This window comes from Dama dama, chromosome 23 (assembly GCF_033118175.1).
Source record: "Dama dama isolate Ldn47 chromosome 23, ASM3311817v1, whole genome shotgun sequence".
Lineage (NCBI taxonomy): Eukaryota > Metazoa > Chordata > Mammalia > Artiodactyla > Cervidae > Dama > Dama dama.
This window is the reverse complement of record NC_083703.1, coordinates 57,268,117-57,339,455: the sequence shown is the minus strand read 5'-3', so window position 1 is coordinate 57,339,455 and position 71,339 is coordinate 57,268,117. Positions and strand designations below refer to the sequence as shown.

At 47.8% G+C, this 71,339-nt stretch overlaps 1 protein-coding gene across 1 annotated transcript; it reads left to right on the top strand.

Moving 5' to 3' along the window:
• The first annotated feature begins 24,041 nt into the window (after positions 1 to 24,041).
• Positions 24,042 to 47,841, top strand: EDN3 (endothelin 3). The gene is made up of 5 exons (XM_061126908.1): positions 24,042 to 24,434; positions 25,028 to 25,316; positions 43,223 to 43,399; positions 44,508 to 44,588; positions 47,331 to 47,841. Exons 1-5 carry the CDS (start codon positions 24,383 to 24,385, stop codon positions 47,368 to 47,370), a joined length of 639 nt encoding a protein of 212 aa, XP_060982891.1. The 5' UTR covers positions 24,042 to 24,382; the 3' UTR covers positions 47,371 to 47,841.
• The last annotated feature ends 23,498 nt before the right edge of the window (positions 47,842 to 71,339 follow it).

Sequence of the window (71,339 nt, the reverse complement as noted above, 5' to 3'; positions counted from 1 at the left end):
CCCTCTCCCCCGTCCCTGCCTCAACCACCTCATGGCAGCGGCTGTCTGCATCGGGTGCAGCCTACTGGCTCCCTCTTTACAGGCAGCCTGAGGAGCCTGAAGGCCAGTTGAGTCCCGGGTGCCTGGCTCCCTCAGCGATGGTAGCTGGACAGGATCTGGGGACCTGGACCTTCTTGTCAGAACAGAGAATAACATTCGTTTGGTAGAGATTTACCAGAACATCGTTACCTGACCATGACCTGACCTCAAGAACAAAGGCTCTGACGCCAAGATGTTTGCAACCTCATGCCTCCTTCACCTTTCCTAGAAAAGGGTTTTGCTGAGAGCCTTCCAGGACCAGAAGGCTGGTTATTTTTATTTAATAAATTAATTAAAAGGCTGGTAATTAATTAATCTAATTTAATTTATTTATTTATTTTGGCCCTGCTGGGTCTTCATTGCTGTGCAGGCTTTCTCTAGTTGTGGTGAGTGGGCTTCTCATTGTGGTGGCTTCTCTCATCCTGGAGCAAGGGCTCTAGGGCACAGGTTCAGTAGTTATGGGGCACAGTTGCCCCCATGCATGTGGGATCTTCCTGGACCAGGGATCAAACCCATGTCTCCTATATTGGCAAGCGAATTCTTTACCCCTGAGCCACCAGGGAAGTCCGAGTTTGGTGTTTGTAAGGAATGAGCTGCCGTCTCCTTTCGGGGCCCTGCAGTAAAGCTTTCTCTGTTCCAGTCTTGGATGTTTTGGTCTTGTCTGGCCTCACAGTGCGGTGGACACTGCTGCTGCCCTCAGTCGCAGGGGTGTGTCCAGCTCTTTGTGACCCCATGGACTGTGGCCTGCCAGGCTCCTCTGTCCTTGGGGCTTCTCCAGGCAAGAATACTGAGTGGGTTGCCATGCCCTCCTCCAGCGGATCGTCCCAAGGGATCAAACCCAAGTCTCCCGCATTGCAGGTGGAGTCTTTATCATCTGAGCCACTTTGTACTTCGGCAGTTTGCCATCTTCAGTTGCCAATGCAGAAGCTGATCCAAGCCATTTATACTCCAGAAGCTTTGGGAGAAAAAATTGGTTTCATTCAACGGAAGCTGCCAGTCACCCTCCATCCTCTGGTCTGTTTTGGAGTCATTTAATTTCTTACCAGAGTCTTCCTCTCCCACTCTGTATCCTTCTCTCTCTTAATAATGAAGGGGTTTCGAGGAGGGAGAAGTATGCTTATCATCCTAAATGTACTTATTTAGAAAGTCGAACTCCTCTCAAGATGACAGATTTGCTTTCTGCAAAAGTTCTGCAGCAGAAGGTTTATAACACATCCTGAAATTAACTGGGTCCTGTCACAGAATGCAGGCTTCCCTTTTCTCTAGTCTGCAGGTAGGAGAAGTCCCAGAACTGGCCTTGCCAGGTGAAGCTTCCATCAGCTTTAGCTCACAGGGATGCAACCTTGTAGGCTCTCCCTGAAGCACCTTAGTTTTCCACTTTTTTTTTTTTAAATTGGAGTATTATTTGCCTTACTATGTTGTGTTAGCGTCTACTGTACAGCAAAGTGAATCATCCATATGTATACATATATCCCCTCCCTCTTGAATCTCCTTCCCACCACCCCCACCCCACCCCTCTAGGTCACCGCAGTGGCTCTTGATGCTGGGCATATTTCCCTTTGCACACAGCCGTCGCCTTTGCTAAATCTGGACAGCTTTGAACTTTCATTACACCACAGAACTGGGCTCTGTTTTGTGCAGAATTGTTATTTCTCAAAGCTTGTTTAGACAACCTCTGGCCTCCCTTTTGGTTGATGTAAGGATGTTCTCCCAAGGCCCCTGCCTTTCTTCCCTCCTTGTCTGAGGCTACTTCTAACCATGAAATCTTCTTCGTAAGTCTATTGTGAGGCAGAACAAAGGCACCAGGGCTGCAGAACATCCTCATAAGCTAGAAGCATCACCACCCTTTGCCCGATCACTCCCCACAGTGCTTCTCTGTTTCCCAGAAGAAGTGTCAGCATCTCTGTGTTGTGGAAAAGCACCCGTGCTGAAAACCAAATCTGAAAATCTTAGAGCCAGCTGTGTACTTTGCATGTGAGCGTTTAATTTCATTACCCCTGCTTTGCCCAGTTTGTTTTTTTTTTTTATCTGCTGACACAACTTCCCAGGGACTTTTGCCACCCATCCTGAAAACACACACTTTACAGAAGCATGGGCAGGGCTGAGCTCCAGAGAACACATCGGGCAGTCAGCAGGAACGATCATGTGTTTCTCAATGACATATGAAAAGAACGAATTTAAATTAATTTAAGTAGCCAGGGCAGGAAAACAAAAACAAAAAGCCCCCAACAAGACCCGTGGACCAATATGCCAGATTTTTAAACAGATTTGATGAGATCGATGGATGACCCAGAGGTCTTGCCTGGAAGAACCCACATAGCATACATTTAAACACTGATTTTTCAAGAAACTCTAAGGGATGGGTACAAAGTAAGTCTTTAAGGCAAACAAAAAAGCCGTGCACACAGCGAATAATCTTGTTTCCTGTCCCTGACAACTCCATGGAGTGATTTAACCTTTAATTTGTCTGAATATCAAAGGAATCCATTCACTTGAAATATTTTCCAAAATGTCACGAAATAATGTTTCTCTTTCAAACAAAGCCCAAGCTAGCATGGAAGCCTTCATTTATATACCTATTGGTATTTAAAAGTAAAATTCCCCTCCAGAGAGAGAAAGTGCTCAAAGAGAGCTTGTTTGTGTCCAAAGGCCAGAGTAGTTCAAAAATTATAATTCAAGTGACCCCAAAACAAAGAAGGTGACACCTACCAGGGAAATCAGCCTCACACAGAGGCCAGGGGTCTTTTACTGTTTCTAAGGGCAGGGTATGCAAAAGAAGTATTTTCTTGCCTCGGGGAAAGAGACCATTCCACCTAGGAAATCAGCACCTGTTGAAACGTTCATCCAGAGTAATGTATTATTCTAAAGCAACACCACGTGGTTTGGTCGCCCCAGGCGGCAGCCACATCTGGACGGTCTCTGCTTATCATTCATGAGGAGCCACAGCTAGTGATGGGCCCTGGATTTAAATTAAAAAATCAAGGCCACCCTGGGACTTGCGCCCTCTGCCTTCATTACCATGTAACCTTTCTTCCCTGACCTTTCTCCTGACATTTTTTGTTTAAATAAGAGATTTGGAACATCTCTTTCATTTGAAACTTTTATTATCTTTCAAGTCCCCACCGCCACCCTGCCTTTATTTATTTATTTTAATTTATTATTATTATTTTTTATTTTAATTGGAGGCTACCCTGCCTTTATAGAAACTACAGAGAAGCCTGGAAGTCAGTTCAGCAATGCATCACATTCCGAGTGCCTCGCCAGGTGCGGGGCAGGGAGACACAGACCTAAAACAGCAGTAAGATGAGGATCGAATTTCAGGGGCCCCTTTCTGAGTCACAGGCTCTGCTTCATCTCCCCCTTCAAGAGATGGTGGGAGCAATACACTAAGCGGGTCACTGCAGACCAGCTATGCTTTGTAGAGGAGCTGGGAGGGGTTAGAAATGATTTGCCCCAATTGCTCTTTCAAAGACTAACAACCCTCTGTCCGTGGACTAAAGAGCTCTGAAAAAAATGAATATAACAACTTACTTGGCCACTACTGTCATCAGTAGGGCATCCCTGGTAGCTCAGCTATTAAGATTCCTCCTGCAATACAGGAGACCTGGGTTCGATCCCTGGGTTGGGAAGATCCCCTGGAGGAGGGCAAGGCAACCCACTCCAGTATCCTTGCCTGGAGAATCCCATGGACAGAGGAACCTGGCGGGCTACAGTCCATGGGGTTGCAAAGAGTCAGACACGACTGAATGTAACTAAGCTTGCACTTTGTCAGTAACTTTGGGGGTGTATGGGAGGATATCCACCCCCTTTTTATTTTATTTTTTTAGTTGTGGTTTTATATATATATACATATATATGTATATATATATGTGTGTGTATATATATACACACACACACACGATTTGCCATTTTACCATACATATCTGTATAACATTTATTGTTTTAATCCATTTTTAGTGTACAGTTTTCTGGCATTAGGTAAAATTCTTATCGTTGCTCACCCATCACCACCACCATTGGAATGTTTTTTGTTGTTTACCTGCTGATTGTTTCCGACTCTTTGCGACCCTGTGGATTGTAGCCCACCAGGTTTCTCTGTCCATGGGATTCTCCAGGCAAGAATACTGGAGTGGGTTACCATTTCCTACTTCAGGGGATCTTCCTGACCCAGGGCTCGAACCCGCCTCTCATTTGTCTCCTGCCTTGGCAGGCAGATGCTTTACCACTGAGCCCCCTGTGAAGCCTGGGAGTTGTTTTTTTTTTTTAATTGAAGGATAATTGGTCTACAATGTTGTGTTAGTTTCTAGTGTATAGCAAAGTGATTCTATTTTAGATTCTTTTCAGATTCTTTTCCATTACAATCATTACAAGATAGTGAATATAGTTCCTTGTGCTATACAGTAGGTCTTTGTTGTTTATTTTATATATAGTGATATGTATGTGTTAATCTCAAACTCTTAATTTATCCCTTCCCCTCCCCTTTCCATTTTGGTAACCATAAGTTTGTTTCTTATGTCTGTGAGTCTGTTTCTGTTTTGCAAATAAGTTCATTTGTATCATTTTATATATTTCACATGTAAATGATATTATATAATATTTGTCTTTGTCTGACTTACTTCACTTACATGATCATCTCCAGGTCTATCCATGTTGCTGCCACAGAATAATATTCCATTGTATGCAGTATGTACCATGTTTTATTTATCCGTGCTATCACCAATGGGCATTTGGGTTGCTTTAACTTTTTGGCTGTTGTGAATAATGCTGCTATAAACAGGGGTGTACAAATTGCTATCTCATGGTGGTTTTGATTTGCATTTCTCTAATAATTAGGGTGGAGAAGGAAATGGCAACCCACTCCAGGATGCTTGCCTGGGAAATCCCAAGGACAGAGGAGCCTGGCAGGCTACAGTCCATCGGGTCGCAAAAGAGTCAGACACGATGACTTAGCAACTAAACAACCAACAATGATGATTAGTGATTCTGCTCTTCTTTCATGTACTGATTGATCATTTGTACCTTTTCTTTGGAGAAATGTCTATTCAAGCCCTTTGCTACTTTTGAATCTGTTTCTTTGTTGAATTTTAGTATTCAATACATATTTTAGATGTTAATTCCTTATCAGATATGTGCTTTGCAAATAGTTTCTCCCATTCTGCATGTTGCCTTTTTGCTCTGTTGATAGTGTCTTTTGATGCACAGATGTTTTTGATTTTGATGAAATCCAAATTATTTGCCTTTTATTGACTTATAATTAATATACAATATCATATATATCAGTTTCAGGTAAATAACATAGTGATTTGATATTTTTATACATTATGAATACATTTTTACATATTATGAAATGATCACTGCAATAGACCATTCACCATCAATTACCATACAAAGCTGTTGCAATGTTATTGACTATATTTCCTATGTGTCCATTATATCCCCCATTATATCCTCATTTATTTTTTAGCTGGGAGTTTGTACCTCTTAATCAACTTCACCTATTTTGTCCATTCCCCCAGCCCCCTCCTCTCTGACAACCACCAGTTTGTTCTCTGTATTATGAGTCTGTTTCTGTTTTGTTTTTTAGATTTCACATGTAAGCGAGATCATACAGTATTTTTTTTTCCTCTGACTTATTCCACTTAGCATAATATTATCCAGACCCATCCATGTGTTCACTCAAGGCAAGATTTCATTTCTATGGCTGAGTAATATTCCACTGTATATATAGACCACATCTTTTTATTCATTCACCTATAGATGGACACTTAGGTTGCTTCTGTATCTTGGTGATTGTAAATAATGCTGTGATGAACACAGGGGTGCATATGTCTTTTTAAATTAGTGTTTTTTCTTTTCTTTGAAGAAAATACCCAGAAGTAGAATTGCTGGATCATACAGTATTTGTAACTTTTAGCTTTGAACCACAATGAGGTAGCACATCACACCTGTCAGAATGACAACTATCTAAAAAGACAAGAAACAACACATGTTGGCAAGGATGCAGAGAAAAGGGAATCCTCGTATACTACTGGTGGGAACGTAAACTGGTGCAGCTACTATGGAGAACAGTAGGCTTCTTCTTTCTGGTCTTCCTGTACTTTGGTGTCGTATCCAAGAAATCATTGCCAAATTCAATGTAATGAAGTTTTCCCCCTAGTTTTCTTCTAAAAGTTTTATAGTTTTAGTTCTTGGGTTTAGGTCTTTGAGCCATTTTGAGTGAATTTTTGTATATGGTGTTACATAACTATTCTTTTGTATGTGGATTTCCGGTTTTCCTGGTACCATTTGTTGAAAAGGCTGTCTCTTCCCCCATTGAATGGCCTTGGCACCCTTGTTGGAAATTACTTTGGGGAATTTCTCTGGTGGTCCAGAGGTTAGGATTCCATGCTTCCACTGCAGGGGACATGGGTTCAATCCCTGGAAGGGGAACTAAGATCCTGCAAGCGGCATGCCTTGTGGCATGGCCAAAAAGAAAAGAAAATCTTCCGCATGTGTGCGCTAGGGTTTTCTTCTGTTCTTTCACTGGTAACTTTTACTGTGCTTATGCATTATTTGAATCTGCCATGTTCTCACAGCAATTGCATGATCTTGGTTCCTATCTAGTTGTTCCACTGGATCTTATAAACTGCTTAACAGTGGCGCCTAGATTTCCTCATTATTTTGTTTCTTGGTGTTGCCTACTGCTCTCTTTTTCATTTAGAGAGATGGATTGGATCAATGTAGTCAGATGCACGTATTGACCTAAGTGAGCTGGTGGGTGGGTCCACATGGATCCCGACTCATCTCCACCCCGGGCATTTCATAGATAATTTATGCAGAATTCTAACGATTTTGTACTGTCTTCCAACCAGTGAGCATCTTGACAATATCCTCCCCATTGCTCATGTCTCAAGAAGTACTTTTGAGTAAGCAGATGAGCCAGTGCATAAATGGCGTTGGAAATACGGGGGAGACCACAGATGTGTGGATTGGTATCCTCTCCCCATTACCAGTGCAGGGCAGTGGGCTGGTTGGGTTGAATCACAGCTGGATTCAAATTTCTGTCCCCTTTCCAGGACCTTCCTGGCTCTAAACTTTGGATCTCCCCAGTTCTCAATCTCTAGATATCTTTTTAAAAAATGGATCACATTAAAAAATATTTTCTTTATTTTTATTTTTGGCTGTGCAGGGTCTTCATTGCTATTTGGGCTTTTCTCTAGTTGCAGCAAGTGGGGGTTACTCTAGTTGTGGTGCATGGTCTTCTCACTGTAGTGGCTTCTCTTGTTGCGGAGCACAGGCTCTAGGGTGCCTGGGCTTCAGTAGTTGCAGCATGAAGCTCTAGAGCATAAGCTCAACAGTAGTGGCACATGAGCTTAGTTGCCATGTGGCATGTGGGATCTTCCTGGATCAGGGATTGTCTCCTACACTGGCAGACAGATTCTTTGCCGCTGAGTCACCAGGGAAGCCCTCCAGAAGTCTTCTTGATCCACATTTATTTCCGCGGTGAGCTTATCCCAAAATCTTTGTGGGCAGTCCAGCTGGGGACAACTCCCAAATTCAACCTCCAGACTGTGGTTGAGTCTCTCAGCATTTCTGAGCCTCAGTTTCTTCACCTGTTAAACAGAAATAAAATGACCTTCCTTGCTGCTGTGTATTATACATATTGTAAGTCAATATGGGCACCCAGCAGGTAGTAAGCATTATTTTAAGCTTATCTTATTAAGGTTAGGGCTTCCCTGGTGGCTCAGATGGTAAAGAAACCGCCTGCAATGTGGGCGACCTGGGGTTGATCCCTGGATCAGGAAGATCCCCTGGAGAAGGGAACGGTTACCCACTCCATTAGTCTGGCCTAGAGAATTCCATGGACAGAGGACCCTGGCTGGCTACAGTCCATGGGGTGGCAAAGAGTTGGACACGACTGAGTGACTTTCACACTCTTCAAGTTTCAGCTGTAGGAAGGGCCCAAGATCACTTCTATGATCAGACATTCATTAATTAATAAATATTTGGGGAAAAAATTGAAAGCAATAATTAAAACACTGTAGATCCCAGCATCTCTTGGCTGTTCTTATAGTCTGCGTGCAGGGCAGACAGCTCAAAGCCAGCCTTGATGGCTTCAGTGTGTGCTGCTGCAAGCTGTTTGTTCTTTTCCTTGTCAATCTGTTTTCCCAAAGGGTTTTCATTTGTCACTTTCTTTGGTCTTCAAGCAGTTCAGAGCAGGGATGGTAAGATACCAAGATTATTATGAGATGCAAATGACTGTGGTGTTGAGAGGGGGCGTGGCTTGGTGAGAATGAGCCGGTCACAAGACCCTGCACTTAACCTGTTCCTGGGGTCTTTTTGCTGGGCTGACAGATGTGGGCTGGGGTGGTACAGCCAAGCACAGTGGCCCGAGCAGAGGGTGTGAGGGGGATGGGTAGGAGGCCCCAGAATTGGAGAGAGGTGTTCTGGCACTCTGGGTTGTGGGGCTGGCCTCCAAGATAACTCTTTTCTCTTTCTCACTCCCCAAAACTCTTCTGTGGGAAATGTGCTTTGAGTCTGAAGTGGAGGTGAGGGTTGGAATAAAAGAAATTAATTGAGCACTAGGGGAAAGGCCTTTGGGGGGCGACCTTCTAACCTTCGGGTGTGGGGGCTGGCCACCTCCTAGTTTCAGTTTCTGAAAGGGTGTGAAAAATCCTCTTCACTCAGACAGGATTCCACACATTCCAAAACACGCCTGCATCCGTCTGCCTTTCTAAGTTTCAGGCCAAAATCCTCGAGGGCGTTTTGAGTTCTTTCTATCACTCTTTTCTTGCTTCCCAAGTTCAATATCACAAAATCCAGTTGGCTCTGCACCCAGAATATTTTCTGAATCTGATCTGACCACGATTCCCTACTCCTACCACCATGATCCAAGATTAAAGCACCAGCATCTCCTGTTTGGTCTATACAAGCCTCCTGACTGGGTTTCATGCCTCTGTCCTTGAAATCAACAATGCAGTCTTTACTGGTTGTTAGAGGGCCTAGGGGCAGAGCTCACAGGTACAGTGGGTGGAGCCAAGAACCCCAGAGGATTATTCTCAGGCCTGGAATCCTTACCTGGAAGATTCCAAGGACAAAGGACCCTGTGGGCTATTGTCCATGCGGTCGAAAAGAATTGGACAGGACTGAGCGCTTGAGCACACACACTGGAAACCTAATGGAATGTGCCCGGCTGGATGTCTAACTCACTTGGAGCCAGTGATGCCTTTATTTCCCACTTGTTTCTCCCTTTCAGAATGGCAGTGACTATCACATATCTGTCCCACTATTGTATTCTGGACAGAGGAGGAAATGGCAACCCACTCCAGTATTCTTGCCTGGAGAATCCCTGGACAGAGGCACCTGGTGGGCTACAGTCCATGGGAATCACAAAGAGTTGGACACAACTGAAGTGGCTTAGCACAGCAAAGCACATACCTGTCCCACTATTGTATTCTGGGAGCAGATAACTTGTTTCCTAGTGCATAGATAAACAGGTGGAAAATAATTTTACCCTGGGATGGATCATAACTAATGTCTCATCTGTTGCTGATTTAGATGACAAGATTTGAGACTTTTGAGTTGATGATGTAATGAGTTGAATTTGGGGGAAACTGGGATTGTAGTGAATGCACTTTGCACATCGGATGGATGTGACTTCTGGGAGGCAGAGGCCAAAGTGTAGGGAGTTGAATGGTGACCCTCCACAAAAGACATGTCCTCATGGAACCTGTGAGAGTGACCTCCTTTGGAAAAAGAATCTTTACATTTATAATTAAGAGATGAGATCATTCTGGATTAGGGTGGCCCTAAGTCCAATGTCAGACTTCCCTGGTGGCTTAGAGGGTAAAGTGCCTGCCTGCAATGCAGGAGACCAGGGTTCGATTCCTGGGTTGGGAAGATCCCCTGGAGAAGGAAATGGCAACTCACTCCAGTACCCTTGCCTGGAAAATCCCATGAACGGAGGGGCCTGGTAGGCTACAGTCCATGGGGTCGCAAAGAGTCAGACATGACTGAGCGACTTCATTTTCACTTACGTCCAATGTCAAGTGTCCTTTGCAGAGGCTTGAGTCCACCCTTGTTGGTCTTTGCAGGTCTGTTTGCTTCTGAGCAACTGGACCTGGGAAACTGAGAAGTTGGTAGTGGCTGAAACAAACCTCTTAAGGTCTTCTGGCATTGTCATGGGGTCCTACTGATCCCATTTTGCATATTCCCAGCCTCTGCTCCCAAGACAGTATCCACTTGAGTCAGCTGTGGGTGGAAATAGGCACACAGGTGTCCAAGGCCAGGGAACTCCCGCCTTCTCCTCCAGAGAAGGGCTGGGTTGGCTTATCTCCAACATAAACCCCAAACATTAGAGCACCAACCACTTGGTTGACACCAACCACTCCTCATTTGCAAGTCTGCGATGTCAGCTCAGTTCTACAAACACACCTGATGAGCTTCAGTTGGATGCCAACACCTGTCAGGTATTGTGAGATGCTGAGACCATGAAGGTGATGATGACAAGGTCCTCATCCCAAAGAGCTCCCATTCCATCAGGGGTGACATGCTGGGCAAAAGCGATATTACAGAGAAAGGAGCATGAGGATGTCATGAAAAGTCTGGATTTGGTGTCAGATAGACTTGAACTCTGGCCCTGGTGCCTCTATTTTTTTTTTTTCTGTTTTAGCTTTCTGACCTAATGCCAGTTACTTGATCTTTCTGTATTCCAGTTTTCTGGATGGTGAGAAAAGCATCATAAGGATACCTATCCCATGACTGACATCAAGATTAAGTGAGATGAGATATGGGAAGAGCTTAGCATAATGACTGGCACATAGCAGAGACTCTAAATGATAGCTTTTCATCCTAATAATAAGTTATGGTTCATACTCAACTTCAGAGAAACCCACCTCCTGGGTTTTGTATCTGGCATGCAGAGGGTAAACTGTATCCCCTCTGCTGCTTGCATCAAACTTAGCATCACTGTGGTTGAAAGTTGCTCTGGAGTTGTATTTTGGGAGCAAAGTAGAATTCTTGGTTTTGAGATTGCCTTTCTTCTGGAATTGTCTCCAGACTGTCTTTGGAGGTGCCCCTATGCCTCTGGAGATGCCCCTATGTCTCTGGAGGTACCCGTAGGTCTCCTAGAGGTGCTCTAGGTCTCTGGAGGTACCCCTAAGTCTCCTAGAGGTGCCCCTAGGTCTCTTAGAGGTATCCTTAGGTCTCTTGGAGGTGCCCCTAGGTCTCTGGAGGTGTCCTTAGGTTTCTGGAGGTGCCTCTATGTCTCCGGAGGTGCCCTTAGGTCTCTGGAGGTACCTCTAGGTCTCTGGAGGTACCCTAGGTCTCCTTAAGGTGCCCCTAGGTCTCCTGGAGGTGTCCCTAGCTCTTATAGAGGTGCCGCTAGGTCTCTGAAAATGCCCCTATGTCTCTGGAGGTGCCCCTAGGTTTCTGGAGGTGCCTCTAGTTCTCTGGAGGTGCCGTTAGGTCTCTGGAGGTGCCCCTAGGTCTCTGGAAGTACCCTTAGATTTCCTGGGGATGTCCCTAGGTCTCCTGGAGGTGTTCCTAGGTCTCCTGGAAGCAGACATGATACATCAAAATTTCCAACTTTATGAATAATTCCTGTACTTCACAAAAGGAGTGATTCCTAGGTTATTTTGCATTGATATCTGGGTGTGCTTGGCTTGGGTCCCATTGCTAGGTGGTCGGTGAGGAGTTCTTGTGAGGAAGCGAGGTTCGCTGGGCGATGGGAACGGAGGGTGGTGGCAGTACTTCACCCTGGCAGCAGCTGGACAACACCCAGGCAGCCCTTTGGAATGGACACATTGCAGGCCTCCGGGCTACACCCTCATCCAGGATCAATCGGCTCCTGGTGCAGCCGGCCTGGCCTTTGCCCAGAGAGACTCTGGGTGGAAATTCCCAGGGCCATCTGTCTCGGCCAGGTGCTTGGAGCTGCTCTCCCATTGGCTGCCTGGACCTGCTCATTTGCATGGCAGGGGTGTTCCCACTCACCTGTTTCCCCCTCACCAGCACTGGTGCTTTACCAGGAGATCTTCTCTGACTCCCCAGAGCAGATGGGCTTACCCTGTTCCAGCACCTTGGGCTGCTGTCATCAAAGTTGTCATTTTGCTTTTGTTGGACTGGTTCTGCCTGCCCCACTGAAGTCTAAACTCTAGGGGGAAGGGGACAGTGTCTGCAGAGAGTGAGTGGTGGATAAATCAACTTTGAGCCGCTTGTCCTGGCAGGCAGGCTGTGGGTCTCAGTTTCACCACCACCATCATCATCTCAGCAAAAATAAAGCAGCTTAGAGTTGTCGAGTTGTGCTGTGTTGTCCTTGCACATAAGTCACCTCATGTAAAGTCCTCCTGGTCATGCTGTGAACCACTTAGGGGGTCACTCTTATCTCAGTTTTTTCACGGGTCAGGGGCTCAGAACCAACACTTGGAGTGGCATCTGTGCTAGAGCTGGGATGCTGACACCCTTGCCCTGCAGGTGTCCCCACGTGCAGTGCAGACGGTGCGAGGAACACAACACAGACACCGCTCACCTCACGATAAGGACACTCCTGAGTTTTATTTCAATCCTGATTGCCTCCAGGACAGTCAGTATCTCTCTACCAATAGCATAGTTTGAGCACCTCCCTAACACTCTCTCACTTCCTGTTTTTTTTTTTTTTTGTTTGTTTGTTTGTTTGTTTTTGCAGAAAGAGAGGGTCAGTCAAAGAGCTGAGGGTCTTTGGCACAAAACCAGGTCTGGTTAGATGTTGGATGATGCTGTTTTGTGCTTTCGTTGGGTTTAATTTTATAGTTCTTTTCTCTTGATGGCTCATGAGACTGGTGTCTGTGTAGCTGATGCCATCTCTTTCTAGAGTAAAAATTTTGAGGAAAACAAGTTACAGGGAAAAAGAAAGAGGGGAAGTGAATAACGGTAGGGTAATACCTACTGGTAGGGTAGGTGTGGTAGGGGAGAACCGTGGTGGAAGAGTGTGTGTGACAACCCTGAGAACTGGTCTTGCCTGCTCTGAATGCCCATCCCCCGTGCAGACCATAGGACACCACTCAGCCCTGATTGCATCTGTCTTGCATTGTGCTCGAACAATTCCCTCTCTTTTCCTTCATCTCCCTGGCAAATCACTGGCTTTTAAAGTGCAGAGACTGTGTCACACTCCTGCCTGCCCCTGGGCCCGAGCACAATGGTCCTGAGTTGCCAGGTGATTGATGGATTCATCTCTTGCGGGCTTAATGGCGATCACATGACTGTACCTGACTTCAGCATTTGACACAAATTAATCATTTATTCATGGTATTGAGGAAAAGGCAGACAGGGCTCAGGATTTTCTTACCACCAGACTCTCCAGAGATCTCATGCCTTCTAGGTCTGTAGTGGCCACAGCAGGGAGTGGGGACAGCTGGTCTGCCATGGGGAAATTTGAGCTGCTGAGGTTAGACTGCATGGGAGGGAAGCAGCTTTTCTAGAAAACTCGATATGTGACCAGCTCTGGTAAAATAAGGATGTATTTGTATCTTATTTCTTCTATAGAATAATAACTCCAGTAGGGATGGTTGCTGCAATGTTTCACCAATTAGTAAACATTGATATTGCGAGTGAAGACACAGACACACTGCCTCAGAACAGGAAGTCTCGGCCATCCAGGGTGCAGGTCTGATTCAGGTGAGGCTGACCCAGGGCCTCAGAAGTCACCGTGGACCTGCTTCTCCCCATGGCCCCATCCTGTCTTCCATGGAGGTGGCTTCTCTTCTCCAGAAGCCCCAGCAGTGTTGCCCAACTCATCACTGTCTCTGCTTGGGGTCACGTGCCCATCCCTGAGCTTATCACCCATCCAGAGGGTGGGAGTGAAATGTTTGGGTTTTAAAGTCAAACAGACCTGGATTACAATCCTGATGCCCCTCTCCCCTGCTACCATGAGAGCCTTGGCAAGTCACTTTCCCATTCTGTCTTCAGTTTCCTTATCTGTGAAATGGGGAACAGCAGTATCCACTTGGAAGGGTTGTTAGGATTAGAGGAGAGAATGCACAGAAGGAGCTGAATGCATTTGTGAAGATGCTACTAAATGTCAGCAGGCCCTGGAGTAGGCATTGAAGCCCCAGCAGCGAATGGGTTCATGTGGTTCATGTCTTCTAGTAATGTCGCGGGGGCAACAGATACTCACCAGATCGTCACAGAAACAGGCATGTGGTCACAGCTCTGAAAAACACTAAGAGGGACAAACCCAAAGTCTCCCCAGGAGCATCAGGAAAGGGAGACCCCCACCCAGCTTGAGAAGGCAGGGAGATTGATTGACCACCTTCAATCTGGGATCAGAAGGGTAGATCAGATGATGCTATGGGAAGTAACTAACAGACTAGTCTTGCTGCTTTTCCCAGAAAGAGCCATGTTCATTCCTGCCCTGCCGTTCTGTGTGTCTGTAATGTTCTCCCATGTCTCTGCATGGCCTGGCTTTCTCCTTTAGCTCTGGGTCTCCACTCAAAAGTCCCATCCTCAGAACAACCTCCCTTTTCACTCTGCTCGCAACAGGGGCCCCTCTGATAAACCATAATGGAAAAGAATATATGTATGTACCACTGAGTCACTTTGCTATACAGCAGAAATTAACACAATATTGTAAATCAGCTATACTTAAAAATATTTTTTTAATAAAAAAGAATAAAAGAAACAGGACCCCTCTCCCTATCCTCTTTGTCACTCCTACTCCTTCAGCTATGCATTTTCCTTCATGGCGCTTATCCCAACCCCAAATCACATGAATTAATTGTCTCATGTTTCTTGGTTATTGTCTTTTTCACCAATAGCCTGCAGACACCATGGAAGCATCCATCTCATTCAAGTCCTAATATTAGTACCTAATAGAATAGTGTCTGGCTCCTGACAGGTTCTTCATGCATGGTTGTTGAATGAATAAAGAAACACACTCAGGACCTTTTTATATGCAATTGCATTGTAGTGCCTATGGACATCTCTGGAAACTAAGAATTTAATCCTAAAGGTTTTTTTAAAAAGGCAAACTATTTCTTTTTCCTCCCCCCAATCCATCACCCCTTCCCTGTGGGATAGTTTGCTGCCACTCAGGGCTCCCTGGCTCTGAGGTGTCAGCTCAAATCCTGGCCTCTCTGGATTTCTGAACTTGACTTACGACTTCCAGACTCAGTTCTGACTCTGGTTTAATTGGTGTCCTACTGACGCGGCTTTCTCTAGTCTTTTAGAAGGAAATCATTTTTATAGGAGAAAATGTGGAGCTCATTAAAAACATGATTGTGAAATTTCTTTCAGAAGAAAATGCATCCATGCCATAACCTGAGGGGTTCTGTAGAGTCCTTCTTTATTCTAACTTTGGAAAGTTCCAGAATCAGGCGACCCCCTTTAGAATTCTGACCTGCCCCCCTCCCCCACCAAAATTTCTTCTTCCCCCCATTTGTTTTCACATCCCTCTCACCCTTGATCTCCTTATTTCTCTTGAGAGTCTAGACAACTCCCCAGGTGTGCGGGAGACCTAGATGAGAAGAAAAGTGTGTGACAAATCAGGGAATTTAGGCAACTGGAATGTGTCTTTTTTTCCCTCTGACCCTGTGAACAAAAGTTTAAAGATTTCCATGGAAGGAAATAAAGTCAGCTGTTTGTGGGAGGGAAAAAAACCCAAACCTCAATAACAGTGACTCACTTATACTCTATAAAGAAAAGAAAGTGAAGTTGCACAGTCGTGTCCGACTCTTGCGACCCCATGGACTGTAGCCTACCAGGCTTTTCCATCCATGGGATTCTTCAGGCAAGAGTACTGGAGTGGGTTGCCATTTCCTTCTCCAGGTGATCTTCCCAACCCAGGGATCAAGCCCAGGTCTCCTGCATTGCAGGCAGACGTTTACCCACTGAGCCACCAGGAAGACTGTACTCTATTAATTCCTGTATTTTTAATCGCCGATTCTGATGCTTGGCAATATTGGCAACTTGGGTTTGGAGCCCAAGTTTGTGATCAACTCAGCCAACATTTGCTGGTTTCTCAGGGTCAATTTTACCTACCATTTTAAGCATGTTAGAGGGTTTAAGTTCCTGCCAGCTCTTGGTTGCAGATGGGCCCAATTTCACACCCTTGACCCTGTGATCTTGCTGTGTCCTCCTCCCCAGTCCTGGGGTTTGGCCAAGGGGGTTGCTTTGGCCAATGAGATGCTCACAGACATGGCGTCAACAGAGGCTTGAGAAGGCTCAGTGTGTTGGGTTTTCTCTCTCTGGAATCCTGTCTGCTCCTGTGGGAAGGACCTGCTGGGGCTGATCTGCTGGCGTTAAGGATCAAGGGAGCAGAGCTGAGTCATTTTTGTTGTCTCAATTAAAGTCAAGCTGGCTCCCCAGCCATCAGATGACCCCCAGATAGATGAGTGAGCCCAATAAGATTGCAGAGCTGCTTGGCCAATGAGTGCTACAGTATGGGGGATGTTTGTTATGCATACTATTGTATCACTAGATAATGAAAAAAACACCCTCAAAGGACTTCCAGTGGCTCAGGAAAGAAAATTCTGCACACAACTGTAATCATTATAACTACTCCATGGCCGGATAGTATGTATTAAATGCTTATTTATTTTGCTCAAGCCCATTATTCAATACTTCACCTATAGTCTCACTGAATCCACTAGGTAGCTACTACTCTTATTCCCTTTTCAAAGATATAGAAGCTGAGACTCAGAGAGATGGAGTGAACTGGCCAAAGTCACACAGCTAGGCAAGGTTAGGAGGAATCAGGATTTCAATTCAGTTCCATTCAACCCCTTGCCCACAGTGCTGCAATTTTTCTTAATTGCAGGTCTAAGTATTTCAGCAGCTCTAAAAGAGTTGGAAGGTATTCCTTTTAAACAAGCAAATCAGAACTTTCTAGAAGTAGCAACATTTGGGCTTTGAAGTGGATTTGGGCAGGGTTTGTGAGTGTTTTGTGAATATTTTTATTCTACAAACAGACTGAGGCATTCTGACAGCTGCTGGAATCACGTTTCCCAAATGCAGTGATTGGTTGCCTTTGCTGGACACGGGAACTTGCCCCTATCTGGGCTTTAGAAGGATACAGTTTGTGAGAAATTCCTCTGATAAAAGTCAAGGCTACTTCAAGGTAGGTAAAAGGGGCAGGTGTGTTTGTGGCATGTTGACTTAACTTGCTCAAAAGTCTCTCTCCCATTAATCTGCTGGGATGCCTGAAATTCCCACATTTAGGTAAGGTGCTGGAGATAAGATGAGAGTGGGTGTGTGTATGTGAGTGGTCTGAGAAGAGGCTCCTAGGAGAGGGAGGGAAAGGCATGAGTTGGAGGCATTGCTGAAGGAAAATAGGAACTGATATGCCGAGCAGACACTCCCAGACTAAATCTACTTCCGCTGAGAAGATGCTGGAGAAGGTAGAGTCTCTGTACCCTTCCATCAGGCAACAGCCCCTCTACAACTTGACACTTATGCCAGGCAACCACGAAGCTCTGGGTTGGCTTTGCATTTTATGGTTATATATCATGCTGCTACATAGTTCACGTAGTTCCCCTGCCCCATCCTGTGTAGTGTCTGCTACCACAAGAAATGGATTTTGAGCAGGCACTCACGTCTTTTGCCTGTGGGAAGTATGGAACCTCAGAAGTTCTAGAAAAGCTTTAAATATTTATTTTGATAGCTCTTCTTGTCCCCAACCAGTCAACTAACATAATGTTCTTCTACGTTCTTTTTTTTTAAGTTAAAAAAACATTTTTTTAATTTTGTATTGGGGTATAGCCAATTAACAATGCTGCGATAGTCTCGGGTGGACAGCAACGGGACTCAGCCATACATATACATGTTCTCATTCTCCCCTAAATTCCCCTCTCATCCAGACTGCCACATAACACTGAGCAGAGCTCCCTGTGCTATACAGTAGGTCCTTGATGATTATTCATTTTATGTATATGCTACTCTTTCTTGAGACAACCACCAGTAGCCATATCTATCACCAGTTGCTACCCGTTGACCCCCCCACCCCTGTACCAGTTGTCTTGACAACTTACTCCAGCGTCACAATGACTTGAGACGAAGCATATCAGGATGCTTATGACTGCCAGTGGCAGAAATCTAATTTGAACTGGCTTTACAAAGATGGGACTGTAGTGGCTGATGTAGGTGAAAAGTCCAGGTTGTCATGTTGGATCCAGGGGCTCAAGACTTAGTCTTATCTCCCTACTTCTGCTTTGTACCTCTTCTCTCTTTGTATTGGCTCTGTTCTTGGACAGATTTCTTTTTTCCCCCTCATGGTGACAAGATGTCTACCAGCACCTCCCAGCTTCCATCTGGTCCTCTTAAGCAAATCCATCGAAAAAGAGAAGAGTTTCCCACTCAAAGTCCCAGAACTGAATCTCATAGATTCTGATAGGACTGGGTTTACCTCATGGGCCTGTATCTGAACCAGTCTCTGTATTTTAACAGTTAATTTCCTCTTGCTGCTGTAGCAAATTACCTCAAATGTAGTGGCTTTTAAAAAAGCAAGTTTATGATCCTATAATTCTGGAGATTTGCCTATCTCAAACATAATGTGATGCCCTCATTGGTTAATCTAGAGACACAAGCCTGGCCTTGGAGCCCCACCCAAACCATATAGTGTTGCAGGGGCTGTTTTGCAGGGGAAGATGTAGTCTGAACCAGAGCTGAGGGGTGGGATGCCCAAGGGGCTGCAACAGCAAGCGTCCGTAATAGGAAACAAAGGAAAGACTCTGGTGCTCTTTTGAACAAGTTTTTGTTAGACTTGCCATCAGATTCCTTTTAGCCCATAGAGTTGGCACGGCTGAAGTTTGGAATGCATTGTGATCAATTTATTTCACTGAGAACTTTATGTCACTTTTAAAGCAAGAAATTTTGAGCTTGGTATCTTCACCAGTGGGTCTCAGTGACCACATGAAGCTGAGGTGGTACACAGCTCAGACTTAGCATGGAAAAGCACTTTGGACTTCTGGACAAACGCAAGGTTTCCGCTGGTGAGGCCGGGCAAAAGGAAAAAACTCCAGGATAGTGGAAAACTACATAAAGTATTATGTTACTCTCAGTTAAATCCCCTAATTTTAAGGGAAAACAATCTTCAAAAGAGTCATAAAGCTCATGAAGAGGCATCTTGAGGGGAGGCTTATCTAGATAAATCACAATATTCTTAGCAGCTGGATTTCGAGTCAAAATTTAAGTGAGAGGTACAGTCTCAAAGATCTAGCTGCACATCTATCAGCTTGAAAAAAGCCGAAAAATAAACCAAAGGACCTTAGCCATACAGTTGGCTGTGGCTCAGAAGTGTCTGGACAGATCACTTCTCTTAGAAGTGCATATGATGGCAGAGACAGCAAAGGATGACGGAGAAGTGTTGGGGACTCGAGAAAGGGAGAAGGACCCTTCCTCAGTGTCCTCTGTGGTGGAAGCACATGATCACCACTCCTTCCATGACCTTTCATCAGAGATGATGGGAATAAAGCAACAAGTTGAATGGAGAGGCAGTGACTTGCTGACACACAGAAGGAAATGAGTCTGATTATAAGCCCCGGGTATGCGTGGTATGAACTCTGGAGGCAGCACTGCCCGGTTATGAACTCTGTCCCCAGAATTGGATGGAACTGAATGTGAATCCTGATTCTTTCAATTAACAGCTGTGTGACTGTGGAACATTCACTTTAACCTTTCTGAGCCTTCATTTTTAATCTGTAAAAGGAGGATTAAAGATGGTACAAATCAGCATTAGCAATTTACAAGTTAGCTTTAGGCAAAACAATTAAAGCCCTCACCACCGGTTTGTGAATTATACGTTTCCTTTGCACACAGTGTAGTCTGGAGCCCAGGAAGACAGGTGGTGTCCATCCCAGAGTTTTTTCAGTTGAAAGCAACAGAATCCCAAATAAACTTTAAAAAACAAGAAGCTGCGAGCTATTTATGAATGGAAAGTTCAGGGATGGTGTGGATTTTAGGCCCAGTTGGATCCAGGGGCTCAAATCAGGTCACTACCCAGCTTCTCCAGCTCTTGACTCCATTTATTAATTTAAAATAATTTAGAAAGAAATTTATATTGCTACCACATGTGCCATTAAAAAAAGATAAATATTAAATTAAATGCAATGAAAGCAATGTCACAAAGTCCTAAGTACAACAACAACCAAAAAACCTCAAACAACCCAATTAAAAAATAGACATAGGACTTGAAGAGACATTTCTCCAAAGAAGATACATACTTACAAGCAATAAGCACATGAAAAGATGCTAAATGCCAATAATCATTAAAGAAATGCAAATCAAAACTCTTGGGTTGGCCAAAAATTGATTTGGGTTTTTCCATATTATCTTATGGGACGACTTCATAACCATTCAGATGGCTACTGTTTAAAAAAGCAGACAAAAACTAGCAAATGTTGGGGAGAATATGAAGGAATTAGAACTCCTGTGTACTGTTAGTGGGAGTCTAAGATGGTATAGCCATTGTGGAAAATGATATGGTAGTTACTCCGTGGCTCAGCGGTAAAGAATCTGCCTGCAATGCAGGAGACTGCCTCAATGAAGGAAACGTGGGTTCGATCTCTGGGTCAGGAAGAGTCCCCCGAGAAGGAAATGGCAACCCACTCCAATATTCTTGCCTGGGAAATCCCATGGTCAGAGGAGCCTGGCGGGATACAGTCTATGGGGTGGCAAGCGTTGGACACGACTTAGCAACCAAACCACCACCACCAAAAAACTTTAAACGGAGTTACATAATAATCCAGCAGTTCTATTTCTGTGTATGCACCCAAAAGAAGTGAAAGCCAGGTCTCAAAGAGACGTGTGTACACCATGTTCATAGCAGCTTTATTCACATTGCCTGAAACGTGGAATCCAAGCGTCTACTGAAGGATGAATGGATAAGCAGTCTATCCATATAATGGAATATTATGCAGCCTTAATAGGGAAGGAAATTCTGATACCTGCTACAACATGGCTGAAACTTGAAGACATTATGCTATGTGAAATAAGCCAATCACAAAAGGACCAACATTGTATGATTCCACTTATATGAGGAACTTAGAGTAGTCAAAATCATAGAGACAGCTTCATTAGAGAATGATGGTTTCCAGGGGCTTGGGGAGGGGAGGATGAGGAGTTAATGTCTAATGGGGATCAAGTGTTAGTCTAAGATGAAAAGAGTTATGGACATGGGTGCTAGTGATGAATATATTTTGAATATATTTCATAGTGATGAATATATTATGAATATATTTCATGCCACTAAACTGTATACTGAAAAGTGGGTAAGATGGTAGTTTTATGCTATGCATATTTTACCCCAATAAAAAAAAACCTGGGGAAAAATTCCTATCTAGATTCTGTGGCCTGCCCAAGACTCTAGGCATGAAAATGACAGAGACTGTTAAAGACACACCCAACCGTGGAGTGTCCTGGGCACAGTCAGAAGGACGGAAGCAGTAGAGGAAGGAGGACCTTCCTCGCCTTGAGGGGATGCTGTGGAGCGTCATGGTGGGTACACTGCATCACGGTCCTCAGCTGCTGAAGGACCTGCCTCTTCCGACCGACCCTCCATCTGATCATACTTCTCTCAACTTTGTGTAATGACTCCTAGTCTTAGCCCTGTGTCCCTGGCCCTCTGTCCCTGGACTTCCCTCTCTCAACTAGATTGCAGGGCTCTGAGGGCAGGGCCAGCACCATGCTAGTATTCTGCAGCTGCATGTACCTGGCAGGCACCCAGGGTGGGTTGGTTTTAGTCCAAGTTGTGGAAGGCAGCAGACCCAGTGAGTGGTCCAAGAGCTCCTGTGTCTGAACATACCAGGAAACCACCTTCTACCCCTTTTCTCTTTTTTGGCTGATTAATATATTTTCTATTTTTCCAGCCATCCTACAATCCAAGATTATTTTTATTCTGTAGGCGATGGATATTCTAAGTCCAAGGAGAGGGATATAATGAGGTGATCCAGATCCTAGCCTGGTAGGAGCAGAAGAGAATCCTAGTCTTGGGCTTTTCTAATTTTCAAAGTGTGGAATACAGAAAATGAAGCAGAGGCCCCTACAGATTGTTTGCCCTGTTTGGTGACAAATGACCCTAAAAGAGGGGTTTTCCACGTGGGTGCTAGTGGTAAAGAACCCTCGTGCCAATGCAGGAGACATAAAAGACATGGGTTCAGTGCCTAGGTTGGGAAGGTCCCCTGGAGGAGGGCATGGCAACCCACACCAGTATTCTTGCCTGGAGAATCCCATGGACGGAGGAGCCTGGTGGGCTATAGTCCATAGGGTCGCAAAGAGTTGGATCCTACTGAGGTGAGTTAGCACGCAGGCACGACCCTAAATGATGGTGTCTTTCCATCTCCACATCCTGACTTGAACTCAGGGACTGGGTAGAATGAAAGGAAGATAGGGTGATGGAGAAATTCAAGCATCAGCTCAGTTCTGGGAGGTTGGGTACTTTTCTAGTGACTGCAGCTCTATAACAAATTACCCCAAATCCAGTAGTGTAGGTGAGTTGGTGATAGACAGAGAAGCCTGGCGTGCTGCAGTCCATGGTGTTGCAAAGAGTTGGACATGACTGAGCGACTGAACTGAACTGAAGAGTGGTGTAGAATAACCATGCATTATGCCCATGGGTTCTGTGGGTCAGAATTCAGACAGGGAATGGGGGGGACAGCTAGCCCCCAGTTGGACATCTTCAAGCCTGGAGGCGCCAGTCACCTCAAGGCTCATTCACTCACATAGTGGTTAGTATTGGCTGTTGGCTGCAAGGCCTCAGTTTCTCTCATGGGCTTTCTTTCCATAGGCTTGCCTGGGCTTCCTCCCAACATAGAGGCTGTATCAGAGGATGGGGATCCCAAGAGAGAGGGCATGTGGACGCTGTATCAACTTGCACAACTCTGCCTCCAAAGGAACTTAAGTCACTTCTGCTACTTTCTACTTTTTCCCAAGTGGGCCATTCAGGCTAAAGGGGAGTGGGGTGGTATTTAGCTGTGTCTTCTGGGGGAAGAGTGTTAAAGGATTGGTGGACACTGTCAAGTCACCACAAGTGTCCTGAGATATGAGAAGTGATTCCACGACTTCAGACCTGTTTTTCTTCCCCTGTGTGGCCTGCAACTCCCTGCCCTGCCCCAGGTTCCCAGGGAAAGCAAACTCCCAATCAGTCAAGCAGATGGAACAGCCAGCAAGCAGCCAAAAGGGAAGTGCCAGATGCCACCTGGAGTGCTGCCTCTCTTCCCACTGCTGGGGGAACTCTGGCCAGGGAGGGGCTCTAAGGGCTTCCTGATGTGTTCAGAGGTCAGTAGTCCAGGGCGGAGTCCACAGGAAACATTCATTGGTTCATTCATTCATTCATCCACAAATCTTTCTTGAGCAGTTTCCAAGCACCTTCTCAGCACGGAGGCTGTTGAACAGGGAGATTAACCGACCCTCTACTCTAAGCTGCTCAGCCCAGGGGACAAGTCTCAGGGGAGCTGGGAGAATCCCCTACACGTGAGGCTCAGAAGACCACCTTGGGCAATGAGGAGAGGAACCTGCCTCTCACTGGAGCCACCTCCCCTGCACAAGGGGCTGTGAGCGAGCTGGGGACACCCCAGGACCGCTAACCCTACATCTCGGTTGACTTTGCTCCTGATTGCTGCCCACACCCAGCGGCTCTGAGCTCCTGGGAGAGGCTGGGAGACGCTGCCGGTGCCCGTGAGTCACGAGTGTAAAGTACGCCCAGGGCCTTGGCAGGCAGGTCTGTGCAAGGGTAAGGTGTCATTAGGTGAACGCTGACAAATGCTGCTTTCTCGAACCCTGGAGATAAAAGATAGGTTTCCCGCGCAGCCTTTTATCTCTCCCACTGTGTTGGGGTGGGAGCTGCAGGTCCCCGGGCAGCGAGGCAGCGAGGCAGCGAGGCAGCGGGGTGGTGGTGCGAGCGGGAGTGCGCGCGTGTGCGTGTGTGCATGTGCGTGTGTGCGCGCGCGTGGCCTTCCGGCAGCTGTCCCGGCCCCCACCCCACCCCACCCACCGCACCCGGCCCTGCGCGCCGCCCCCACCCCTCGTCGTGCTGGGTGCGCCGCGGGCCGCTGCGCGCCTAGCCGGCTACCCAGCGCCTGGGAGGCGACCCCCGTGCACCCCGGGTTCAAAGGCCCCCGCGCTGCAACTCCAGCCCCTCCGGGGGGCGGGGAGGCGAAAGGGGTGGTGCGGGAGCCAGAAAAGCCCTAACCCACAGCCGGCAGCCCTGAGCCGTGATGGGCAGCGCGCTCTGAAGTTTGTGACGGTCGCAGCCGAGTCCTGGCCGCAGCCCGGGACGCGGCGAGCCAGCGGCCGGCCTCGAAGCATCTGCAGTTGGAGGGTGAGGCCCGCTGTGCCCGGCCCGAGAGCCCGAGCGGGGTTCATGGAGCTGGGGCTGTGCTTCCTTTTCGGGCTCGCTGTGACCTCCGCCGCAGGTAAGCGGGCTGGGCGGCGCGCGTCTCCTGGCGCGAGCGCACACAAAAGGACCCCGGATCGGGGGCGCGGGGAGGGTGCCTTACCGGGGGAGCGGCCTAGGGGCAGGCTAGAGGGCAGAAGCTGAGAGCACGGACCACCCTGCGGGCCCGGGGGGTTGCAGCCCACACGCAGGCAGGAGACCTGGGACCCAGGGCCGACTTGGTCAATTTTTCATGAAGTTGGGAACTTTTCCAAAAGTTTGCAAATGATTCAGAAACTGTGCAAAATGATTGCAAAGTGTTCAGAAAGCCTGCACAATGCTTGCACGTTTTCAGTGGGTGCAGATTGCCTGCACGCTGTGCAGTAAGTGAGAAGAGCTCCCAAGATTTTCACAAAGTGTGCACGCAACTTGCAAGCTTTTTAGAAACTGCTGCACATAGCTTTGCAAAATTTTCCGAACGTTGGGAGCAGCTTGGAGACGTAACAAAAAATGCCCTTAGCTTGCAAACTTGGCAGAAAGTTTGGTTGTCCCCTTCGCCAGGTTCTATGGGATGGTGGGTGTAAGCCTCTGCATTCCTAGGAACTCAGGAGCCCCTCCATCTGCCTCCTGCAGGATGGGTGCCTCACCCCCCGCCTGGGGATGCTGGCAGGAGCAGCATGCCCTGGGCCCCCTCTGCAGCCAGATCGGAGGAGGCCACCAAGGAGACTGTGGCCACCATGGCAGCCTGGGGTCCAGGCCCCAGAAGCCCTTGGCGGAAGCAGGGACCAAGTCAATTTGGGAAGCAGGGGCCCAAGGGGGTCCCCGTGCACCACCGAGCCCGGCGCTGTACATGTTTTACCTACAAGGACAAAGAGTGTGTCTACTACTGCCACCTGGACATCATCTGGATCAACACTCCTGAGTGAGTCAGCCCTGGGGTGGGGGAGTTGGCCCAGGGGGAGGGGAGGGGGGCTCCTGCTAGGCCCCTCTCTTCACACTGAAGGAGGACCTGGTTCCTTCTGAGCCCGCTCAGCCCAGAACCCACTTGGCACAGCCTTCAGCCCTCCTGCCAACCCAGGTCGGCTCTGCAGGTCAAGGGTGTGACTCTCATCCCCTCTGAGGGCCTGGCCTGGGAGAAACCCAAGCCCAGAGTGTCTGATCCGGTGGAGAGGCGAATGAAATGAGCCAGCCAGAGGGATTAGACACCTGAGAAGTCCCTCTGGGGGGAGGAAGCCCGAAAGTTACTCCTGCCCCCGGGCCATGTGGGTCCTGCCCCTCTGCTGACCCTGCCAGGCTCCAAGGAGTTTCAAATTCCTTGAAAGCAGCCTGTTCTCTAGGGAGTGCAGGGGTGGGCTAGGCAGGGCCTAATGAAACCTCCCACACGGGGTGACATTCCGTGGAATTCAGGCTCCTTATCTCCTGGGTGGTGAGCCCATAGTTCCTCCTCTTTCCCATGTCACCCCAGCATCTGACCGCTCCCCTTCTCTCCTCCAGTCCGTAAGAACTGTCTTACTGCAAAACTGAGACAGTGCCACCTGAGCCCCTCCTGGAGTCTCCTTAATGTAAAGTGCCCCCTCTCCCGAGGCCGTGGGTAGTGACTCAACTCAGGAACCCCTTCCACAGAAACATCCTCCTGCAAACTGTGAAGAGGGCTTGACCTCAATCTGGTCACCAGCCTTTGGAATTTGCCTTCCTGGTCTCTAAAATCCAGGACTTGGACCAGACATCTCTAGGTGTCTCTGGGTATTCTTAGGATACCTTGGGTATCCTGCTTAGCCTTTCCAGAGCCCTGGGCCTGGAGAGGCAACTTTACTGCAATGTTTGGGTCCCCTTGATCCAGGGGTTCCTTTGTCCCTGAGCCATGTGACCTCTGAGCACCCTGGGTGACAGCTTGATAGGCCGCACATACCTACCTTGTTTTACCAATACCCCGAGGATGAAGTACAAAGGAGACTGAATGAGGGGGGCCGGATATCTTTCAAAACCAGATCATGAGTCCTCTGAGTACACCTGGTCTGGAAAGTCACCCTGCTGTCCTGCGTGGCAGGCAGGACTGGCTCCACCCAGGAGCCTGGACACATGTACAAGGTCCCGGCTCAGAAGGATCCTCACAGCCTAAAGTGTATTGTTGATGTGTTGAAATGCTTAATACTTTTTAAATTCAAGTATAGTTGATTTACAGTATTGTGTTAGTTTCAGGTGTACAACACAATGAAATGCTTAGTATTTTTTGAAGCAAGGGCTCTAGATTTGCATTTTATCCCAGGCCATCCAATAGAGAGCTGACCCCGCTGCCAGAACTTGCTTGCTGGGTTATGTCTGGTCAGCACACAGAGAGATGACCAGGCCAGATCTTAAAAAGAGAGGTGTGCTGGGGAAGGACTCCTGGACAGGCTGCCACTGACAGCCTTCTATTAACAGACAGCGGTCAGGGTCACCTTCTCCTGCAGTCTCCATCCCCCTGACACTTGTCCTCTCTGATTCTTATCCTCCTGGCATCGTCCTCTGACTAAATTAGCTTCACAGAACCCAGGGCAACCTTGGCAGGAATCCCAGGCTGTGGTTCTAGAAGGAGAAAGAAGAAAGCAAAGCCAGTTAGGGGAAGGGGACTTTGTAGAAGACAGGAGGGGAGAAAGGAGAAGATATTGGGAGACCACCTTAGTTTTCTGCCTGTGGCCAAGCTCTGAGCACTTGCTGTATGGAAGCACTTGCCCCATCCCCGTGACCTGGTGGGAATCCTGTCTCCCCATTCTGAGCTGTCATGTATGACCTGAGGTGAAGCCATGGGTCTTTGGCTTTTCCCAGAATATCCAACTTGCTAATGTTCTCCTCACAGCTTGATTTACCTCTTCCCTTCTTCCCAGACCCAGATTCATTTTAAACACTAGAGGGAAGGATTAAATATGGTGTTTGAGAGTTTCATGAGCTACCCTGGGAAACAAGAAAATGACAATAGCCAGACTTGAGCATTTTAAAGTCAGACAAGCAACATAACCTTTACACAGAAGATGTTCCCAGATGGTCTTTCTCTGCCTTCCTTTCTTTCCCTTCCTCCCTCCTTCGCTCTTTCTTTCATTCTTTCTGAAAGTTGTCTGTTCTTGTATGGGCAGCTTCACTGGCAAACTTTAAAACATCTTGGACAAGATTGCAAAGTGAGGGAGTGGGCTTTAGGGAACTTGGGCCTTTAGAGAAATGGAAGCATCTGAAAATGACTGGGTTGAACTAAAGGGCAGGGGGATGCACGCTGAGGACTTTTCCAGGTTCTGTTTCCCACCCCCTGCCCAACCTATGGTCAGAGCCCTATGTCGAGGGCATCTCTCTGTTGGCTGTCACCCCTATTCTTCAGCAGATCTTCCTCATCTCCTGAGACTTCTCCAGGTGTGATTTGCATCCTGTTCCCACCACTGGCTGCGCCGGGAGCCCACAGGAGTCTGGGTCTTCACGCCTCATTTGAGAGTCTGGAACTTTGGGCGATTTTCAGCTCTGGTGTCTTTCCTTCTACTGCCTTCCAGTTGCACGAGGCGGAGGCGACAATCCCGCTTTATCTCAGAATGATGCTTGGGAAGTTGCAAGGCCTTCTTGGAGAAGGTCGTTTCAGCTGCGTTTAAGGATCTGCAAGCTCCTTAAGGGGGGATGTTGTTCTTGCATCTCGTAGGGAAAGTTAAGGCTCTGGAGAGCAGCGGCTCCCAGAGGTGTTTTCCAGGCATGAGATCCAAGTTCTATGGTTTCCCCACATCCTTCTAAGCACTTAGCTCTTCTGGATCGGAGCTTGATCCCTATCCAGCACGTAGTAGATTCTCAGTAATGCTGGTCTTTGCTGTCACTGAGGTTCTGTCTGCAGGATTTTCTCCCACAAATGAGGTGTCCCATCCCAGAGGTCTCACATCCTTAGAGACATATGCAGGAATGTGGATTTTTCTGGGGCTGTTGCTCATAACTTCCATTGTTTCCTCCAGAAGATCTCAGGCCCCAAAGAGGAATGAGCCAACTGCATCTCGGGCAGCTGCCTTCTTAGACCGGGGGAGGCAGTGGAGACGGCTGCCCGCCCACGAGGCGAGGGATGTTCATGGCTCTCCTTGGCCCTGTTAGGAAGCCACTGAGCCTCCCCCCATCCCCAGCAACCCCACCATTGCCAACAAAAACAAAACCCCACCTCAGAGGAAATACCCATCTCATCTCATGGTCATGGAAAATGTGCCAAGAATAAGATAATGAGAGAAGTAGGGACAAGTAGCCCACATGCTTACATCCCTACGTATTCAGGGCTGTTTCCATGTGAATACTTCAAAAACAGGAGTGTCCTGTGACATGGTAAGGGATTGTCTCTGTTGGGGTCTCCAGAAAGATGGAACTAATAGGATGTGTATATATAGATCTCTTTGTGTGTATAAACACACTACACACACACACAGAGGAACTGGTGTTGCAGTCTGCGGTCTGCAGTCTGAGGCATCCTGAAGGCAGAATTCCGTTCCTACTTAGGGCATCTCACTTCTCGCTGTCAGAGTCTTCACCTGATTAGATGAGGCCCACCCACATTATGAAGGGTAACCTGCTTCACTCAATGTCTACTGATTTAAATGTTAATTGCATATAAAATATACCTTCCTGGCAACATCTAGACTGGTGTTTGGTCACAGATCTGGGTACTGTGGCCCGGTCAAGTTGACACACACATTTAACCATCACAGAGTTCTCAGTGCTAACCACACCCCACAGCAGGGCAGCCCCTCTGCACCTGCTACCATCCATCCACCTGGCCGCAGAGTGAAACCACTAGCTGTGACAGCCGATGAAGCTGCAGGGCCCCCAGCAAGGAGCCCCGCTCAGTCTCCCCCACTTGGCTCCTGAGAACTGATGCTATCTGTTAATCCCTCCGAGGATGTAATGACAGAGCCACTGTGATGCTGTGACAGTGGCGGTGTTTCCAAACAAAAATCTGAGCCACATGGTCTGACAAGCAGGAATGTATTTCTGGAAAGAGCAGTGCAGGATGTTTGGAATCACGGCTGTGGTGGAAAATCTGGGCTCTGTAGACTCTGAAGACTCCAGCCCCAGGAGCTCTGCCCAGTGTCCTGTTTGTGATTCGCTGCGTGGCCTGGGGGTGGTACCACCCTCTCCCCCTGCCCCAGGTAAGGTGCAGGCATCAGTGTGACTCTAGGATGGTGACCTAACAAGGTCACCAGCCTGGCCACACTGACTCAGCCAGCAGGAATGGCATTTTTCCCCAAAGAAGAGGTGTAAAAATAATCATAATTATTCAATATATTCTACCACAAAAAGGCAACAATTCAACAGAGTCATCTTTGCCCCTCCTGTTGTTCAAGAGAGGTATGCCACATGTTTCTAGGGAGGGGACATTTTATGTTTGAGAACATCCCAGTGGAATGGGTGGATATGGTTCTCCAGCCTCCCGCTGATGTGGGACCGGCTGTCCACCCACTGTGTGATCACAGGGATCCCAGTAACAATCATGTGACCTGCAAGTCAGGACTGGGAGTACTGTTGCTGGCGATACAGCTTTTGAGGCAGAGGGGTAGTCTTTTGAGCGTGATTATGATCTTGCAGGCAATGGCCCACCCTGATGTTGACCATGACTCCAGTGAGTAAAGACTTGTGAGGATGACATGAGAGAGTGTGTGGAGCGTTCCCAGCACAGTGAACTCTAGTGGGCTCCGTACCTCCGGACCACAGGACCGTGTGGATAAGTGTACAACCCTGGGGGCTGCCTAATGTTCCCTCTGGCTCCACAGTCTGTGACTGGAGGACCCTGGGACGAAGAAGCTCAAGTCCTGCTGAGGTCGGCTTCCTTGGACCCTTAAACCGTGGTCTTACCCAGCTTCCTGCAGTAACACTGAGGAGCTTGCACCCGGGTACCCCAGTTTTTCCCTACCCCGTGCCTCTTGGTGGGCGATCTCTTAGCATTTGTTCTGCATCAGCTTTACAGACCCTGGGAAAAGGTGTGTCTGGCTGACTGCACTGCTGATAAGCAGCTTGATAAGCACCCTGCTGGCCAAAGGTTGTTCAGGTTTGATGAGATTTGGTCCTGCCCTTTTTCTGCCCCTCCTTTGTTGTTTGCTTCCCTGGTGAATAATTGGAATGTTTGGGGAAAGGGGCATGGTGTTCTCTGAAGGCATTGTTCTGGGGCTCCCTGGGCTAAATAAGCAGGTGGGTTGGGCTCCCCTGGTATCTCAGACGGTTAAGTGTCTGTCTGCAGTGCAGGAGACCTGGGTTCGATCCCTGGGTTGGGAAGATCCCCTGGAGAAGGAAATGGCAGCCCACTCCAGTATTCTTGCCTGGAAAATCCCATGGACGGCAGAGCCTGGTAGGCTACTACCCATGGGGTTGCAAAGAGTCAGACACGACTGAGAGACTTCACTGACTTCACTCACTCACAGTGACAATGGGGGTGGGGGTAGGGGGGGAGGGCTGGGGTGCTGTGGAGGCGTGGGAGCGGGTCTGGCTGTGCTGTGCTTAGTCGCTCAGTCGCGTCTGAGGTTGTAGCCTGCCAGGCTCCTCTGCCATGGGGATTCTCCAGTCCCGTTCAGTTCAGTTCAGTTCAGTCACTCAGTCGTGTCCAACTCTTTGCGACCCCAGGAACCGCAGCACGCCAGGCCTCCCTGTCCATCGCCAACTCCCGGAGTTCACCCAAACTCATGTCCTTTGAGTCGGTGATGCCATCCAACCATCTCATCCTCTGTCGTCCCCTTCTCCTCCTGCCCTCAATCTTTCCCAGCATCAGGGTCTTTTCAAATGAGTCAGCTCTTTGCATGAGGTGGCCAAAGTATTGGAGTTTCAGCTTCAACATCAGTCCTTCCAATGAGCACCCAGGACTGATCTCCTTTATGATGGACTGGTTGGATCTCCTTGAAGTCCAAGGGACTCTCAAAGTCTTCTCCAACAACACAGTTCAAAAGCATCAATTCTTTTTCTTTATAGTCCAACTCTCACATCCATACATGACTACTGGAAAAACCATAGCCTTGACTAGACAGACCTTTGCTGACAAAGTAATGTCTCTGCTTTTTAATATGCTGTATAGGTTCGTCATAACTTTCCTTCCAAGGAGTAAGCATCTTTTAATTTCATGGCTGCAATCACCATCTGCAGTGACTTTGGAGCCCCCTAAAATAAAGTCAGCCACTGTTTCCACTGTTTCCCCATCTATTTGCCATGAAGTGATGGGACCGGATGCCATGATCTTAGTTTTCTGAATGTTGAGCTTTAAGCCAACTTTTTCACTCTCCTCTTTCACTTTCATCAAGAGGCTCTTTAGTTCTTCTTCACTTTCTGCCATAAGAGTGGTGTCATCTGCATATCTGAGGTTATTGATATTTCTCCCAGCAATCTTAATTCCAGCTTGTGCTTCTTCCAGCCCAGCGTTTCTCATGATGTACTCTGCATATACGTTAAATAAGCAGGGTGACAATATATAGCCTTGATGTACTGCTTTTCCTATTTGGAACCAGTCTGTTGTTCCATGTCCAGTTCTAACTGTTGCTTGCTGACCTACATACAGGTTTCTCAAGAGGCAAGTCAGGTGGTCTGGTATTCCCATCTCTTTCAGAATTTTCCAGTTTATTGTGATCCACACAGTCAAAGGCTTTGGCGTAGTCAATAAAGCAGAAATAGATGTTTTTCTGGAACTCTCTTGCTTTTTTGATGATACAGCGGATGTTGGCAATTTGATCACTGGTTCCTCTTCCTTTTCTCCAGGCCAGAATATTCGAATAGGTTGCCATGCCCTCCTTCAGGGGATCGTCCCAACCCAGGGATTGAACCGAGGTCTCCTGCATTGCAGGCAGATTCTTTACCATTTGAGCCACCAGCATGTCAGGATAATTTGAATGATCTGTTTGGAATCCCTTTGTTAAATGATGAAATCTTAGCAAGGCTGAGTCCAACGGAGTAAACACAATGCCTTGTAGTCTTCTCATTGTACACAGCACCCGGGTCTCAGTACCCAAGACCTGAGGGTGGGCCACCAGGAAGGGATCCCAGGAAATAACTACAGAATCTTTTTATCAAAAATGGTAAATAAATAAGGACACATAAAGAAAGGTGGTATTGGGACTTCCCTGGTGGTCCAGTGGTTAAGACTCCTGCTTCCAATTCAGGGGTTGCAGGTTTGATCCCTGGTCAGGGAACTACGATCCTACACATCGTGGGGTGCAGCCAAAATAATAATAATAGAAAGAGAAGACAGTATCAGCCAGACTAAAAGTGATCTTGAACTCGGTTTCTGACTGATCATGTTTTTACTCTCTGAGTCATTTCCCTCCCACGTAACCCTCTCCCTGCTTAGAAATCTGTACATGTTTACATTCCAGTTTTGAGTTTGGGTAGCAGTAGCTCAGAACATTTCACGGCAAGATGCATTTTTAAAGTTTGATAGCCCTGGGGCTAAATTTCAGAGTTTATTGGCAAGGTCAGCTCATACAAAGTGACCTCCTGTTTGGGTTCAGTTGGACCTAAAGTCTCCTTTTCTACCCCAGAATGGATGTGAGGAGGTGAGATGTCTAGGGGCAAAGATGGATTCATTGAAATGCGGCTGATCCCAACTGGATAAGAAAGAGACTTGAGGCTGGAAAGCAGGTTGATTTGCATCGAGAAGGTCATGACCCTGTGTGACCCCGAAGGGAGAACTTGGATTTTTGCTAGATGAAGAGGACGTTGCAACTAGGAACTTGGCCTTAAATCTGAAGGCAGATGAAAGGCTGTGACATCTCTGGTGTGGTTTGTTCCTGCAAGAATTTAAAACAAAGGAAGCTGGGAAGCAAACAGTGCTTTCCTTAGGGGGGCCCCACAGCTGGTGGGAACTCACAGGCTTTGTAGCGCCAGATCGCAATCCCGTCCTGGATCCACAGCATCTCAGCAAATTTGATGGGGGCTGCCTGTACTTCACTTCCTCCCTCCAGGTAGTCCCCTGTAACCATTGCTCAGCTTTGGAGTACATTAGAAATAGATTTACTGTTTAACAGAAGGAAATAACCCTCTCAGTCTAAGCCATGTTTTGGTGGAAACAGAATTCCTTAAAATGGGACACACACACACACACACACGCGCGTGCGCGTGCACACACACAATTTCCTTCTCTTTGGGACAAGAACGAATTTTATTTAGAAGGAAAATAAATCCAGGCAACGGCCACAATGTAGTTGAGCTGCTGGTCCAGATAAGGTTCCAGGGGCTTTTAGAGTCCTGCTGCCCCACCAAGCCCCCAGGAACGGACTGCAGAATGGGATAATCCCCAGCCTTTCTCGTCTGCCCCAGTTCAGAGTCTCAGGAGAGCCAAGAGCATTTGGAGAACCTAGCGATGTTCAGAGCCCTGGAGGCACAGGTCTTCCCTTATTTTATGGCCTCTCAGGGCCAACTTAGCAGGAAGCCTTAATAAACAGTAACTCTAGAACATGGCAGCCAGCGAGTCCTGTGCTTGGCCCAGTAATTTAAAAAACAGAAACAGATTCATGCACCCCTGAGAAAGACTCAGAGGCTCTCAGATGTGGCCGAGGTGTTGCGGTCCTGTGTTACTTGGTGATGACACGAATGGCCCCCAACTTGGGGAGCAGTGAACAGCTTTGCCAAAAGCCAGAAGCAAGTCGGTGAGAGAGCAGAGGTGTCTGTAGCTTTTCTGGGTTTTTCTACATCTGATTTCCACAGATTTCTTGTAGGGTGGCAAGATAGGGTGAGGCTCATGACATACTCTTTCAGGTGCAAACTTGAAGGGGATGCCATAAAGTTAAATAAAAGGGAATGCGATGCTTTTTAAAGATGAAAATCGGTACAGAAGTATCATAATCAACCAAATACCAACATTTCTAATAAAGACAGGATCTGACTCTGCTTGGTTCTTGTTTGGAGATAGAGCCTGTGTCTCTAGAGGGACTTAAGTTTTCTTAGTTCGAGCTAAGCAATCAAGTTATCAGAGAGACCACAACGATGCAAACAATTAGATTAGGAAGAAAATGGGTGTCTTTATTTTTGTTGCCAGGGCAAGTATGTCTTCATTCAGTAAAGATTTTCTATCCTAAAGGTGAAATCTTCTGAAAGTTAGCGAGGGTGTCTTTGCTTCTTTCTGAGGGTTGTTTAAAGGGATGTGTGATGGCGTCTGGACTTTTTTTTTTTAATCCCCCTACACATACCCCATCCTTAAAAAAATACCTGCTCCTTATTTTACTCCTTCTGTTTCCACTGCTGGTAACTATTTTGAGCCACATCTGTCTGCAGCTTTGCATAAAGTTATAATGAGCCTGTGCCAGACAGACATGGATTGCTCATGCCTACATTTGACCTGGAATGTGTTAGGGTCACTGGGGGTTGGGGAGGGAAACTCTAACCTAACTCACATGGACGCATTGGGGTTGTAACAGATGGGGGGCGGGGAAACCAGCTAACCTGTCAGATTCCCTAAATGGCTTCAGTTACAAATACTGCAGGCATTTGTTGCCCTAACTTCTTTGTTATTTTTTGAGCTGTCATTCTTGGAAATCCCACCCCACACACAACACATACAGAAGTATGTTTCTGTTACTCTCTGTTGCTTTGACCACTTGTGCTTCCTCTAAATAGACTTCATTCAGAACTCATGTGCCTGTGTGAGGGGCGGAGGCTGCTGTGTTCAGGGACCTGATGGCATGGTCTTTGGCTTTGGGATTATTTCTAAGCTCAGTTATATGGCGGTAGGATGTGGAAGAGTCCTTCTCTTTGGATGAAGCTTTCTGAAAACAGTTGGTAAGATTCTGGGACTCTCTCTACTTGGGGGTGGGTAGAGACCCCACATTTCATTGTGGTTACATTGATGAAGAGAAGCCCTACTCTAGCATATGTGCTATTCAGAGATGCTCAGGTGTAACAGTGAGGGCATTTGGGAATCTTTCCATGGAATTTGGAGTTGGATGGAGCCTCCAGAGATCCAGCCCTTTCATTTCTCAGCCCCAGAAAGAAACCACTCAGCCAGGGCCTCTCTGGGAGCTAGTCTTCAATTTGGACCAATATCCTAGGTCTGTCAGTCTAGGGAGTCCTCTGGTTTTGTCAGCCTGGTTTCTTCCTCATGTGTTTGCAGGAGTTATTATCAAGACGTGGTTTTTCCGTTTTAAGTGATCTAGAGACCATATTCCCTCTAGGAAAATGATAGTAGAACTCCAATACATCAGCTAAGAATTCTAAACATTTGGGAGATTGGGTGTGGATGAGAAGTAATGGCCAATTAAAACCTCCTTCCCTCTCTCCTTCCCTGATAACTTCCCTGATACCTTAGTTGGTAAAGAATCCACCTGCAATGCAGGAGACCCCTGTTCAATTCCTGGGTTGGGAAGACCCCCTGGAGAAGGGATAGGCTATCCACTCCAGTGTTCTTGGGCATCCCTTGTGGCTCAGCTGGTAAAAAATCCGCCTGCAATGCAGGAGACCTGGGTCCAGTCCCTGGGTTGGGAAAACCCCTTAGAGAAGGGAAAGGCTACCCACTCCAGTATTCTGGCCTGGAGAATTCCATGGACTATTTAGTCCATGGAGTCGCAAAGTGTCGGACACGACTGAGCAATTTTCACTTCACTTTCCCTCCCTCCTTTCTTCACATAGCAGACCCTTGTAATTGAGATGCTGCAGTATTATTATGCACCTGCTCCGAGCCAGGCACTGCCTGGGCTGCCCTGGATGCTGAGGTGGACAGGCAGAGGTCAGCTGTTACCTACCCCAGGGGGCAGGAGGGAAGCCACACCTGCAGCCCAGGTGAGGAAACACCCCTTCTTCTTGGGTCCGACTGATGGGGGTTAGTGTTCTCTTTGAAAATACATGTAATTCTGGTAAAATTCCCCAACAACCAAGTCCTGGATACACTCAGAAGTTGTGGGTTGCTTTCTTTGAGCGGGGGATGGGGAGGAATGTCTTTTAAAAAAAGTTAACTACCAACCCACAGCACATTGCTCACTCTTTTGAGATTTCGAAATATTCTGGTCATTGGCTATTTCTGAGGCTGCAGGAAGACTTCCTCCTTTGGCGGCTGGTGGAGGAACAGTCTGCCTTAGGGGCCTCCCGCTAAAGATGCAGCGATTTTCTGCAGAAGCAAAGCTGCAGATTGCCAGTTCCCTTTATGTTGTTTGTGAGTAGGAAGTTCGTGTCGTGTTCTGTAGAACCAGAAAGCATGTGTTTCTGCTTGTACAATGAGGTCACTGAGGAGATGTATTTCCTGGTTATTTTCTTTCCTAGAGGTTGGAAGGGCACCCAGTGGTTGTCTGGCACGAGGCCTGTCCCAAGCCAACTTTCACAGGCATTTGATGAGTGGACAAGGAGTAAATTCACTGACGGATAAGCCTCCTGAGGTGGTTAGCCAAGTATCTCTGAGCATCATGAGGTCGTATGCTTGCTCCCACCTGCCCAAAGGACAGTGTGATCCAAACCAAACATTTCACAGTGGGCACACCTGGGAAGAAAGGACTCCAGCCAGCTTTGTTGGCTGTGTTTTGTCCTGATTTGGAACACATTCTTTTGTATTTTGTTGCAATGAAGAAAATTTCTACTTGTCCTTGGCAGCTGCAGAGACTCCTGGTCTTTCTATGAAACCCAAGAGATCATGGTTGCATCCATCTTGAGAGAGTGAGTTCCAGGGTCAGCTTGAGGTCACTGGTTGCAAGCAACAGAAACTTAAATGTAGCTCACACAGCATAGGAGTTTATTGGAAGGACACGGTGTGATCCACAAACCGGAAGGGAGGGAGAAGCAGGACCAGGCTTAGAAAGACAGACCACAAGGACAGGCCTGGGGGTCCCAGGGCACAAACCGACAAGCCAGGATGGTTCGTAGCAGCTCCAGACTATTTTCTTTTTTTTTAATTTTTGGTTGCACTATGTGGCATGAGGGATCTTAGTTCCCCAAACAGGGATCGAACCTGTGTCCCCTCCAGGGGACACTCAGAGTCCTAACTGCTGGACCACCAGGGAATTCCCATCCAAACTATTTTCTGACCTCGAATTGATTTGCTCAGGTGTCTTGGGAAGGAGAGGGTGCCAGGGGCCAGCGTGGGTCACCTGATGAGTCCTGAGGTGCGGGAAGGCGAGATACAGTGATTGACAGTCTCATCAAGACCTCACACAGGGAAAGAGGGACCATTCCCCAGGGGAAAGACAAGAGATTGGATTCCAGGAGATGAAAACAGCCAGCATTGAACTCAGGCTCTAGAGAATCCTGGGCTTTTAAGTTTTTCAAGGGTGGGGATTTCTGTCTCTGAGCTATTGTTTCCTCCTTGTCGCTGTGTCTGTGCAAAGTGGAAGTTGGGAGGGGGCAGTCCACTAGATGTTTCTTGAAGTGAATGGATGCTTTTACAGGCCTTTGAATATTCAGTCACTTTCTGTAGTTACTTCATTCTGTCTTATTCTTCTAACAGAGTTCTCAGTTCACACTTTTTTCTGATTAAGTTTTACAAAGACAGTCAATGAAGTTGATTCCCATTTTCTTCCCGGCCCAAAAAAGCTATCTCAAAGCTTGAGAGAGCAACTGAGTGGTACCTTCTAAGGAAGAAATTTAATAAAATCTGAAATTGAGCCTTAGTTACAAAGCCTGTTGGAGTCTAGAAGTTGATTCTCCGGGGAGTTGTGAGGGGCAGGATCTAACGACCGCTGGTGCCTGGCAGCTGGGGGCCCCCCCGCTGTCTGCCTGCCATTGGCACACAGTTCTTCCTCTTCCTTTCGGCTGCAGGACCGGTCAGCAGCATTGTGCCTCCTGTATCATGTGCCCCAAAGATGGTCCTGACCTTGCTCTTCCATTTCAGAAGGAAAATGTGAAGCAGAGGAGACAGCACCATCTTGACGTCTGAGTGTGAAGTGAAAATGTTCTGTTTGTTGGGGAGACACTCACCAGAACCTGGGCTTTTTTAAATTGAAAATGACAACAGTTTGTAAAAATAGTAGCTGGTGCTAATTTTGTCACCATGTCATGTAATCTGTCTGGCTTTGCTTTATGGAACAAGCCACTAGAGCAGGGGTTGTACCCTGAGATGCCCATGAAGGCCAGACAGGTAAGAAAAGCAAGCGGAGAAGGACAGGAGTAGGGACTGGGGCCAAACAAGAGTGTTTGAGCCAAGCTCTGATGGTACCACTCAGCTTCAGACAGCTGCTGCTATGTTGGAGTGTGGGACTGGAGTGAGTGTAACTGAGAGAAGATGGAAATTGGGATATTTGTGTGAAATTTTCAAGTTAAAAAAAAAAACACCCTCTTGTGACTGGATGAAGCCTACAGAAATGCCAATTTTCTAACCTCTGTACTAGATTAAACTGTGTGTGTACAGGGCCATGGGCCCGTCATGAATCATCAGAAGTCTAGTCCAGGCTCGTACATTGAAAACCACTCTGCAAATATTTGTTGAGTGCTATTCAGTTTGGGGTGGGTAGGTGGGGTTATGAAAACTGGGCTTTCTAGGACAATTCGATCAACTTTGCTGAGAGTTTAGAGTCCAGCTGGGTGATGATGCAGATGGAGAATGAATACAGGAGATTTGGAAGTTTAGTATTTACTAACATTTATATATGACAGCTGGGAGAAAATGGGAAATAAGGAACGCTGTGATAAGTATGATCTTGGCATCACCATCACTGATCAAATAATGAATGTTTTGAGTATATGCTGAGGACAGTGTAATATACAGAGACACACAACACTTGACATTGCCAATGTGATTGTTTTGGGGTGTTTTCTTTTGCCTAAGAGCATTTGGACTGATCTTACCCGCTTCTCTTTTGTTTGGAGCCATGTGTTATAACTGGAACATTCGCAGGTTGAAATGCTGCCGACTTTTATAAAGAACTGTGTTCTTTAAGCCCCACTATAGAACAGCAGGCTAAACCACAGGTCAGATGGTGTGCTGGTCAAAGTTCTCAGCCAATTTAACTTCATTTTCAGGGTTCCTTCATTAGTTCCTTCCAATTCACCATTCAAGAGACATTGGTTTCTTTATCATTCAAGAAATGACAAAGGTACCCAGACAACAACTAAAACATGAGTGCTTATTGGGCCGACAGCGTAGAAAGATGGACCAGTCAAAGGAAGCCTGACAAAGAATGGCATTGGGGTGCCAGGTGGCATTCTGGTTCCTTCTTACTTGTCTTACTTAGTTGCACATCTTAAATGCAGGGCTGGTAGATGGGGCTTTTTATGCCTGGTACGACTCACTTGAATTCCCAGACCAAAAAAGCAACAGCAGTAGCCACATTCACTCACTGCTAAGTACCTTTTATGCAGTGCAGTGTATCATTCAGTCCAACAACAACTTTTGTAAATCAGGAAACTGGAGCGGGTGGAGTGACCATCATGTGCGTGCTCTACAGCATAATGATGGGATCACCAGGTAACCTTTCCCTGCGATCTGTGTACCTTGTCCATACCTGTGCATGTTGGCTTGTGAGGTTTCCTTATCCTGTACTGTTTTCATACACCAGTAGTGTGTGAGTGCCCTAAGGCCTTTCTGCGTCCTCATCACACTTGGCATAATACCAGGGAGATACAGGCAGACCTTGGAAATACTGCACATGTGGTTCCAGGCCGCCTCAACAAAGTGAAAAAGCAAGTCACACCAATTTTTTGGTTTCTTAACACTTATCAAACTTTTGTTTATGCTATACTGCCATCTATTAGGTATGCAATAGCATATCTAAAAAATATATATCCTTTAAAAACTACTTTATTGTGAAAAATTCCAATTGTCATCTAATGCTGTGTGGCCACAAAACTTCAATTTGTAAAATTCATATTATCTGTGAAGTGCAGTAAAATAAGGTATTTTGGATACTTGGCAAATATAGTGGATGCTTGGCAAATGTTAGAAATTCCTTGTAAGGAATTTTGTGGTTGTTGAACATTGTAGGTTGGAGAAAATCCAGTCTTACTGGTCTAGTTTATCTCATACTCAACAACTAGTTACTTAATTAATAGTCTTCACTTTCTCAGTCTTGTGTTGGGTCCACAGAAGGTGCAAAAGAAGGAGCCCTGTCTTCTACTCCCTTGGAGCTGGTGTCCACTGTAAGACCTAGACAAGAAAGACCCTGCCCTGGTTCTGTGGGGTAGAGAGGGTGTCTCTGACCCTCCTCTGGCCCTATCTCCTACCCACTGCAAGGAGTCTATGGGACTGAAAGCCATAGGCCCCTTCTTCTAGACCATGTACAGAGTATTTATGATCCTGGAATCCCCCCCTCAGGTGTCTCTGAGCCCACTTCAGGGTCTGACATCCATGGACAGAACAGGGCTTAGGGCACATCTCCCAGGGCCTGCTGGGCAGCCAAAGCACAGCTGCTTGCAGGATGGGGGGGTGCGGGTGGGTGGAGCTTGGGGTGCACTTGGGATCAAGCAGGATGGGAAGCTGAAGTGCCGAATCTCCCAGTGCTGCCATGTTGCAACACAGAACTCCAAGGAGCCCCAGAATCCTAAAATCAAGTTCTAATTTCCAAGGTATTCTGAAGCCAAACTCTTATTTAAGTGCTTATCAGATTTTAAAAACCTTTAAATTTTCAACCTATTGGAAGTGGGCCTTCATTGGAGCTGGAATTGTTATTGGGGGGGCAGAGGGTGGGCCTTCTGTGGGCAGGACCATCTCCTAAGTCCTCTGGTTCTCAGCTTGCATCACCTGCTCCTGGCTCCCAGGTCAGCCAGCAGAGTGCACACCTAGAACACCCAGGCTTGGAGCAGGGTTTTCTCCCTCCATGAACATTCCTGGAAAGTTTCAAGGGCTCATTTGCATACTAGCTCCTACCACTAGGCTGCTGGGAATGTGCTTAGCAGTTCTGTTAATGAATACCTGGTCGCCCTGTTTCCTCACTTAAAACACTTTGTGAAGTTGAGTGGCTCTGAGCTCACAAATGCCTAATCAGCTGACAGCAACTTCAAAATTGCAGGTCTTCCTGTTGATGGAAAAATGGGAGCCGTGGTTGTTAATCCTTGTGTGTAATTTTCACCAAGAAATGGGGGCCTGGGTTTAATGTCAACACCTAGAGACTTAATGTGGCCCTATTACTGGAAATCTATACCTTTAGCCAAATCTTGCCTCCCCACAATGTCGGTATTGTCTTGCTACCCCACCCCCACCATTTCCCATTCCTGAGAAAAGATGAGGTTTTAGCAAAGGTTCAGCTCAGAACAAGGGCTTCCCAGGCAGCTCAGTGGTAAAGAATCTGCCTGCCAACGCAGGAGACATAGGAGACTAGGATTCAAATCCTGTTTCAGGAAGATCCTCTGGAGAAGGAAATGGCAACCCACTCGAGTATTCTTGCCTGGAGAATCCCATGGACAGAGGAGCCTGGTGGGCTACAGTCCATGGGGTCGCAAAAAGTCATACACGACTGAGTGATTGAAAACACATGCACAGCTCAGAACGGGAAGGGCCCCTGCTTGCTTTCTCCATCCTGTGAGCACAGACTGCTCCGTACTGGGCCTGCCTGGATCCAGGAACCATTTCATAACTAACTCAGGTAGGACGGAGTGGGGAGAGGGAAAGAGAAAGAGGGTGGGGGTGGTTCAGCTCCAGTCTCCAGTCCAGCAGGGAGCAGGTTTCTCCCAAGCATCAGGTCAGGATGAGGCATGCCCCACTTTGTCCTCACCACCCCCAAAAGGCACCATGGCATGTGTTTTAAATTAAAGGAAATTCAATTTGATGTTATTTTGGAAGCACACAGAGGATGTCAGAACCCCCTTTGAGGTGGCTGATTGGTGATACTTCATGGGGCTCACAGAAACCAAGGTAGTTAATCTTGGGGACTGGAAGGAAAGCCAGAATTGATTGGAAAAGTAACTTTTGGCCACGTGTGTTTCCTCTAGCTATTAGTAATCTGCCCCCAAATCCTGTTCAGTAATGCTAATGAATTAAGCAGCCGCTTTTAACTTTTTCCCACTGAATCGCTTGGCAGTGTCCTCCCATCCCTGGAGAGCACTGGTTTGGATGGACATGAGCATAAGAAACAGATTAAACATTTATTGTTTCAAATGACACCACCACCCTTATGCCAGCTCCAACCATAGATGAAATGGGTAAATAGTTTCAGGCTTTTTTTTCCTCCATAAGAAGACTTTTCCCAAGGTCACTTCTGTCTTCGGCTATACGTCTCTCAGGGCACAGAGGCTTTCATGTCTGTGTCTTTAAGGAAGCCTTGTTCCAAGGCCACAATGTGTTTCAGTGGCCATAATTGAATTTGTATTCCAGTTAGCCCGGACTACAAATTTGATGTGTGCACAAAAGAAATTCGGTGGCTGGCGGGGTAGGAAGGCATCGTACTGGTATGGATGACCAGGCTCAGGTGCTGCTGGCTCAAGGATGAAGACTGGGATTAGCATTTGGGCCAGCAGGAATGTCCATGTCAGGGGTTTGGATGCAGGAAGGGGAAACCAGAACTGCCCTGCACGAATCTGGGACAGGAGGCATGCTTGCTGAGGTTAGGTCTTGAAAAGACTGGAAATGCACACATGCACACACCTGGCATTGCTGGCTCCTGCCCAGAGAGGGCTGGCTGCTGGGAGGGTGCAGACAGGCCACCTTCCATCCTCCACCGGGGCCTTCCCTTCTTTCCAACCCTGAGGCTCCGGTGCACTGCCTGGGGCTTAGGGGAGAGCAGGGGGCAGGGAGTGGGGGTGGTAGGGGTGTAGGGGTGAAGGGTTCACTCCTAAAGCTTTCCTAGGCTCAAAGCGTGGGGAGGGTGTGGACACCAGATCCTGGGATGTGGCTGCACCGCCTGCCTCATCTATCCTGTGTCCACCGTCTCCCACCCCTTCCCCAACTCCACACCTGCTGGCGCCCATGAGCAGGGAGGCCCAGGCGGCTCGCCCAGACGTGGCCCTGACGTGCTCTTTCGTTTGCAGACGGACTGTGCCCTATGGATTGTCCAGCTACAGAGGGAGCGGAAGCAGGGGCAGGAGGTCGGCTGGGCCGTTCCCACAGAGTCCACCGCCGGTGAAGGGGACGCTGCGCTGCGCCTGCGCGGAGAGCGATGACGACGCCTGCTTGCAGTTCTGCACCTGGTCCCTGGCTGCCCGCGGGTATGACCCCCTCCCTGGCTTTCCGAACTTCAGAGATCCTTGCCTTAGGCAGTGTGGGTACAGGAGGTCTCCGCTTGTCCTGGGGGATACCATCCTACGCGAGGTAAGGGTGGGGACTGCGCAGAGGGGATGTGGAGCCTTGGCTCCTGGAGGGCGGTGGACCCTCGGCTCCTTTAGGGCCGTGGGCATGGTATCCCATCCCCTCGCTGCCTTTCAGAGCAGAGTCCATTACGTGGCCGCGGCCTTGTCTGGTCTCCAGAGGTATTTCTTCTGGATTGCATAGCAATTTGTCAAAATCTGAATAAGTTGCTAACTCTTAAAAATTGAAGAATACCGCCACCACCCCCAACAAATGCACATTTTTAGCTTCTTCAAAAGTAACAAATGGGAACATCTGGTCTCACCAGCCCACATGCCCTTGTGGCCAGATAGGCTGGTACCGAGTGAAGGCCACGGGTGAGATGTGCAACGTCCATTCACCTGTGTTACTCATCATCTTACTTTGAGGCTCCCTCCCCGGTCCCTGAGCTGGAGACCCTGTAGTCTCCTACAAGCGTTTGGAGAAGCTTGTGAGTCAGTGTGGACTCAGATAAATCAGCAGGCTCTAGGTCTGCCCTGTGGTGGCCATTTAAGTTGGGTTTTACCTAATAGCCATTCCTATTAATGCTCCTTGCTCCTGTTTTTCATTAATTTGGGCCAAGACCCTGCCAGGCAAAGCCACCCTGCCAAGCCTCTTCTGAGAGCCATGGCTGGTGGGATGGCACATCCAGGTGCTTCCTGGGCAAATAAGCACCAACAGGGGGGCTCTCTCTCTATGCAGCAGGTGCCATCCCAACCAGGGACCTAGGGCCTGCTGTCTGTAACCCCCAGCACAACCACATTTTTCTTCTTGGCTCCTTAATGTCCAGTGGATAACTGAGGCGTGTGGGTGGAGGCTGGGCTTTAGTGGGACTCCACCCCTGTGTTCTCAGCCTTCGGGAACTGGACCCGAGAGGCAGTCCTGGGGGACCATGCTTATACTGGTGGAAAGACAAACCTTACTGGATGCTGAAAAACCAGTCACATGCAAATGTAGGTTGATCCGTTTGAACTGGCTCTCTCCCCGCAGGAATTCAAGGTCGGCGCAAACACCTGACAAGGAAGTGGGAAAGCAGACTGGTGGTGCCCTGGGGGGCGTGCGTCTGAGGAGGTGAAGTTGCTTTCTGAGTCGCTGCCCCTTGGGCAGCATGGAGGACATGTGGGGCGCATTTGGTCTGTGTAGGTGGCTAGCGGGAACCCCACTGCATGTGGGGGGGTTGCTTTGTCCCCTGGGGTCAGAGCAGCCAAAAGCTGTGCACAGCCTGCCCTCTGTCTTAGGAGCTGACCCCTGCATTCCCTGTGGCTTTTGAGCAGTGATGTCCAGCCCTGGCTTTCACCAGGTCTGGATAAAGCTCACCAACCACTGCTTCTTGGAGCCCCTGCAGGCTCATCTGCTGGGGCCCACATTGTGCCTCTGGTCCCATAGCAAAATGTGGTCTTTAGAAAAAGAAGCATTTCTTCTTTTCAGCAGCTGATTCTGGACAGAGATGACTTAGAACAGCTGGGTGCCAGGCCCTCCAAGCCCTCCAGTTCATTTTATAAATTTTTTTTAACCCGTTTGTGGTTTTTGTATGATCCCGAGGGCTTCCAGCAGTCCAACTGGGTTTATTTGTCATTCTATCAATCAGAAATTGTTATTAATGAGTTGTCTACACATCTGCAATGGGATGGTAATTTATGTTCGTAGCAGTGGCCTGGAGGGGGTTTGGGTTCCTACATGGTCTGATCAAGGGAGGGTTAAACCCTTCTGGATATATACAAGGCATCCCAAATTGGTGGCAGATCGCTTCGAGTCATCTGGAGAGGACTCTGTCAGTATCCACAATAAAAACGTGGAGGAGCAGCAGAGGCAGGCACTGGAGAGGATGAGTTAGGCCCCCACCAGTCCCCACTTTGCCTCTTCTTCCTCACCCCAAACCCAAACCACTCTCAGTGAGGGAGGAATATGATTAAACCATCCACCTATCATGTCATTTATTCAATTCAGCAAGGATTCATTGAGCACCTGTGATGTACAGGGTACCATCCTAAATGCTGGGGACACCACCGAGAATACGGCAAAAGTTCAGCCTTCCTGGCACTTAAATAGTGGGAGAAGCAGATAGCAAACCAGTACATAAAACATAGATCAGGGCATGTGAAGGAGAGCAGGAAGCAGGCTGGGGGTAGGAAGTATTGGGGGTGGTTGCAGGTTAGGTGGTCTCACTGGCCAGGTAACAGTGGCATAAAGACCTAGAGGAAGTGGGACGGGGTGAGCCAGAGTGATGAGAAAGGGAAGAGGGTGTCAGACAGGGGAAGGGTAAGTGCATAGGCCCTGCAGTAGGAACGTGCTGTGCTGGGCGTGTTCTGGGAAGGCAGGGGAGGCCAGCGCTGTTGTCATTGTCCTGTCTTGATGTTCAGGAGGTGAGGACATTGGCACAGATGTCCCACCCGGGCCTGGAAAGGAACTGCTTCTAGGCTTTACAACGTTGCTTGTCAAGCTCCTGTAAGAAGCTTCACTTGGAAAGATTAAGTCTTTCCTTATAAGCATGGTCCTGACTTTCTTGCAAGACTGGAGTTAGTCATCCCTAGATTGACATTTTCAGAGTGGAACTTGCTACCGTCCTGAGCTTGTGACCCTCAAAGATGGGACCAGGCTGCAAGAGAGAGAGCTCCCAAGGCCCCACTGGCAGCGATGACCGTGTGTACACCTTCGGGCAGATGGCAGGCTCTGAAATTGCCATGAAGCTCTGTCAAGGAGTCTCCGTTCAAAACAAGGAATGGGCTGAAGAGGGATGGGGTGGCTCCCTTTCAGATGGTGGAGAGCTTGGCTTTTGTTATAGGCTTCTTTCTTCTCTTTTGCATATCTCTCCCGCCTTTTCTGAGGTAGGCTGAAGTCAAGGCCAGACAAAGCAAGTAGGCTTTAGACCTCCATCAAAGTGGACATCCCCGCCCCGCGGTCTGCCTGCCCCTCTGCTGGCCCTTTCGGGAGCTCCCTGGGGAGAAGGGCCTGCAGCAGGAAGGCCTCAGTTATGGCTCCTCCTTGGTTCACATTTCCCCCTCTTTGAGGACAAGAAACGAGTTTTGCCTGGGGGAGAAAACCCACTCAAAGGGTCCTCAAACTTAACAATACAGCCCTTTCCCAAGAATGCCCCATCCAAAGACCCCAGCTTCCCTAATGGGTAAAATGATCCCAGCTGTGCCTCAGGGCCCGCAGCCCAAGGCTCCGGTTTCACTCAGGAAATTGTTTTTGGAGAGGTATGGCACGTCGCAAAGCCACTTCTCTCTGGGAGTGAGTGGACCCCAAGCTAAGTCTTTGCAAATGTAAACCCATGTCCATCTGGGAACAGATGCAGGCCCCGTCAGAGCATGTCGACGTCCGACCGACCACAGGGCGCAGGCACCAGGGGTGAGCTCAGATCACAGCTCTACAGGAGTTGATGAGCTTGAAGCTTATGGGATTTAGACAGACATTTTCAGCTTTTCAGCTGTGCTTGGTACACACTAAAAGAATACATCTAAAAAAGGAAAGGAAGAAAGAAAGGATCCTTGATGTCTGTGATAAGGAAAGGAGGAAATGAACACCTGCAGGTTTTGAACCCCAGGCCCCACAGCAGAGGGGCTTCCGCGCCCTTTGCCAACAGGCACGCTGATGAACAATAGACCTGGTTCCCTGGAAGCCGCTGTGAAGGCAGCCCCAGCGCAAGGCTATTAGGGTGATATTTGTTTTCAGGAAGAAATGTGGATCTTTGGGGAATGGCTTCAAAATAAGCCGCAGACACAAGCGCTTTGTAAATTATGTAAATTTCTATTTATCTATATAATTGGCAACAACTGGGAATTGTAACGCCTGACAGTTCGCAATCTCTTTCAGCTGCGCTCTAGTGGCTACGCTGAGATTACTGAGCAGCTGAAGAAGACGGTGTTTTCAACCGTGGGGATGGGGAGAGGCCGCCCATCCCCTCCCCCTTCCCCTGCCGAGGTGCTAATGCAATGGTGGATGCTGGGGTGTTAGCCTTGACCAAATACTAAATTCTCAATGAGTATTATAAGGTACGAACGTGAATATCCATCATAAGGAAATGGAAAGGACTGATGTGCCAGCGAGATGGTATACAGTTTAGAGAAGCGATTATTTATTGTGAAACTGGTCTCTACATCAACTCCTTTCAGTGGATGTGTTCGCAGCAGAATCTCTGTACATAGAGATGTTAAATTCTGTTCTGAATCCCAACTCATGTTCCTTAGGGCTTGAATTACATTTTTTTTAAACGCCTAAGCACTGTTTGGCTCTGTGGCAGGATGGTATCTCAGAAACGCATTCATTGTGCTAACACTCAGAAAATACTGTCAAATGCAAAATAAAAAAATCTGAAAGTTTGGTCTGATTTGTGGGTTTTTCTGGCTGGTGTGATATACATTGTTACACATCAGCTTTCTGTGGGCCCTGGGAGAGGACAGAAAACAGTTACTGTTCCAGAAGTAGATTGATCTAAAGTCAATTATGGAGCAAGATGAGCAAGGGGGCTGCTTGAATTGTAAGGAAGAAGCGGACCTATGGGACCGTCTGAGGAAGATAAAACATTCAGGGTGGTTGGAAAGAGATATATTTGGGGGAACGATGGCTCCTTCCCCTGGTGCTGCCCTTGTCAGCTTCGTAGCGATGCACACCTTTGTCTTCTGGCCCCACAGGCATGGAGGTATTGAGCAGAATCCCGGGGAGAGGACAGTCGTAGCCAACAGCCAACAGTGGACCTTGGCATTTTATTTTGCCCTGCTACTCACTATTCTTGAGAATTAAAAGCCAGAAGTGACCACGTTTGTTTGATCTTCTCTATCAATTACAATGTTTTTAAGCCTCCAAGACTTACAAGACATCTGGAGGGTGGGAATGCCAGGTTCTTCTCTCCTGCCCTCCTCCTTTCAAGTCAAGCATTGGAGACCATCAGGGATTGGGACAGAGAGACTCAGCCAGAGAGCCAGGAGAAATCTAGTATGCTGGGGTTTGAGCACATCTAACCTGAGAAAGCCCAAGAGCCTCTTGTCTTAATTAAACAAACTTTAGAGAGTTTCGACTTTGATGAACTGATAGAATTGGGTACTGATTTATCCTTCAGGCTGTTCGGCAGTACGGGAGCAGCTGCCAGTGTTCATGGGAAGCACTCCTCCTGGGCTCTGAGCCCTTGTAGCTGCTGCAGACGGAGAGAGGAGGAGGAGGGTCAAGGAGTCCCGGGAGCTGGGAGAGAGAGTCCTGATGCTCCTGGGATCTGTGTGGACGTCCAGAAGGAGAGCCCATGGAGTTATGTGTGAGATGGGCTACAGGGCTTGCAGGACCCAGTGCAGAACACCCACACAGGACTCCTTGTGAAACCATGGGTACTCATTAGTTAAATCCATTACACCTGTAACCTGCCTTCACACATCAAGGTCATTTAAATCATTGCTTGTCCTCTAAGGAGCACAGAGCCTAAACCATAAGATATTTGCATAGGTTCCAAGAACTTGGAGTCAGCTGTGCCTAGTTCAAGCTAACTCGGTTAAGACTGGATGGGACCACCACCCCTCCAACCGGGCACCTGTGAGTGTCTGCCCAGTGACCTTGTGATGTCAGGAAGCTGAAAAGCCCACCTCCACTTGTTAACATGCAGAGGCATGGAGCTTGGTTACACTGTGCAGGTGACAGTTACTGCACCTTTTTCCACCAGCTTTCCCCATGCTGCCCTGACCTAAGACTGCCCTTTTTTTTTAATCCCATGAAAACCCCAAACCCCTTGCCTCCAGGAAGGGTCACCTGGGAGTCGGTCTCTCATCTCGTCACCTGGCTGCCATGTGAGCAAATCCTTTCTTTGCTGCACATCTTTGCATCTTAGCGTTTTGGCTTGTGGGTCAGACACTGGTTCAGCAACACTGAACAAACACAGTTCAGAGTTACTGAGAATTTCAAGATGGCAATGGTGGAACCAAACTAGGAGCCCTGCTGAGCATGGGGTCCATTTCCTGGCCAGGTTGCAGGCCTGGGAAGTCCAGCAGAAGGGGCTTTTCGAGCTGGAGACCTGCCTTTGCTGCCTGCCAAATCCCCACGGGGAACAAGCTTTAAACTGAGCCTCAGTTTCCTCATTTATAAATGGATGTGATTACTGGCCACCGCTTACCTATCGGCCTTATTAGGAGGCCGAATGGAAAGAAATGATGTACATAGACAATTTTTTTAATCCTAATTTCACACAAGGAAAAGATACAGTCTTCAAAGTTTGCCCTGAACTTTAGTCACTCCTGTTTTTACTTAAAAGTTTCTTACGGAAGCGTATCTTTGAATGCTCTTCAAAAGTAATGGAATTTGACTTATAGAAATTGTCAGGATAGTCAATCATCCCACCCCACCCCCGGAAAACATGTATTCTCTAAAGCCCCAAATCCTTTTATATGAATTCTTAAGTATCTCAAAGCTGAAGCAAATCAAGTTACCTGTTATTCACACCATTATGAATCCACTTGGGTCCTTCTGTCACTGAAGATGTGATTTCTTTTCTCTTCGCTGGCAGGAACGCTCAGAATTGTTGAGATCTGAGTGGTATTGAGTGCGGGGAAATTGTAAGAATTAATAACTGCGGGGGGCCGGAATGAATGAATGCAAGCAACTTTCTGCCAGGCGTGTGTCATTAATCCTTGCAGCATTCCAGAATGATGCTCTAAGTGACAAGAGGTGGGCGAGGAACGGAAGAGGCAGAGGGATCAAGAATTCGTGACAGGGGGAAAGAGCCCCATGGGACCGGGGAGGTCGTGTATCGAACACGAGCTCATCGCCTCCCCTCTCTTCTTCCTCCCTTCTCCTCTCTCATCTTTGTCTGAACAGACCTCCATTATGGAGTATGTCAATTCCTATATATCTATACAATTGGCAAGAACCACCAGGGTCAAGTCTGGTGCCCAGTATCAGCTCCCCTCCAACACCACCTGAGGGAGCTGGCGTGGTATGTGTGTGTGGGGGGCGTGTTTTGTGCCATCTGCAGAAGCATTAGAACTTTCTCTAGCACATTTCTGTTCATCTCATGTAAGGTATTCACAGCAAAGGGTTTCTGTTTCTTCCTTCACATTAGATTGCATAGTGTGAATGTCCCCTTTGGCTATGTGTATCAGTCTCAGAAAGTGGGTGGAAAGAAAGCCCCCCTGGACACAGAGATAAGCAATAGAGGCCCTCCAGAAATGCTTATAATGTAATAAATAATGGGATGAAGAAATGGGTATTGACTCAGTCTGCAGGTGAGGAAAACTTCCTTGGGGAGGAGCTAAGTAAGAGTAAGCCAAGCCACGCAAGGGAGCAAGGGCACCCCAAGTGATGGGCAGAGCCTCAGCAGAGGTTTGGGAAGGTCCATGTGGGGCACTGTGCTGGGGAAAGGCCAGGAAGCAGGCTGTTCTAGCATCAGCTGTGCTCTGGGGTGAGGTGGGAGAGAGCAGGTGTGGATGGAAAGAGAGAGAAATGAGGAATTCATGGCCATGTCCATGACACAAGGTAGCAAAGCCAGCTCCATAACCCTTGAGCCATCTCAGGGTGCCAGCCCCCTGTCTGAAACGTGAGCTTCAAAGGGGACTGAGTTGTCTAGGTCAAGACAGGTTTCTGTTTTGCTGTTTTCAGATACATCTGTAGGCTCCACCTCCCGAGATGCTCCCTGGCACCATCTCCCAGAAAACAGGGCTGGCTGTGGAGCACAGTCCTTGCTAAGCTTCTGTCTGCCTGGACCACAGACCTGCCATCCTTCATCTCACCGTGTTTGGGTCTGGCACACGTGGCGGATGCTTTTCAAACATATGTTGGATGAATAAATACACGTGTAAATATTGAGTCCTACAGAGCAGGAATCAGCAAAACTTTCCTGAAAAGGACCAGAGAGTAAATACCTTTGGCCATCTGGGCCATAGAGTGTCTGTTGCAGCTACTCTACTGTTTTAACTGGAAAACAGCCCTCGATAATACGTATATGAGTGGATGATTTGGTTTGGCTGTGTTCCAGTAAAGCTTCATTTGCCAAAACAGTCAGTGAACTGCAGTTTGCCAACCCTTGCTCTGGAGTACTGCATGAGGAGTGAATTTTCTATATCCTTGTCCATCTGAAATGTCTTTATTTTGGAATTTATAGATTATAGTTTGGCTGGGGGTAGAATTTTAGGTTGACAGCTCTATTCCCTCAAGTTGCTTGAAGATATTGTTTCATTCTCTCCTGGTGTCAGTTATTAATGTTGGAAAATTTCTAAGAGTGCCTTTCTTGTGTACATAATTTGTCTCTTCTCTCTTGTTGATTTAGGAATTTTCTCCTTGTCCTTGATGGCTTGCAGTTTCAGTAGCAAGGGTCTAGCTGGGGTTTTTGTTTTTTTTTTTTCTTCCCTCCAGTTTGTACCAGTTAGTACTTGGTATCTATTTTCAATCTGAGGATCTCTCCCACCCAGCTCCTATTTTAAAAGTTTCTGGAATGCTTTTTGCTCTGCCCCCAATACTGCTGCTCTGCCATTCTGTCTCTCAGGAGTGCCTATTACTTGAATTTCATTTTTAAGGTATATTTTTTATTGAAGTATAGTTTGATTTACAATGTTGTATAGTTTCAGGTTATAGTAAAATGATTCAGTTGTCCATTATATACATATATCTGTATCTATATATAATGCATATAGATATATTCTTTTTCAGATTCCTTTCCCTTATAGGTTATTACAAAATACTGAGTACAGTTCCTTGTACTATACAGTAGATCCTTGTTGGCTATCTGTTTCATACATAGTAGTATGTATACATTAATCTGGAACTCCTAATTTATCCCTTCCCTCCCTTCCTCCTTTGGTAACCACAAGTTTTTTTTTTTTTCATAGAGTCTGGGAGTCTGTTTCTGTTTTGAATATTAGTTCATTTGTATCATGATTTTTAGATTCCAAATGTGATACTATAAGATATTTGTCTTTGACTTACTTAACCTAGTGTGATAATTTCTAGGTCCATCCATGTTGCTGCAGATGGCATTATTTCATTCTTTTTTATGGCCGAGTAATATTCCACTGTATATATGTACCACATCTTCTCTATCCATTCCTCTGCCGATGGACACTTAGGTTGCTTTCATGTCTTGGCCATTGTAAATAGTGCTGCTATGACCGTTGTTGCCGTTGTTCTGTTGCCAAGTTGAATCTGATTCTTTGTGACCCCACGGATTGCAGCATGCCAAGCTTCCCTATCCTTCACTGTCTCTGAAGTTTGCTCAAAATCATGTCCATTGAGTCTGTAACACTATCTAACCATCTCATCCTCTTTGGCCCCCTTCTCCTCCTGCCCTCAGTCTTTCCCAGCATCAGGGTCTTTTCCAATGAGTCAGCTCTTCAAATCAGGTGGTCAAAGGATTGGAGCTTCAGCACCAGTCCTTCCAATGAATATTCAGGGTTGATTTCCTTTAGGACTGACTGGTTTGATCTCCTTCCAGAGACTCTCAAGAGTCTTTTCCAGCACCAAAGTTCAAAAGCATCAGTTCTTTGGTGCATGTATTTTCTTGAATTATGATATTCTCGAGAGGGGCTCCCCTTTTTTCCCTCAGATGAAGTCCTTACCAGGAGACATGAGAGCATGAAGCCTGGTTCTTGGTGATGCTTTGCCTCTGGCTCAACTTGTTGTGAGCACTGGTTGGCTGTACTTTATACTTGGATTTCATAAAATAGCACATTCTTCTCTTAGAAAAATCCCTCCAGTTCCTGAAGCTCATGTAAAGAGATACAAGTTCCAATGTGGGCATCCTCCTCTAACTTACCAAAGAGGATCCAGTAATTATCAGTTCTTATGGCTTCAAGTCCAAGGGAAAAGAGAGCTTTGAACCAATTGCTCCTATAAAGTCTTGCATCCATTGGGACTGGACCAAATTGGGTCATTGGTCTATAGCTGAACCAGTTACTGGGTCAAGAGGATACAATATAAGGATTGGCCTGGGTTCTGATACTCGCTCTGCTCATGGACCAAAGGAAGTTTAGATGCTCTTCTCAGAAGTTGAGGGAAATGAGATGTGAGTAGCTAAATGCATAGGGCTCTATTGCAGGTGGCTATAACCCAAGGGTGTTGATTAAGATATCATGTCTGCCTTGAATTAAGGGAACTAAGTGCTTGCAAGAGAAACCATGGTTTTCATCAATTTCCAGTCCGCCCATGTGAAATGCATCTTGACAGGCATATTCAGGGACTTCTTTTTTTTAATTTTTTATTTTTTTAAATTTATTTATTTTAATTGGAGGCTAATTACTTTACGCTGAAGCTGAAACTCCAGTACTTTGGCCACCTCATGTGAAGAGTTGACTCATTGGAAAAGACCCTGATGCTGGGAGGGATTGGGGGCTGGAGGAGAAGGGGATGACAGAGGATGAGATGGCTGGATGGCATCACTGACTCGATGGGCATGAGTTTGAGTAAACTCCGGGAGCTGGTGATGGACAGGGAGGCCTGGCGTGCTGCGATTCATGGGGTCGCAAAGAGTCGGACACGACTGAGGGACTGAACTGAATTACAATATTGTAGTGGTTTTGCCTTACATTGGCATGAATCATCCATGGGTGTACATGTGTTCCCCATCCTATTCAGGGACTTCTTTCCAGGCACATCAGAAAAGACTTGATGCCATTTTTGTTTTTCTCCATGCCCTGTGACCCAAGAAAGAGCCTCAGGCTTTAATTGGGGGAAAGAGAAAACTCAAAGGGAAAATATGCCTTCTTTTTAAGAAAAGTATATTAGAGGAGACTGCCTCTCAAACAGCAATATAAGTCTGAGATCAATGAGTGTGTGTGTGTGTGTGTGAAACTTTACGGGGTCGCTCAAAAAACCATCACCTACAACCATATCCAAGTCATACCCAGGGTCAGAGTGTCGAGTTTCAAAAGTCAAACCTTTCATATTTTAAGTCTTTGTGTACTCAGTTGCTTAACTCAAGAATCAAGGAGTCCTAAATGCAGGTAGAGGTTAGAGATAAGAAAGCAGCAGTATGAATCAGAATTACTCTCGAATCTTCTTCAAAGTTATTTGGTAACAGAGGGACTTCACACTGGTTCAGGAAGTTTAATTGTGATCCCAGCTTAGAACTGGGGTAGGGTGAGTTCTAAAGGTTTTTACCTTTTCTCTTGGTTTTCTCTTGGGCTTCCCTGGTGGCTCAGATGGTAAAGAATCTGCCTGCAATGCAGGAGACCTGGGTTAGATCCCAGGGTCGGGAAGATCCCCTGGAGAAGGGAGTGGCAATTCACTCCAGTATCCTTGCCTGGAGAATTCTATGGACTAGAGGAGCCTGGTAGGCTACAGTTCATGAAGCTGCAAAGAGTTGGACATGACTGAGCAGCTAACACTTTCACTTTTGACTTGGTTTCTATAAGCATTAAGTCAGTATTTGGGGTCGGGGGCAGGGGGGGAGTCAGTTCCTAAGAATGCACTATTCACCAGATCCTCTTAAGGTAAAGTGAGTACAGATCCTTCATGTGGCTGTGAGCCCATATTTGATGTGGTCCTTCCTCATCCACAATCTCATCTTTTTAATTATTTTAAAAATTTAACTATCATTGATGGACAACATACATGGTCTTAGTTTCAGGTATAGAATTTTGGATCATTTTCCATTATAGATTATTACAAGATATTGACTATAGGTCCCTGTGCTCTATAGCAAATCTCTGGTGTTTATCTATTAATATAACAACCTCATCTTGCCCAGTTACTCCTGATGCTCCAGCCAGACAAGACTCCTTGCAGCTTCCTGAATTCTCCTTCTCCTGGTGACCTTCACTATGCATACCAAGCCCTCATCTGCATGGTCCTGTCTCAGGAGGGAGGCACAACTCAGTGACCAGAAAGACTTGAGTCCTTTACTTGAATCCCCCAGATATGGTGAAGGGAGACTGAGCAGATGACAACACCTGTCAACATCTCCCCGCACACCTGCATCTGCGCGTACCTTCTCCACATCTCCCATGAGCTGAGAGCCTCTCCCCAGGGCCATCCCCCAGAGGGCCCAGAGAGCTGGCCTATGAACTGGTTCACCCTTCGGGGCGGGTCGGTCAAGGAGCCAGAGGGAGAGGTAAAGTTGAGGTTGCAGCCCTCCTTGTTCATTCACGAGTACTTTGCCCTGCACACTTCCTTTGTCATTTTGCTTATTACTTGTCGCCTTCATCAGGTAGAGTTGAAGTCTGCCATGTTCACGGTGTGACCACAGCACTCAGACTGCCACTTAGCGCTCACAGGAAGCACTGCCTGGCCCCTGCCTGGAGGGTGCACCATCCAGCAGAAAGCAAGCCAACAGACAGAGCATGATCAGCCCGGGAGCTCGGTGACCTGTAGGATGCTACAGGAGCAAGGACCAAGCAGACCTCTTCTCCAGGGCACCTAACAGGTACCTGCTGACCGCAGGGCTCTTCCACTCTCTCACCAAGAGTCCCCACATTCTGGTGTGTTCATTGATTCAGAGCAGTGCTAATGTCCCCTTGGGAGCAATTAGCCTCTCAAGTTCTCACTTTTTTCATCTGAAAAATGAGGATGCTTTCCCAGAGCTGTTCATAGACTTCCACAGGCCTCGGTCACTGTCATTGTTGGAAGTTTCAGGTTACTGCGTGCCGACTACATGAAAGTGTACCTGCAGCCACACAAGATGACTTTACGGGGGCTGCAAAATTCCCTAAAACGTTTGTTTTTCTTTGGACAGGTATCTGGAATTAGGCTCAGTGAAGGTAGCAAAGATCACAATGTAAACTCTCATCATCTTCAATATTTTGGCTTTTATTAAGAGGCAATTATTCATTTGGCTTGGGTGTGTTGAATTTGAATTAATTCACATGGTTACGTGCGGATATGGTAGAGTTGCAGTTACTAGTTGACACAACGCTATGTTTTGAAGGCATGTAATGAAGCATTTATCACTTCTGTTTTGCAAGGTTTGTTTGTATTTTCGAGCCAGTAGATTTCATTTTTTTCAGCCCTGAAATGCGGTCCCTTGGAAGTTTTCTCACCCAAAGCCTTGTTCCTATAAAGGAAGTACTTTGGGGTAAAATGGCTCCAGATTACCATTTGGGTTCTTTTTCTTTTTTTGCTATGAGGGTTCTTAATTATTACAGCTCCAAGAACTGCCTACATTCAAATGATCAGTCTTGGGAAATAAAACATGCTTCAAGTTGGGTTAGCTTCTGTGAACAGTTCAATTAGCCATTACTTTGCAACCCCCATGGACTCCAGCCCACTAGGCTTCTCTGTCCATGGAATTTTCCATGCAAGAATACTGGAATGGGTTGCCATTCCACTTTCCAGGAGATCTTCCCAACCCAGGAATCCAACCTGGGTCTTCCACGTTGCAGGCATATTCTTTACTGTCTGAGCCACCAGGAAAGAAAGCCTACTTTGTAGCAAATCATCCTAAAATTTAGTGGATTAAAAAAATAGTCATTTGTTATTTTCCTCACAAGTCTGTGAACCATCTGTGTGGTTCTATTGACCAGGCTTGGCTGCTATCCACAGGTTGGCTTATAATGTGCCATCACTGGTGGCCTGGCTTGGGGTTGGCTGGGCCAGCATGGCCTTGGCTGAGCTGACCTGGCTCTTCTCTGTGTGGTCACTTGTCTTTCCACAGGCTGGCCTCCTCCTGGAGGCAGGGGTGTGAGAGAGAGGGGGGATGCAGGGTGTCTGGGGGCGCCCCAGCTCCTGAAAGCAAATCACAGGGCGGCTTGGATTCCAGGAGTCCAGAAACAAACTCTCTTTCTGGATATTAGGGGCCCTAAAATCCTATTGCAAAGGGCGTGGATATGGAGGAAGGTGGAAAATTGGAGTTACAGTTGTGTATTTATCAGAGATGGACAGCAAATCCCTCATTCATGTTTCATATTTCAACGAAATCTTTAGCCCTGGTAAGAAATAGAACTTCACTATACCCCAATTCTGTCTCCTGTACGATGCAATTTATGTTGCCTGGATCCTATGTCAAGTGGCAAAGATGCAAAATGTGCATTCGCCAGCATCGAGTGATGTGGTATTCAAGCGTTCGTGTTGATTCCGAAGTCTTAGCAGAGGACTTGGGCTCTGGGGTTTGTACCTCTGCTGTTCACTAGCCGTCTGCCTTTGAGTCAATGAATGGATCTTCTGAATTCTCGTTGTTTTCAAAACTGCAGGGGCATTGTTGTCTCCCTCATAGGGCTGCCATGTGGACTTGGGTGATATATGCTGAGAGCTTGACATGCTCATTAACGTCTTCAATAAATATAACTGTTCTTGCTGTTTTGCTGGTCCCCTCCGGAGCCCAGCACCATGTCTGTGCCGGGGGAGGTCTGTTAAATGAATGAACAAATGATTTGAGACCTGCCCCTCCAGAGCAGAGCAATAGAGTGTAGGCCAGGAAAAGAAGGCAAGGACGGTTGGCCAGGCTCCAGGGATCTCTTGAGGAACGACACAGAACCCTGATACCCTGTTGTGTGTCAAATGTCTAGGCTGCTGCAAAGCTAATGGGTGAATAACCCGAGGCTTCTGAAGGATGGGAAAAGGACTTTTTCTCAGAAATCTGAGATGATGCTTTTCTCTTGTTCAGTCATGTCTGACTCTTTATGACCCCATGGACTTCAGCACACCAGGCTTCCCTGTCCTTCACCATCTCCCAGAGTTTGTTTAAATTTACATCCATTGAATCAATGATGCCATCCAACCTTTGTCACCCGCTTCTCCTCCTGCCCTCAATCTTTCCCAGGATCAGGGTCTTCTCCAATGAGTCAGCTCTTCTTTTCTCTGATAGAACGTAAAACCACAGTGACAGCAAAGGGTAACCTAATACTGTTGGAGAGGTTCCAAGCTCTTTCTGAACCAGGCACAGATGAGGGTCTGGGCAGAAACTTGTCTTCTGATGGACAGTCCTTGCTGAAAGACAGATGGGGCCTCATTGCTACAGGAGATGGGGGGTGGGCTTTGGTGGGAGAGGATTAAAATGTTCTTGGGGTCAGGAATGGGCTGGGAACAGCGCTGGTTACATCCGAAATGGGACACTCGGACCCTTTTGGCTTACGAGAAAGCTTCTGGGCCTGGGAGTTCCTGAACCCAGATGCTGGGAAAATCCTCAGAAAACTCTGGGACTTGGCTCCCTGCAGCTGGGCAGCAGCTGTGGGCCTGGAATTGGAGCCAACCACAAGTGGTGCCCACCTGCTCTGGTTCTCACATTTACCCCAACCTCATTGGGGTGGAGGGGCCCGCCATCTCCCACTGGGGAGTTGTGGGGAAAATGGAGGAAGCTGGAAAGCAACTGTATGTTGAAAGGATTAGGGAGATGGGTGTTCAGCCTGCAGGCCTCCCAGAGTCTCAGGGTTAATTAGCAATAAGGGCCGGAACAGGAGAATTTGCACTATTTCGCACTCAGGCTTGAATTAAATCATCCTCTGACGTCAGATTTTCTGCACCTTCAGAATTGTGTGGTCCACACTGGGTAATGTGGGCTCCATAAATTTCGAGTTTATAATTGTTCTGACAGGGAACGGATTGGATTTTCCAATTATCTGTGAAAAAGCAAATTAAGAGCATGATCTTGATCGCATGGGACATGCCAATAGAAACAAAGTCCATGCCCTTTCTGCACATCTGTTGGTGTGTCGTAAATTAATAGGGTAATTACCGATGAGTCTTTTCCAAGTTGATCAGGATTCTGGTGGGTGACATGCTCTTGCTTTTGGTTGTGCCTTGAGTCACACACAGAGGCACTTGATGTAGCCCACTACAACTCTTTCGTTTCTGATGCACTTGGAATAGTTCATCCACAGTGAAGCTGACAAGGAATTTAGGGCTCATGTCCAGAGTCAGGTGGCCTGGGTTCCAGCCCCAGTTCTACTACCTGCTGCCCTGGTTGATTCCTTACCTTCTCTGAGCCTCAATTTCTCCACCTGTAAAATAAGGGCTAATAAGAGCTCCTGCCAACAATCATAAGCAATGTTCCAGGTTGGCCAGAAGGACCACTTTGGGGGTGGATCCTCCAGCCTCGAGTCAGAAGCCTGCAGCCCAGGGCCAATCTTGACAGCAGCCTCAGGAAAGACCCCAAGCAGGAACCACTCAACTAACCCCTCCTACATTCCTGACTCCCAGACGCTTTTCTAAAATGTTTTTATTTATTTGACTGCATTGGGCCTTAGTTTTGTTTCTCAGGCTTAGTTGCTCCAAGCCATGTGGGATCTTAGTTCCCTGGCCAGGAATGGAACCTGTGTTTCCTGCATTAGAATGTGGATTCTTAACCAGAAACTTTTAAGATAATAAATTGCTTAATTACTGTAAGCCAAAAAATACTGCTAATATTAATACTGACCAATAGGGTTAGTCTGAGGATGAAGTGAGTCAATGTTGGAGAAGTGTTAGGATGGTCTTAGCATAGTGTAAGAGCTTGTAAATGTTAGAGGTAGTGAGCTTTGCCCTGATGTGCGAAGGAAAAGAGCAGTTAAAATGGGGGATTGAGTTGCTAGATTTAGCAAACTAAAGTGTGGGAAACCCAGTGCAATTTGAATTTCAGATAAACAATACATTTTTAGTAGAAGTCTATTCCATACAATCATTGGGACATACTATGCTGAAAAATTACTGGTTGTTTATCTGAAATTCAAACTGAACTGTGTGTCCTATATTTCTTCTGGTAACCCAAGATCGAGGGGATTTCGTTCTGCACTTTCCAACAGATGTCTGTCTCTGGCGTGGTTCAGCCCCTTTACTCCCTAATTGGAAAACAAAACGAAACAGCAGTTTTCTGAGTATAGAACTGACTTTGGCAATTACCAAATCTGACAGGAATACAGAGGAATTACCATTTGCATCGCATCCTGGCAGAACTGCAAACTGGAATGATCCATCTGTAAACAGTCTGTCGAAATGATAGGAGAACTTGCAAATGTTCATACCCTGAACTTTGATCACAGAGGTATTCATCACCATGTTACTCAAAATAACAAAAAACCTGGGGGAAAAAACCTGTTGCATAATTTGAAATACTCCCCAAAATTTCCTAGCAAGAAGCAAGGAATCTGATGAGGGCTATCAAAAGTTTTGGTGGGGTTAGAAAAAATAAACAAGCATGTGGTCTTCTGGTTGGGCTGTTGTCATCCTGGGGATGGACATTTGGAGGTGACTGTCCACGTTCAGAGGGGCTCCTCCTGCAGACGCACTGGCCCATTTACCATTCAGAGTTCACTCACAGACCATCAGCTCCAATTCCTTGACCAGGTGCCTTACGCTCAGAGAAATGAAATCAGAGGATTGGACTGGTGTCTTAGGAAACATACAATGCATTGAAAATTCCTTTCACAAATAACCCATCAGGAACACCAGCTTTGCCTAATGACAGCGTCTGAGGTGGTGTAAGGGCTCCAGACAGGCTTAGGTCAGGCTGGCAGCGGTGCACTGGGAGGGTGCTCTTGTGGTTTCAATTCCAGCATGGGGTGAGGCTCCCTGTTGCCAAGGCAGTCACGGGCTTGCCAGATCCTGGAATGCTGGGGGACGGGGGAAGGGCAGGGGATGAACCGTGGCCTGGCCAAGCTGAAGCTGGAATCTACAGCATTGCCTCACATTTGGGGAGTTGATGGGCTGTGGGTTCCCTATAACGAAGTGTATGAAAGAGTTTGGGGCAACAGAGCCTTTCCTGTAGGGCAGAGACAAGGCAGGAGGGTGCCGTGGGGTCTCCCTGATCTCTCTTCTTGTTGCCCTGTGGACTTGAGATGCAGTTTCACAAGACTGTGGAGTCAGCCCCAGGCCCCGGGGGCCAGGGTTCAGGATAGGGCTTCTACCCTATTTGTACTGCAAGCCTGGAGTTCAGGGCCAGCACTCCCACTAGACACAGTGAGCATAGCGCGGGGGCATGTAAGGCTTCCAGGTCCCTTTGACAATGCTGACATTTCAAGTCAGAAGAAAAATGAACATTAGGAAAATAAGTATTTAATAACAGATCCCGCTTGGATTACATTCATCCTTATACCAACGCAGTTGTAAAATACGCTATTCAATACTTTTTTATAGAAGAAGGGATCAGTAAGGAGAACCCAGGAACGCACTAAGACCACCATGTGGTTCTGGGCATCTTCAACATCCTCCCAGCAAGGTCTTTCTCTGAGGATGGGTTTTCTCCTGGAAGTTTGGGGAAAAGAAGCAGGGCCGGTGTCCTGCTGGAGGCTGTGAGTGGCCTTGTGTCTGTAGAACTCGAGAGGACCATGGGGACGCCAAGAAATTCTATCTGTGCAGGTGGGGGCGGAAGCCGTGAGGCAGCATTGATGCCCTGCAGTCAAAAGCTGGGCTGGGGTGCAGCCCAGACACCTGAGCATCACCTTAATCAGTAGCACCCTGGGAGGTCCAAGGGCTTGGAACCAGAAACCTGGTCTCGTCATATCTCTGGGTGCCCATAGCAAGCTCCTCAACCTCTCTCTGCCTCAGTTTCCCCATCTGTAAATGGAGACAGTGAGGACACTTCCTTGTAGGATGGTTATGAGGGTTACGGGAGCTGGTGCTTGTAAGTGTTTAGCAGGGTCTGTGCTGGGGTCTGTGTCTGTAGCTCTTCTGTGTGTCTGCCATGCAGCCCTTCATCATCCCGTGGCCCACCTGTGTGGCATGAGAAGTCCCCTCTGGCCACGGTCAGCCCCAGCCTGATAAGGATTATGGGAACAGTGTGCACTGTGGCAGACCAGGAGTCCCCCACTGGTCATCTCTCCAAAAAGTCATGTGTTGAAAGACCAGCAGGAGGCAGGGTGCTCACTTGAGAGGTGCTGGGGTTCGCTTATAAAGGGCAATGTGCTGCCTCAGCCTTGTGGTGAGGCTGGGGGTGCCTGCCTGGAAGCAGCTGGGGAGATGGATTCTGATGAAACGGGAGTCTTCCAGCTCGTTCTTCAAACAATTCAGAATCACACACAAACCAAAGGACCTGGTAGAAACAGTTCAGAACTGACTGGGCGCTAGGCTCTGGGCTCAGCTCTGGGGCTCTGGGGCTGGGCCTTGCCTACTAGAATCCTGTAGAGGTATCCAGGAGCCAGTGGGAGCGTGATCAAAGTTTAAGAGACAGGAACGGACTTGGGGGCAGGGTGATAAGCATTCTGGAGACCACAGTATAGGGTAGTCGTTAAGCCTCTAAGCCCAAAGCCTAATGGCCAGGGTGTAAATCTAGGCTTCCCACTTACTGGCTCTGTGACTTAGGGCAAGTTACTCAGCCTCTCTGTGCTGGTGGTTTTTGTGAGCGCTAAATGAGGTACTACATCTAAGTGTTTGGAAAACTGGCACAAGCTGCCTGTTATTGTTCTGCCCTGGGATGTTCTGCCCTAGGCAGCCTCTAGAGAGGCCTCAGAGGATGAGCCCCCTTGGGCAGCCATACAGTAGGGGAGGAGGAGCGAAGTTAGGTTCACTCTAGAAGGGGCACTTTTGAGATTCCTCACCAGTGGTGGTGGGGTTAGACGGAGCCCCAGAGACCCTAGGTCACTGCAACAACAGCCCAGCTGGGTACGAGGTGACAAAGACTGGGGCCACTGGCATGCTCGCAAGTCTGCCCAAGAGAGGTCCATGGGTCACAATGTGATGCGTCTCTCTCCTGGCCTGTCCCATGGGGAGGGAGCTTGGCTGCTGCTGAACTCAGGTGCACATGGAATACAGATTCTTTCCCAGAGAACTCCAGAGCCCCTAGTTCCTTTGTCAAAGAAAGTGCCACCTGGCAGCGTGGTGACCGCCATCTGATGGGTGGCTGGGCTCCCCACTTACTGGCTCTGTGACTTAGGGCAAGTTACTTAGCTTCTCTGTGCTGGTGTCCTCATCTGTGATTTCTGTGAAGGTTAAATGAGATAATAATCTCATTTATTATCTCAAATCTCAAATCTAAGTGTTTGGAAAACTGGCACAAGCTGCCTGTTATTGTTCTGCCCTGGGATTGTGGGAAGGCATCTGGAGAGCTTCCTGGAGAAGGCAGCCTTTAGTGTGGCCCCAAGATGCTTGTCCCCAAAGATGAGGACAAGGTGTTTTGGGGACGTCACAGGGCAGTGGCATCTGCTTTGAGTCTGCCTTGTTCTCACTTTGCCACGTGAGCTGCACATTTGTCCAGGAACAGCCACTTGGGCATCTGCTCAGAGACAGGGGTCTTGGTGACGGGGGTCCTCATCATTTGTTCTGGGCTAAGGTCCCAGCTGCCTATCTCATCAAATTCTCACAACACTCGGTAAGGACCATCTTTATATATGTCTTGTGTGTGTGTGTGCTCAGTTACCCAGTCATGTCCAACTCTTTTGCAACCTTCTGGACTGTAGCCCACCAGGTTCCTCTGTCCATGGGATTCTCCAGGCAAGAGTACTGTAGTGGGTTATCATGCCTTCCTCCAGGGGATCTTCCTGACCCAGGGATCGAACTCGCCTCTCTTGTGTCTCCTGCATTGGGAGGTGGATTCTTTACCACTAGTGCCACCTGGGAAGCCCATCTATGTCTCACAGGCAAGGAAACAGGAAAGGAGAGGCATTCAGGAGGATGGGTAGAGGCTAATATTGAACTGTGGACCTTGAACCACTTCTGTAGACCAGGGTTTCTCAGCCCTGCTGCTGCTGATGTTTTGTTTTGGGTCCTTCCCCATCGTCGGGCTGTCTGTGTATGCAGGATGTTTAGCACCATCCCTCGCTTCTACCCATGAGATGCCAGTAACACCCCCCAACACTTGTGACAACCAAAATACCTGCAGATCTGCCAGATGTGCCCTGGGGGCAAAATCAATCCTGGCTGAGAACTCATGCCTTAGGGAGGCTAAGGTGACCTCAGAGTGCCTCCCTGTGGGTCTGACCTGCTGGGCTGTGACGTGCCTTGGTCAGGCTCTGGGCAAAGGTCTCCCAAGGGTTGAGACTTGTGTGCGCCTTTCTGATTCATATTTTGTTTCACTGGCACTGCCTCAGAGCCTGAGTTAGTCTTAGGGGATTTCCACACACCTTCAGCCCCTTCCTGTTCCACCTTATCAAGGCACTGGTTACATTCAGGTTAGGCTGTTCAAAAGGTTAGGCATGGGGTGAAATCCCAGGGGTCTTGAAAGTTGCCTGCATGCTGTAGGAAAGAGTGTGAGGAGGTAGACACCTCGATACACAGCTGGAGAAGCCAGAGTGACGGCCTCCTTTCTTGGAGGGTCATCAATGGCTGGGGCCAAGATTTGAAGTTGGTGTATTCTTGGATCCGGTGGTTCACCTCCAGGAAGAAACACCTCAGGAGTGCAGGCATATATGCCCAAGGTTGTCCATCCCAGGCCTGGTGAATAATGGAAAGTTGAGAGCAATTCAGTGCCCACTGGTAGCCCACCAATCAGATAAAGGCAAACCCCAGGACCTTCTGGCACTGGCTACCTTTAGGCCCAGATGCATATTCATATTTAGGGACACAGTGTTCCTGGCAGATGAGGAGAGGAAGTAGACACAGAGGGAGCAAGTCTGGGGCTTGTTTGTTACGCAGCAAATGCTACCTGATATACAGGAAACAGAGGAGACAACTGTCCCTGTGTGACAACCCACAGTCACACAACTGGTGGATGTTGGGTCCAGAGTGTAGACCCCAACTCCAGTGGAGCCAGTCCCTGTAATAACAGAACCAGAGTCAATAGGAGGTTTGTTTCAATAACCTAAAAAAAACTTACCAGAGAAAGAAGCAGCATCAGATCCTGACTGCATGTGGCCCGGAGTCTCTACAGTGGCCTTTGTCTCCAGGCTGAACAGTGAGAGAACATCAGGCCTGTTTGTAGCTCAGACTCTGTTTCTTAGCACCTCGTGGGGGCTTCTGGCTCATGGAAATGAACATATTGGGCTGCACTGAGGCGAGAGAAACACAACATAGACAATGATTCCAAAAGCAACACTAATTGGAGTAACAGCAAAACTCATTTGGTGAAGCACGCGGCTGGGAGGAGCTCATAGTTCTAGAAGGTGCAGCTGAGGGCAATGGGTGTGAATGCTCTTCTGTGTCCACATGGCCCCTGGAAATCAAGGCTCTGCCAACAAAGGGGAGTCGGGGGGAATGTGGGCAGGTGAGTCCTGAATCCTGGCCTGGACCCACTGCCACCCTCAGGACTTCCACAAGTCCTGACTTTTCCATCGTAATGTGGGATAATCACTCTGCTTACCCACGAGGCAGAGAAGCAAGAGAATGGTGTCCAGAAAGATGGGCAGGCCTGTACAAAAGTGTGGCATCAAGGTCACGAGCATGGACTTCAGGTCAGGTTTTCTCCTGCCTCTTGGCAGTTGTCACTTAAGTTTTCAGAGCCTCATTTTCCTTGTGGTAAAAGGAAGATAATAACACTTGTCCTTGAAAACCAAAGGACAGATTATGGACAGAGGTCACATTAGGCCTTTCCAACACCAAACCTCCCTCCTCACAGCACCTAGCACATACCTGTTATTTGTCAGGCTCCCGATGGACAGCAGCTGAGCTGCTAGAAAAACTAGGGTAGCTGTTTACTGAAATTTCCTATTATATCTCCAAGTATAACCCACTACTTCATGGATCACTTTCACCTCCCCTCTTTGCTTATTCCACCTAACAGTGACAAATCTACTGTCCGGAAAGCATCAGCTTCCTCCCCTGTAAAACACAGTTTGGCCGTCCAGGCTGCTACCAACATTGACACCCTAAGACACCAAGATAAAATAAACACAGGTCAGCAGGTCACTCACTGAGATTCTATTTTTCCATTTGAATACGGCAGGGTTTTCCTAATGGACCTTAAACATGTATTCTGTAACAGCCTTTTACCTTTTCCAGGAATTATGTTGTAATCTAAACAAATATGTAAGGAACAAAAAGGAGGCATGATGACATGAACATTTAATGTGGCCTGCCCAAGGTGCAGGGCTGTTTGTCACTCTCTCTGCAGATGGCATCACGCACCTCTCCTTTTCTCCCCGGAAGATCTGCAGCCAAACAGACCTCTTTAATGGGGGAACCATTTAATGTATCAGAAAAGCTATGGGTCGGTGCTTCAGCAGGCCACCCAGAAGACAGTCTGGCTCTTAAAGATGTCAGCTAAGATGGGAAGACCTGGGGCAAGTTCAGAGTGGCCCTCAGCTCTTTTATAGGAATTCCTCACCACCACTTGCCCTTCCAAGGGGTGATGGTGTTGACAGATTGACTGGGCAAGGTCACCGTTCTACAGCTATCTGAGTAACCTGTGCATGCATGCTAAGTCACTTCAGTCATGTTTGACTCTTGCAACCCCAAGGACTGTAGCCCACCAGTCTCCTCTGTCTATGGGATTCTCCAGGCAAGAATACTGGGGTGGTTGCCATTCCCTTCTTCAGGGGATCTTTCTGACTCAGGGATCCAACCCGAGTCTGTTATGCCTCCTGCATTGGCAGGTGGGTTCTTTACTTTGTCAATTACTAGTGCCTCTTAACCCTTCCCTTGCCTTCTGCTCTGCTTCTCCCATATCCTTACCCAGGGGCAGCCAGAAAACAAATTAGCCAAGAGCCCACCTCCCTCCCCACCTAGATCTGAGTGCCAGGGCACAGGAACTGATTGTGTCTCATCACCAGGTAGGCTGGGGATGTGTGCTCTTGTCTGATAAATCCTGGGTTCTTGAAGCCTCAGCACTCTCATCTGTAAACTGGAGGCAAAAATACCAACTCAGAAGCAGGATTACTATTTTATTTATTTATTGGCCATGCCCCACGACATGTGGGATCTTAGTTCCCTGACCAGGGATTGAACCTGCACCCGCTGCGTTGGAAGAGTGGAGTCTTAGCCATTGGATCACCAGGGACATCCTACTATTTCCACGTTGGAGATGAGGCATCTGCACACTAAAATTTTATGACACTGCTTTAATTATCAGCAAGTCTTCCTTGCTTCCTTCCTTTGATCTACCCATCCAGTACCACCGAGTACCTCCATGATGTGATCTTCGCACGAAGCCCTTAGGAATACAGTGGTGATCCTTCGAGAGGTCCATTGCTAATCATGGTGGGAAAGGACAATCAAATTAATACCTCTTTTTCAGCTCCGTCATATGAAGGGTGGTAACAGGTCGTGGGGACCCAGGGGAGGGAGGGCCCATTCTCCAGCGGGCAAGGTAGTGCAGGGGCAGAGCGAGGCAGGTGGGAGAAGCATGTTGAGGTGGGTGAGGCATGTGTGCCAGCTTGCTGAGTTGGGACCCCACCTGCCAGCAAGAAACTGTTGTGCAAGCCTTAGCAAGTGAAGAGAAGTTTGAGGACTGGAAAAGAAACAGAAAAATGGCTTTCTCTCCCTCTGGAACCGTGGTGGCATTTTGTAATCCCTTGGAGGGCTTGGAGTGGTTGAAACTTGCTTTCCCTGGTGGAGCGTGGCGGCAACTGTGCCACTCTTGTCTTGAAACCCTTCATCTGAGGATGGGCGGATGCTGTGCCCCTCCTCCTAGGGCGGGCAGTGTTCATCCACCTGAGGCTCAACCCGACTCAGCACTGAATCCTTCAAGGAATCCAGGACTGGTGCCACGAGAATGATCTGGGTCATTAGTAATTTGTTCCCAGGAGATGGCGGGGCTCCTTCCCTTCTCGTGGAGCATGCTGCCCTTTGCCCTTCACTCTGGCCCATTGGATTCTGGCTGGTTCTATCTTTTCTGTGATGGTTCTGGGGGTCTCCTTGGGTAACCCCGATCTCAGCTCCTCACAGGGTTTGGCCTCCCCAGATAGTGTTAGTCGGTCATTTCTTAAAATAGTCATCCACAATAGATTTCGCCGACCCCCAGCTGGCCACTGCTATGACCATTTGTTTCATTCTGTCTGCACAGAGCAGAGACTGGTGGTCCCTGTGTCCTTAGCCAGAGCCCTGCTGGCCCACATGAGAGTCACATCTGTGCCCTCCCTAACACACTCACCTGGCTGGCTCTTCCCGCCTCAGCCAAAGCACCCCGTTCGCTGTCCCCTTAGGCCTTTAATTTTGCTTTTTAAATGAATGGAATTTTTTAAATGAAAAAGCAAAATCAGAAGTATGCCTTTTGTGATAAAAGCCACTTCCCCTTCAGTTCAGTTCAGTCGCTCAGTTGTGTCTGACTCTTTGCCACCCCATGGACTGCAGCACGCCAGGCTTCCCTGTCCATCACCAACTCCCGGAGCTTACTCAAACTGATGTCCATTGAGTCGACAGTGCCATCCAACAATCTCATCCTCTGTTGTCCCCTTCTCCAGCCTTCAATCATTCCCAGAATCAGGGTATTTTCAAATGAGTCAGTTCTTCACATCAGGTGGCCAAAGTATTGGAGTTTCAGCTTAAGCATCACTCTTTCCAATGAATATTCAGGACTGATTTCCTTTTGGATGGACTGGTTGGATCTCCTTGCTGTTCACAGGACTCTCAAGATTCTTCTCCAACACCACAGTTCAAAAGCCTCAATTCTTCAGCACTCCACTTTCTTTATAGTCCAACTCTCACATCCATACATGACTACTGGAAAAATCAAAGCTTTGACTAGACAGATCTCTGTCAGCAAAGTAATGTCTTGCTTTTTAATATGCTGTCTAGGTTGGTCATAACTTTTCTTCCAAGGGCCAAGCATCTTTTAATTTCTTGGCTGCAATCACCATCTGCAGTGATTTTGGAGCCCCTAAAATAAAGTCAGTCACTGTTTCCACTGTTTCCCCATCTATTTGCCATGAAGTGATGGGACCAGATGCCATGATCTTAGTTTTCTGAATGTTGTGTTTTAAGCCAACTTTTTCACTCTCCTCTTTCACTTTCATCAAGAGGCTCTTTAGTTCTTCACTTTTGGCCATAAGGGTGGTGTCATCTGCATATATGAGGTTATTGATATTTCTCCTGGCAATCTTGATTCCAGCTTGCGCTTCAGCAAGTCCAGCATTTCTCATGATGTACTCTGCATGTAATTTAAATAAGCAGGGTGACAATATACAGCCTTGAAGTACTCCTTTCCTGATTTGGAACCAGTCTGTTGTTCCATGTCCAGTTCTAACTGTTGCTTCTTAGCCTGCATACAGATTTCTCAGGAGGCAGGTCAGGTGATCTGGTATTCCCGTTTCCTTAAGAGTTTTCTACAGTTTTTTGTGATCCCCTTCAATGAAGTATAATTATACAAATGTATGGTATTACCTAATAAGGCTGAGATTGGATATAAACTGTTTGAGTTTGGGCCTCTGTAACTGCCCAGCTGAAGCTGAAGCTCCGATACTTTGGCCACCTGATGTGAACAGCCAACTCATTGGAAAAGACCCTGATGCTGTGAAAGACTGAGGGCAGGAGGAGAAGGGGATGAGGGAGGATGAGATGGTTGGAAAGCATCACCAACTCAATGGACATGAGTTTGAGCAAGCTCCGGGAGATGGTGAAGGGCAGGGAAGCCTGTCGTGCTGCAGTCCGTGGGGTCCCAAAGAGTCAAACACGAGTGAGTGACTGAACAACAACAAACTGCCCAGGATCACGGGCCCAGGGTCTTTGCTTCAGGCAAGTCTGCTCTCACTGGGGGAGGCAGGCCTGTCTGGGGATCTTTTTAAGTGGAGAGACTCATCCACAGTGGATCTAATCACTGAGTTGACTGGTGAAGCAAACAGGGTCACAGGTGAAGCAAATAGGCAGGGTCACAGGCTCAGTCTTGCTGCCCCAGCTGGATGATCTTGGGCAGCGGGCTGCTGGACTCCTGGGGCCTCAGTTTATGCACCTGAAAAATGGGTGTGACTATAGCGCCTCTCCCAGAGTGTCTGGTGGAATCATGGCCAGGGCTCAGGAAGTGGCTATTTTGAATATCCTCAGTGTTATTATTAACAGTGCACATGGAGAAGGAGAAAGTGGGCCTCGGGGGAGCCCCCATTATCATGGATTTATCACTGAGCTGCAGGGCCTCGGGACGTGTGCCGAGGGGCTCCTGGAGTCCAGAACAGCAGAAGCGAAGTGCTGCCTGGCCTTCCTGACCTCTACGCATCTCCCCCGCCCCACTCAGCTTCGTGGAAATTGGGGCCAGGCTTTTCTGCTGTGCTCACCATTGTCCCCAGGACAGCTACCTCCTCTCTCTCCACGTCTGTCTCCCTGTCCCCAGTGGCTCACAGCGCCCACCCTCTGAGAAATTAAAGACTGAGATGAAACACCAGGAGTTCTCTCCAGACATGGAGGGGGCCCCTGCCTCCACTGGTGGGCTCCCACGTGGGCTTGAGCTGCAGCTCTGGGAAAGCCCGGAAAACCTGCTGTCAGGGGTTTCACTGTGGCCCAGCCTTGGACCCCCTCTGGGCACTCCCCCAAGGCTGCATCCTGGCCGGATATGGGGACGAGGTCATCTGTGGTGTATTTCATGCTGACCGGATGCGGGCCGGACCTCAGACAGAAGGAAGGAAGCTGAAAGGGAGCCTGGTTGTGCGGAGACCTGGCCTCCAAACACAGCATATCCCCCACCCCCGTCCATGGGGGAAGCAGGGTGGTCAAGGCCATCGGCGCTCAGGTCGGACGTGACTTGTTCAAATCCCAAACACAGCATACCTCCACCCCCGTTCGCGGGGGAAGCAGGGTGGTCAAGGCCATCGGCGCTCTGGTCGGACGTGACTGTGTTCAAATCTCCAAACACAGCATACCCCCACCCCCGTCCGCGGGGGAAGCAGGGTGGTCAAGGCCATTGGCGCTCAGGTCGGACGTGACTGTGTTCAAATCCCAGCTGCGCTGCTCAGCGGCCATGTGGCCTTGGCTGTTCCTCGGACTCTTCAAGTCTTTGTTTCCTCCTCGGGGTTGCGGAGGCAGAGCTAGAACTGGCCGCGTCAGTTGCCTGGCTGACCAGCGGGGATGCAGCACAAACCGCTCAGGAGGCAGCCGGCCACGCTCAAATGCAGGAGCTGTCCCGGCCCTGCTGGGGGCATCAGGAAGTGAAGCGGCAGGGAGCTCAAGGGCTGAAGGCGGCCTGTGCAGGCAGTGGGTGGGGAAGGGTCTAAGGATGAG

Coding starts and splice junctions, on each gene's coding strand:
- EDN3 (XM_061126908.1), top strand. CDS start 24,383: ATGGAGCTGGGGCTGTGCTTCCTTTTCGGGCTCGCTGTGACCTCCGCC. Junction 24,435..25,027: donor CGCTGTGACCTCCGCCGCAG/GTAAGCGGGCTG, acceptor TGCCTCCTGCAG/GATGGGTGCCTCACCCCCCG. Junction 44,589..47,330: donor GGGGGCGTGCGTCTGAGGAG/GTGAAGTTGCTT, acceptor AATCTCTTTCAG/CTGCGCTCTAGTGGCTACGC.